The 58,439-nt window shown below is 36.4% G+C and overlaps 2 protein-coding genes and 2 long non-coding RNA genes across 7 annotated transcripts; 2 read left to right on the top strand and 2 right to left on the bottom strand.

Annotated features, from left to right (window-relative positions):
* Positions 1 to 1,028: 1,028 nt before the first annotated feature.
* dlx5a (distal-less homeobox 5a) lies at positions 1,029 to 3,046 on the top strand. Its single transcript, NM_131306.2, is given in 3 exon segments — positions 1,029 to 1,555; positions 1,938 to 2,122; positions 2,457 to 3,046. Coding segments are annotated over 3 exon segments (849 nt in total). The 5' UTR covers positions 1,029 to 1,200; the 3' UTR covers positions 2,766 to 3,046.
* A 1,777-nt stretch (positions 3,047 to 4,823) lies between these two features.
* Positions 4,824 to 27,635, top strand: LOC147832642 (uncharacterized). 3 transcript variants are annotated; one of them, XR_015945463.1, is made up of 3 exons: positions 4,824 to 4,936; positions 25,899 to 27,086; positions 27,235 to 27,614. It is a non-coding gene; the product is annotated as an uncharacterized LOC147832642 (long non-coding RNA). The 3 variants fall into 3 exon arrangements; XR_015945461.1 differs by lacking the exon at positions 4,824 to 4,936 and adding an exon at positions 5,856 to 6,054 and having other exon boundaries at positions 27,235 to 27,635; XR_015945462.1 differs by lacking the exon at positions 4,824 to 4,936 and adding an exon at positions 9,430 to 9,541.
* dlx6a (distal-less homeobox 6a) lies at positions 6,266 to 55,389 on the bottom strand. 2 transcript variants are annotated; one of them, XM_087293907.2, is made up of 4 exons: positions 55,316 to 55,389; positions 34,463 to 34,578; positions 7,119 to 7,312; positions 6,266 to 6,972 (listed from the first exon to the last, which is right to left on the bottom strand). In XM_087293907.2, the coding sequence occupies exons 2-4, from the start codon at positions 34,467 to 34,469 to the stop codon at positions 6,733 to 6,735; spliced, it is 441 nt and encodes a 146-aa protein (XP_087150033.1). In that variant the 5' UTR covers positions 34,470 to 34,578; positions 55,316 to 55,389; the 3' UTR covers positions 6,266 to 6,732.
* On the bottom strand, positions 23,812 to 34,200 carry LOC148679835 (uncharacterized). Its single transcript, XR_015945501.1, has 2 exons — positions 33,887 to 34,200; positions 23,812 to 24,282 (listed from the first exon to the last, which is right to left on the bottom strand). It is a non-coding gene; the product is annotated as an uncharacterized LOC148679835 (long non-coding RNA).
* Positions 55,390 to 58,439: the final 3,050 nt, after the last annotated feature.

Genomic DNA, 58,439 nt, shown 5'->3' with positions numbered 1-58,439 from the left:
TATTGTGTAAACTAGAGGTATAAACTTGTATCTGCTTGTAAAATACTGTCTTAAACTGTTTTTGTTCAGTTATTCTCGGTCAAACATGATTCAATATTGTACAGAATCACGCTGTTTTGTTGAGTTTTTAGTCCATGATAAATATGATCAGTTCAATCTGTATGAGGAGCTAAAATTACACCACTCCACCGCCCTTGGTAAATTATGTCTGACATTTTTCTCATCATTTATGGCCAGTCATAATGCACTGCTTAATTGCAGCCATGTGTTTGACCAACAGGATTAACTGTTTCTCGTCTCCACTTGGTGGCACCGTTTCACCATTATTGCTGACTATGAATGAACGCTAGCTGGACTCTGATATCTATTAAAATTTAGCAATAATAATAGTACAAATAAACTAAATTGCTTTTATATTACTCCGTACACATTGGCTACTGTGTCATTATTATGTATTTAATAATCAAGGTGCTATATTTAACGCTTTTTTCATGCATTGCAGCCATAAATAAACCTTAAATACATGCTGCAAATTGCAATGATAACAATCTAAACAAATAGAGATTATTTAATACAGTTTTAATGATAGATTATTCTAGTCTGAATTAAACAAAATATGTGGTTTTAAAACTACGCAGATTATTGTAAACATCAACACAAACACAAAAGAAGAGTCTAATGCGGATTAAAGCAGAAAACTATAAAATACTGAATCCTGAGGCCGTCTAAGAGGATATAACTAAACACAGAAATATAAGTAATTACATATGAATTGTGTTACAAATACATTTAAGGAATCAGACATTCCTGCTGGTGAGAAGTATATCGGGATATTTATGTAAACAGCAGTCCGCTTTTTTCGCCCGGTGAGCGATTTATAGATTATCAAATAATAATCAATTTCCCTTTCAGTTTGTTTGTAAACATACCATAAATACCTCTATTAAGTTTTTTTGTTCTTCTGAAACTGGTTGAACGAGTTGGGGAGTAACTGCCTGTCTGCTGTGCTCCTTGGCCAATGGCACTGGATCCTCCCTGCAGTGCGTAACAGCGCAATTTAGGATTTAACCAAGTCTTTGCTGCGGGGCTTAAAGCAGTCTTCAAGAGAGACGCTTGACGCTTGCACGCACAATGTTAGTGTAGACTCTTTGGACCCCTATAGAGTTAGACTGCCTTTTTTTACGTCGTCTTATCCAAACTATGACTGGAGTATTCGACAGAAGGATTCCGAGTATTAAACCTGCAGATTTTCAAAACCCTTTTCAGCTCTCCACGATGCATCATCCGTCTCAGGAATCTCCAACCCTACCGGAGTCCACAGCCACGGATTCTGGCTATTACAGCCCTGCCGGAGGAGTTCATCATGGCTATTGTTCACCGAACTCGGGCTCCTATGGGAAACCTCTTAATGCCTATCAGTACCAATACCACGGAGTCAATGGATCTTCTGGAAATTACTCTGCAAAATCCTACCCTGATTACGGCTCATACTCCACAGCGTATCACCAATACGCAGGAACATATAACAGAGTGCAATCACAACCGAGCCCGCAAGGTTAGTTGTTATATAAAATTATTTTAAGCATGTTATTATTATTATTATAGTTGTGGTGGTTGAAGATTATTATTTAACATGTTATATAACACGTGTGTTACTTCTTATAATAAAAATACTTAGGCTACTTGGATTAAACACTGCTGCATTGTGCATTACGCACTGTCGGTATTTGAAAATAAAAATACACGGAATATGGAATATCAAACGATTATACTTTAGAGCAAATTAAATGCGTAATGATTTGAGAAATTTTTGTTGTGACAAAAATCAAACCTGATTATTAAGCACTGTGATATTTAGTTTAAATCACGGTAATTATTACAAACAAAGGCGCATTTCTACTCTCAAGTATTCATCTAATTTCTGTTTTATTCGCCAGAAAAAGAAACAGCCGAGCCCGAAGTAAGGATGGTCAACGGAAAACCCAAAAAAGTCCGGAAGCCCCGAACCATTTACTCCAGTTTCCAGCTCGCAGCTTTACAGAGAAGGTTTCAGAACACGCAATACCTCGCGCTTCCAGAAAGAGCCGAGCTCGCCGCATCGCTGGGACTCACACAGACACAGGTTCGCACAATTTCCTGGAATATTTTATTGCAATCTATTTTATGTTTAAAGCTGAACATAAAATTATACCTCTAGATTTGTATTGTTGGTTAAATATTATAATGTTAAATATTCTGCAACATTAAGATTCGTTTGCATGCATGACTTTTTATAGCCATATATATATATATATATATATATATATATATATATATATATATATATATATATATATATATATATATATAACACAAGCTGTTAAAATAATGTTGACATTTCTTTGAAGAATTTTCGACAACACACTTTACTCAGAGATTTTCCCCAGAAATTCATAACCCCTTTTTCTTTATCGCAGGTGAAAATCTGGTTCCAGAACAAAAGATCAAAACTAAAGAAGATTATGAAAAACGGCGAACTGCCCCCAGAACACAGCCCCAGCTCCAGCGACCCAATGGCGTGTAACTCACCGCAGTCTCCCGCGGTCTGGGACTCACAGGGTCCTCAGAGACCTCACCATCAGCCGCAAAATATTAACACAGCGGCATCCACGTTTCTGGAAAGCGCGAGCTCTTCGTGGTATTCCTCTACCGGGGCGATGAATTCTCACCTTCAGGCACCCGGCACGTTACACTCGTTGGCACTCGGATCAGGAACGTTGTACTGAAAATTGTTTATTATTTTTGTTGTATATTGGACTGGTTGTTAACAACCTTTTTGAGGAATATGCAATGTATCGATATGGCAGTCCTAGAAGAACGTGTATAATGTGTAAATTGTGTGCATGTAATTTATTGCATTTGGAAGAATTATTAAATGTTTTAAATGGACAATGGACCCAAACACTCTGAATGGTGCCTTGAATTTTGACCTCAACGCGTACATCCGACGATGTGCCAAAACATTAAGGACAACCCCAAATAAATGTGTTTTACTTTGATTATCAAACATTTTGTCTTTTTTAAATTAAGACACCCAGAGCAATGCACGGTAGATGGCTTATTTATGCGATTTGTTTGGTTAGTAAAAGGATTTGAAGGTTGCAAAAAACAAATCTCCAAAGGAATTTGAAGAAAACCATCATTTTATTCGATCATCATTTTTTATTCGATCATCATTTTAACATTTTGAGATCATGTGTTGTGCGTTAAATTTGAAATGCAGATACAAAAAAAGCTATCCCATAATTAAATTACAAGAAAGAAAAACATTATTTGACTTGTTAAACATCCTTAATTTATTAAATATTTAACATTTGGATATTATTATTACTATTATTATGATTGGTTAAATCCAAACAAGATTTAATTGTGTGCGTTTCTTTCAGTAGGACTGCACATTTTATCTAGCTTGATTAAAACCACCCCAAAGAACGAAAAATTTGGTCTGGCAAACAGTGCGCTCTGCCTTGCTGTCTTTGTGTTCCTTACAATTAGCAGCTTTGAATTGTAGTGAGGAGGCGAAGGGACGGCGCGCAGATCTGAGGCAGTCCGCATGCCTGTGGGGGCAAACCGGCTCCAGCGACCACAGCCCAGCCCTGACAGATCCTCCTCCTGGAAAAATGCTGAACATCTCATTAAAACTAGTGCTGACATTTCTACAGCTGACTACCACAAAAAACGTGAAAAAGGCTACCTGCTGCAGGGCATATCTGTTTTTTGACTCCGTAGTTCGACTACTAATGTTATTGAATAAGCTAAATAAAATAAAAATTACGTTTATTATTATTATTATTTTTTGCCGTATTTTAAAACTTGAACATTAAACTAAATTTAATGTGCAACACTTCCAGTTTCATCGGCTTTCAATTATTAATTTTAGCTGTACAAAACTAGTTATGCGGCTTTATATCGCAAACTGGTATGCTCTATATTATCATTGTTATTATTAGTGTTATATTGTCATATAAACACACTGGCTGAATTTCGCTGAAACATTTAATAATTTGCTGCACATTATTATTATGTAAAGAAATCTCACATATTCAGGTAAAATAACTTAAAATTAAAATTGATAGTCTAAACTATGGGAAAATAAATTTCCACACAAGTTCAAAATGAACAGGCCTATACAGGTTAATCAGCAAAAATACGACTGAGAATATGGCTGAAAATATTCCCACAGAGCCCACACAGAGATAGCATTTCCCATGTTTAAAACAATTACTTTTCTGATCATATATATTTGAAAGCCTAATTAAATAGGCCTATTAAGACAACTTGACAAATACACCCAATAGAAAAGTCAAGATGAAATCCTATGTATTTATACGCATTTTGTTTATAGCCCCCAACCTACAAGCGCTCGCGTACGCACGCAGACGCAGCCTTCACACACACAAACGCCATATCAGCTCTAACTTTGCCTTGCTTTCTGATTCACACACACAAACACGCTATATCCCATGCCATTATATCGAGAGCCTTGTTAAATTCCAACTGAACATTTTCCACTCAACGAATTCACTGCAAACCGCGTATAAATAATGACAGTTAGCTTTACTGGACACCCTCAACTGTAACACTCAACAATAATTATACTTCCACCAGGATTAGCTCCATTATCATAATCTGGACATTTACAATTATCTATAATTTGCAAAGATGCGCCTGGTTCTTGATTGCAGAAGGTTTTTTCCCTGGCTCACCATCACTAAACAGTGACAGTAATAACGGCTAATTTTGCAGGCAATATATAAGAGGTGTCGGGGTGTGCAAACACTTTCACACCTGGATTTGCTTACTCTACACAAGCGGTATACACAGGACCGTCCGCTTTCACAACGCTATCTTTATTGAAACACTGAAAGCATGGATTTCGACGTTAAACTAATCCAAGGTAAGTGTTGTTCTGTTACCATGTTGTTTTGTTGTTGGCTGATCTGAGTGTCGCTGATGGGTGGGTACTGTTATGATCTGCAGTTCGAGTTGTTGGGGAAGGCAGGCAATTTTACAGAAAATCGTGTGAAACAGGAATGCTAGTAAACCGGTCATGATGTTTTATCTCTGTGTTTTACACATACGCACATACATTTATGTATTTTATTCTTAGCTTCTTGGTCTTAGTTCTCAGTAGTCAGCGTTGTGCATTTCTGTATATCCACGGATGTGTGTCTAATCATGTCTGTTTGTCTGTCTGGGAGGCTATATTTGTATAAGGGCCTTAACTCTGACAAACACATTTTATTTTCGATTATCCAGTTGTGCTTCTTCTAAATAAGATGTATCTGTTTTATTTTAGGTTATAAAAACAGTCGCTTTATTTTGGTTTTGCATATTGCTAACACCAATGACAACGTGTTTTTGATTCTTATTTCAAGATATATGTTGTGCTCCTATATGCAGAGCAAACATTTAAATGAATCATCCCAATCCGTTGATGAGGGAACCTTTTCAGAAAATCAAGCCCCATTCTCTGCGGCTGGGGCATCCACGATTTGACAGCTGCAGGGGCTTCTCGTCTCTCCATTCAACATTGTAATTTTAGATAATATCCCAAGCGTTCACTCTCCTCGGCAATTTGTACATGAATAACCGAATAATTTCATCTTTTGTTTCGTCTTTGCCACTTCAAATCCAAATAAAGATGCCTTTTAGTATTAAAAGTGGTAGAAAATTACAGGTAATTATCTTTGACGGTAAAAACGCTGTAATCAGCGGGCTACATCAAAAATTACCCTAATTATGTCTGCATTTATGAGAATGGAAAAAAACCCTCTCTTGGATAAAACCCATAAATTGTCCCAAATATCTCCTTCATATTGAACGAGACTGCAGCTGGATGCTTTGTTCAGGATCGATCCTGTGGCGAAAGGCATTCAGCGTCTTGCAGATCAAGGCAGAGAGAAAGGGGAAAAACATTTTGTCAATACCTTAATAATTGAGCTCGAGAATGACAAGATGGACAAGATGCGGCTCTATTCTGTAGGAAAACACTTTGAGAAACCACCAGCTCGGGTAAGCCATTTCGTTATTGCTTTAGATATCTTTCCAGCAGAAGAGAAATGTCATAAGGTGATTATTTGCATATTACTGTGCAAGTCGTCCATAGGTCTTAATTTGAGATATTTTAAAAAGTAATAGCCTGTGTTGCATAATCTAATACATAATTGATTAATGGGGCATGTCTTTCATTATTTCTTTTTTAAAAATGAACACGACACGTTACTTGAAGTCATGGTTTACTCCATTTATGACAAAACATAAAAAGTTTTAACAACTAAAATCGGACAACATATTTACAATCAAATTGCTTGCTTTTGCATGATCAGAAAACATCTACGAAGGAGGTTTGAGTTCGTTTTCAAATGCGACTCATGCGCGTGCGTGCGCGTGTGATGTGACAAAACGATTCGCTTCCTGTCCCAATTTCATGTCGGCAATGCGTGTTTGATTACAGTCGGACGTGAGAACAGTTTTTTAATCATCGTTTCAGATGCTTCTGTCAGATAGTTCCATTGTCGACCATTGACACGCCGTGTGTCTTCATCCTTCAAAAAACGTCCCCTTAATAGACTAGCAATGTCTCTATTAGGGATGTTAAACCGATGACATTGTGCGTCCTAGCGCACGTGAACTGGGCGAAGTCAGCATGTCAACATCAAGGCCTATGGCCTAAAACAAGGCTATAGTTGCCTATCTCTGCATGGCGTCCTGATGAGGTGACGAGTACCAGTGTGAATAGCCGGGCATGTAGCTGTTAGCAGACATGTTTACTCCTTTGGAGGAGGCTGAGACGTCCCAGATAGGAGGAATGGCTGGAGAGCGCGGGGACAGGGCGATAGAGCCAGGCAAAGTGTCCGTCTCGTGAGGGTTACCGCCTTGTTTCAACAGCTTCTTGAACTTGGACCTTTTGTTTTGAAACCATATCTTTACCTGAAAGACAAATGAAAATATTAGGTTGCTTAACTGCAATGTAAAGGAGGAGTCAAGTCAAGGCAAAAATCCGTACAAAAAAGTCTATCATTAACAAGGAATATCAGGCATTAATAATTATTTATGCAAATGAGTTCACATCTCACCTGCGTCTGTGTGAGCCCGAGTGAGGCAGCCAGCTCCGCGCGCTCCGGTAATGCCAGGTATTGAGTCTGCTGGAAACGGTGATTTAATGCCTGAAGCTGCAAACTGGAATAAATCGTCCTTGGTTTTCTTATCTTTTTGCCTTTTCCGTTGAAACGTATTTCACCGTTTTCAATCACTGTTGTTTTCTGCTGTTCTGAAAAGGGTTAATAATGTGGAATTAATCTCGCACATAAATATTTAGTATACAAAATTATTTAGTGACAAAAAAAAAACATTTGTAATGTCCTTTCAAGCACTTAGCTACATTGTGTGTCAAATTTAGAAAACTACGTGTACTGACATGTCGAGACAGACACAATTAGATGCTAATTATAATTTGCAATGGTGGGTAGAATCACTGACGGAACGCAATAAATCATTTTGAGGAGAACACCGTTCTTGCTGACATACGACGGGGGAAAAAAGCGAGAACAAAATGGAGCGGCTAAGGTGTCTTAAATAAAAACCTCGTCGCTACATTTTACCGACGAAGGATACTGCTAGTTCAACAGGAAAACAGAGCTTTGTTTTACGCATGTAAATACGCTTACCTGTGGCGTCTAACCTGGTCTGTGTTCCGCTGGCGTTACTGTGGTAGGACGGCAGGTACGGACTGTGGTGCGGATGGCTCACATAAGAGTAAGGTAGCGACCTGTTATATGAGTTCGAGCCGGAGTACGGAGAGCTGTCGTGCTGATGATGATGATGGGAGCCGGAATGGAGACAGTGGAGCGGATAATGGCTGGCGGCCATCGACGGGGAGCTCTGTTGTGAGTGCGATTGCTGTCCAAACTCCATGAAAGCAGATTTTGACGAGTCTTGAGCCTCCAGACCGTCAGCCATCGTAGTCATGGTCATCATCAAATTTTCTGCTTTGAGAGCACTTACCCCCTATCTCAGAAGTCCAAATGAGTCCTTTCGCTGTGTTCGTTTCTTTCTCTCCTTGGTTAGGAGATATTGCGTTATTACCTCCACAATTTATCCTTTTTTTGTCCTGTAATTCTCACGCGGTATGGTGGAAGGTGGGCTTGAGTAAATGCAGAGATTTTAAGGTGGATTCTGTTAAATTTGAGTCCTTGCTTCCAGACTTGATGCAGCCACTACAAGTAAAATGGTTTGTCTCCAAAGGGCAGCGCCTTCCGATTGGTCATTCAACCTAACGTCATCAGTTCTCTGCTTTAGCTAAGACTTCACAGTGAGTTAACCTACCTTAACAGCTCCCACCGTAGCCATAACCATGTGGAGAATAATAATGCCGGGATATCCCTGCGATATTCACAAAATTCCCACTCAGACATACGACTCCGGAGACAATGTCGCGCGCTGCCATTTAAATAATTAATCGCGTGGTTCGCATTAAGCAGTGGAGGTGCCAAAAATCGCTCATTCTGCAAACCACACGAACCGAATCGACTTTGGAAGAATATATGATAGCGATTTACAGCCACATGTAGAATTAAACAAATACATTTATATCGAAATTTAATCTCTTAGTGTATTTAAAAAAATCTTTAACCACAAGAGTAAAATGATATTAACAATGCACATGAAATCACACATGCATAAAAGTTTGGTTTATAGGTTACAAAAAAGTAGTCTAAAACATTAAAGCTTTAACCTTCCTCAGGGAGGATTCACGTGAACTAATAAACACGCCAGATATGGTTTGGTTTAATTAAGCCCCAGTCACTGAAAGGCCCGGGTTAGTGACAGCCTTTCCATGTAGTAATCACGAGCCAGTCACAGTTGAAAATATATGCAAATTACGAGTGCAGTTTGTGGTTTGGCAAATAGCGATCACATTATAAACCACGATGTAAATATACCCTACAACTGCAAGGCTTTCTTCATTCTCATTTCACTCAATTTTTATTTTATAGACAACGAGTTTCCTCATGATATGGCATACATTTACTTTAAACGGTAATGAAAAAGCAATTATGGTCGCAATCAGTTATATCCAAATCCTCTTTGATTATCCGTTACACTGTATTCAGACTGGCGCTATAAAATTAAGAACAATTCGTCTGTAATGATTATGGACCTTGTTTATTTTGGGAGGTGGATTAAAAGTGGATATAGCATAAATTATCCGCTAATTATACACCAGTGTCGCCTCAATTATCCTCTTATCAAAAATGGTAGCCCTAAATGCAGCATTTAGTTTCAATTTTCTCCCTTTCTGTAACAAGAACTGCGTACCTTGCTATTATTACCAGGGATGTTATTTACTTTGCCGGATTTAAGAGTGCACAAGCGCCGTAGATAACCATTTTCCATGGTGGACTGAACTTGGGAGAGACAGAAAGGCAGCTGGTCGCTCGGAAAGCTTTTGGATTCCTACAAGATATCGAACACTCGGAGATTAAAAGTATTGCAGCAGGTAAGAGTAAACGTGGAGCATTAGATCGATTGTTTGAAGGAAGAAATAATCCTAAAAGCATGCATGTTGTAATGTTATTTTCTGAATATGATAAAAAGCTGTCATATTTTGTTTAAAGGAACATTTCAAATGAGTTCACATTCGTGACCAGGAGTTTGATCGATTATATGCCGCTGCTGCTGCATGTGTGATTTTTTTTTGTCAAGCAAGAGAGATCGAAACCAGATACATATTCTGTAATAGCCTTGCCATGGTACAAACAAATCTTCCAATTATGCTTTACTGCTGGCATTTTAAGTGCTTAATTGATCGAGATTTTATGGTTTGCTACCTTTAAAATGGCTTCCTTTACCTGCGCTGACAGTTTGGCAATTAGGAAATAAATATAGAATGGCTATTTCATCCAGGGACTGATCTATAAATAATTTGATACAAGCTGACAACATGTTGCAGCGGGCAAGTGAATCTGTTTCAGCCTATCTTGACCACAGGAAGTGTGTGTCATTTAAAACCCAAAGAATTTACATATTGCTAAAGGACTTTGAATTGTGTTGCGTTTTAGGAAATGAAAATAATAATATACAACTACGAAATTATTGCATTAGATTTTAAAAACTACAAATATTTTAATAATATTTTTAATGTAATTTCGGTAATAAAATGCGTATAATTTTACCAAATACAAACTATTTGGTATAGATGCTTTTTTAAATAATTGTTCATGAGGATGATGATTATTATTATTATTATTTTAGTAATGCAGGCTAATAGCAAAGCATGCATGTAAACCCATTAGCATCAAATTACAAATCTGTCAAAAACCAAGAGGAAAAAGGGGATCTGTGTGGACATGCCGGCGCTCGAGTGCATCCATGCAGCCTTATCTGAGCCTTTACATGCAACTTGTTCGATTCACCTTCATTCTGAAGCGCACAGTTTTTGCCAGTGGCCCGAACAGACCTACTGACCGGCTCGGATTGTACACAGCGCTGCAATTTCAGCAGAGGCGGATAAATGTGCCTGCTCTCCCCGAACTCAAGCCCACCGGCTGCACACAGACACGCAGGCGTCGACGGATTTCCATGGCTGCTGAGCAGAGGAAGTGGCGAGGCAAAGCGAAGGCAGATGGATAGCACGCGCAGCTGTCGGTATTCTGCACGAGATCACTACAATAGAAATCAAGAGAGGATAACAAATACCACCAGACCCCTCCCTTATTTAATGCACGTATTAAAGCATGCATTTTATTTTACGATTAATTAATTGATTATTAATCTGAGCCAGTAAACTTATTCAGATTTGATTGGGAGCCAATCTTGGAAAAAAAATATCTTAAAAGCCAATAAAGATTGTCTGCATCCGATTAAAAATGACAACAGACAGAAAATCAACACTCTATAACAATAAACAAAGCTGCCAAGATGAACCAAAAAAGGTTTTTTGCAGTATATTAATGGCGTTTTTTTCAGTGTGAAAAACATTTTAATAATCCACAGAACCCCTTTTCACCCACTACAAAATAACCTCATATGAAATTAAAAGATTTCGTGGATGTTTGAGGTTCTTAGTGGATCCATCTATGTCAATAAATAACATTTATTTTAAGATGAATGACAGAAAATATAAATTATTATAAAATAGTCGCGTGATTATTATAAATATTGACATTTTCCACCGCTGAAAATTATCAAAACGCGAAATGCAACCAAGCATTGGCCTCATTTAGTAACTGCTGGGCTTATTAATGTGTTTTTACTTTAATATTAATCACGATTTTAGGATTGAAGCATATATATAGCATAACAAATTAGCATGAGGCCTAATGCCGCAGAGAGCATCATCTTTGTGTCCTTTGACGCATTGCATTAAATATTTTATCCCAACGCACAACAAAGAAGTTTGTTTATCTCTAGAAAATAAGAACATAAGACGGGGTAGTACACAGGCCTAAAAGGATACTTCAGTGTTCAATAGAAAATTGCGGCCAGCGCAGAAACGCACGTTGCCTCTTATGAGCATTAATTTTCAGTTCATCTAAATGAAGGTGGCTCCGCTGAAATATCTTTTATCTTTTGAGAATGTTGTACAATTGAGAACAGTGGGATTTTTCGGGGTTCTTTTTCGACTTAATAGAAGACATTATTAGCTCTGACAGCACACGGCTCAGGTCTGGGGGAGAGGATTTTCTAGAGAGATGACAGACAGGAAGGCCAGCAATCACAGGCTTTTTTATCCGAATGTACTGTTCGATGCCGTTTATCCCTGATGATAGAAAATTGCTCTGTTGCCAGGACGCGGCAGCTGAAATAGAGGGCAAGAGCAACATTTCCATTTTCCAGTTTGAAAGCCATTGAAATGAATTAGTAAAATGAAAAAAATCCCGCGGTAAACAAAGAGGGACAAACAAAGATACACTTTTTTCCTTGCGCCGAGTCCCCTTTCATTTAGTAAATTTTCGTTCTGAGGCTTTGAATCTAACACTTGCAAATGTAATGGGCTCCTGATGTGCACCGGAGATAATTACGCATTTTCAATACATTCTAAATGTAAAGCAAAGTGTAATTTGTTCTTCTTTGCATATCACACTGCGATATTTGTGCACGTATTACTGTTTACAATAGCGCTGCTAATATATTTTTGAAGGTGAATTGAAAAATTTGCACATTCATTACACTCTCACAAAAATAAAATAATCACTATGCAAAGCCTGCTAAAGTAATTCTTAATCATTGCGACAAGTGGCTTGTCATTCGCATCGCATTGATAATATTTATTAACTTGAAATCCATAAAGTTTCGAGGAGGGGTTTGTCAGAATATTGCTTGTTATGACAGTTTGAAAACACACCCAACGAATAGAGGGTTTACGTGTCATGACAGACACATGCTTTATTGTTATTTGGGCGTGCAGTGGCCGACCACAACAGGCGCATTTAGTAAACAAGCGCGCGGAAAACAGACCTTGTTGAAGATGCGCGAATAACCAATACTCCCTGTCCAGACATTTCACAGGAGAAAAAAAGACAAGTTTACGAGACTTGCAAGAAGACAACCATATAATCATAATTTTGATAAGCAACAGTACGAGTTGTCATTGCTCACCAAAACGGGAGAACGCGTAAATATTAACAGCAGGAGATCTGCATGCCAGTTATTTTCATGTGCGACAGTAGTCTGTAAATGTTAAACTGACAGATGTATGACAAACAACGGACTAAGACTTACTGCTTTATATAATGGGTAGAATAATCACATAAAAATGTTACATTAATTTACAACTATTATTTCAATCATTTAATAATAATAGTAATAGTAGTAAATTATTATTATATGCAACTGATATCGAAATAAAAAGAAAATTTGCATTATAAACAATTTAAAGTGTGCTGAAAACAACTTTAATACTAATAGATACGCAGCACCTTTTGCATGGAATAAAGCAAAGTTGCAGTTTAAAGAATTAATTTCACTAAATGCTTTAAAAAAAGTATAAATGATTCAGAAATTAAAACACAGGCTTGTAGATGTTTTGAATATTTTGCATGTCAATGTGTGACTCATATTAACTGTTAATTGCTTTTTGTTTGTTGTCTGTTAGACACATGTGACATGTATACTGCCTAATCTTGGCCAGGACGCTCTTGTAAAAGATTTTATTCTCAATGTTTCTTTCCTGGTAAAATAAAGGTTATATTATTATTAATAATACTAATAACAAAAAAATAATAATGATAACAACAACAATAATAACAATAATAATATTTCCTTGTGTTTTGTTGCGGCTGGAAGGGCATTTGCTGTGTAAAACAAATGCTGGATAAGTTGGCAGGTCATTCCGCTGTGGTGACCCCTGATTAATAAAGGGACTAAGCCGAAAAGAAAATGAACGAATGAATAATAATAATAATAATATCTTGCGTATGAAAACACTTAATCAGAACCACATTCGTTTATTTTTTCACATGCAAAGCATCTTTTGCTTTTTTGATTCCGTTTGATCTATAAAACAAGTTAAATAAATGATTATATTAAGATTTACGTGAGTCAGAAATTCCTGTTCTAAGCATTGTATTTCGCATTTAAATCTTTGCATGGGCAGGTGGTTTACCCCGACGGTCCTGCTTCATTTCGCTTATTAATGCATGTAAAACATGTAGTCTATATATCTGGACTGAATGCCTTGAATGCATTGTCTGAACATTGCCGTCCCGCCGTACATTTGCCAGAACTATTTATCCACCCATAGCCATTATTTATAATCATTGCTATTAGCTGGCTCTGATAGATTTTGATCTTTGATTGAAGCTGGTCCAGCTAATCTGATTGGAGGGACCCATGGTTACGGTTTCTTTGTGTGTTAATCATGTATGCATACAACAAAACACTGCATTTGTATTCGCGTAATTGTGTGCTTGTATTAGATTTTTTTTGGGCTAAGGCCGAGAATTAAAGCGCGCTACAACATCAACAACAATACAACAATAATAATGTAATTCCTAATAAGAGATTTTTTTATTAATATTACGCATAGCTCATGGTATTTCTGCTGGCGTTTGGTGGGCTGATGTTGCGTGTGATTTAAGGAGAAGTTTCCCTGATCTGAATTTCCTGAGGTCAGGTGAGGAAGTGGCACAAACAATGAAGCATGGACAATAATTGTTTGCCTGAAACTCAAGAACAGTGAGTTTGATGAGGCGTAAAAACACCAGAGAAAAAAAGTCACACCTGGAGAACCGCCTCGCGCCTACTACATTCATTCTCCTGCCATGGTTCACATGAAAACCAGTCTGCAGGAGCCGTGTGCGTTTCTCAAGCTCATGTTCATGGCTTAATAATCACAAATGACGAGCGAAAAATACAAAGACTACCTGAAACTACAAACTTCCAGCTTCAAGTTGATGAAATTCCCTCACAAAAGGTTCTGCGGGAGATATAAAGACTGCACAGTTACACCACTGAAGCCAAAGAATGGGCTGCTCGCCAAAAATTAATACTTAAAACACAAGCTGTTTAATTTAGTCATATTAGGCTATTTAAAGGTGGTCAATTTGCTGAAATATGTGCAGCAAATTCAACTCTAATGTATGAAACAGAAAGTCTATTATACATTAAGTTATAAGTGAGGGCTTGTGTGTTTTATTACACACTATTCAAGTGAGTGTATGGTACAAAAACATTAGTCTCAGGATTTTGGCTATATATTTGCATAGTAGTGACAAATTAATGACTCTAAGGTTAATGGTGGACAACACCTTATCCATTTATTTCACATTTCAGGCAGATGATAATTTATGTTAATGTAGATTTGAGGGAATTAAAAAAGAGGAAAAATCCATATTTCAAATAGAAAATAAGTGCCACTTAATAATAAACGTTCTCATGTGTACTTAAGTCAAACATATAAAGAAATAAGACTAAATATTTGCTACATTATATTATATTTAAATTGATTAAAAACTTGCTGACAAATAGATAAAACAACTAGAATATAAGGCAAAGTACACATGAAAATGATTTGTGCAAAATTGTTAAAAACGTGTCGAATTTAAACAAACACATTAAGTTTTGTAATTCTCAACTTAATTTGTTAATTTAAATTCAGCCCAAATAAATTGTTTACAACCCCTTAACTTAAAGAATTCTAGTAAATCCAAGAAATCACCTTCGAATATTTTTTCAATGTATTTTAAAAGCAAAATAATTAATTTATTATTTTATTAATACGTATGTAAAGGTTTTAAAGTGTTTTAATAGTCATCAGATTATGCTTGTTCTAAATATGGCTGACAAAAGTTGTTGGTGTATAAACCATTATAAAACTGACTGAGATTTAAGTGGGAGTATTTTATAAATCACAGTAAAATAGTAATTTTTTTTAAAGGACACACTAATGTATGGACAAAAATAAGCTGTAACATTTATTGTTATGAAGCATAAAAATCTCTTTTCATCTGTGCCCCACTAATTCTGTGAATTTATTCATAAGATCATCTAAACAAATGTTGTTTAAGCTCATTATAAGCCGAAAAAAATCCCCTTAGCATTTATTTTCATAAACTTTAACAGCCTTTTCAGTTGAAGGGTTTTGGGCTTTTCCAATTTTACCAAAACAAATGGCGGCAATCACAGTGATAACTCCTCTTGGAAATGCATTAAACCAAGCAGCCCATTCAATCAATGGAAGGAGAGGGTTTTCACAGGAATGCTGAAAATACAGTGAAATAATTCAACAGGACAATCCGCACAAAACATGCAATAGGCAACAGCTTTCCATGTGCTACATGAAAACTGGCATTCAAATTATAGAGGTGCAGGTATGTTTTTATGCAAGCTATATTTGTGTGTAGAGCTTAAAAATCATCTCCATATAGAACTGCAAAGATGAAGGACAGTGGGAACGTTGTTTGAGCTTGGATCTGGATCAAAATGGATCTGATCACACCAAACCGGGACATGTGGTGGTTTGAATGGCAGTTAGCAGGGGTGGCGAGCTGTCAATCCTCAGCTTGCCTCAACTGCTTTCCTTCTTTTCCAAAAGCCAACATAGAAAGAAGAAGAAGGCGAGCGTTTGTACCCAAAACCCTTCTGACTATTCAGGCAAAACCAGCATCGTTTGATGTTTCACAGCTGTGACAGTGACTTTTCTTTGAGAGATTTTCAAATTTGGTTTAAACTAAATAAAGAGATAGTTAAATTAAACCTATATTTGCAGGATGTAGGTGACTTTTTCTCATTAGAACATTTTTAGCTTAAACAATGCTCTTTAGTGTTTTTTTTAATGCACATCCACCGTCATCTGCACTTTGAGAGTCCAAAAAACAGATAAAGACCAAACCAAATTAATACCTGTGGCTCCTCATGATATATTGCATTCTTATAAAGCAAAATGACTGCAAGAAACCTAACATTTCTCTGATTAAATTTATTCCACAGTCTAGGAAAATGGTCCTTAAAGTAGCCTGAACTCACAAGAAATTATAACCGTTTAACGTGTTGGCAAAAAAAGTGTAATTCATACAATTCATTAATTTGAAAATGAGTAATTTTACAAAGAGTCATGTCCCCAAACCTCACCCAATTTGTAAAGTAAAAAAGACATAGTACACAATAGGGCTGCACGATATTGGAAAAATCTGTAAATATACTGAGATATGAATACAGGTTCATCAGATGGTTTGACTAGCTCTATTTGAACATCTAACAGCATTCAGGTACAGAAATTGAATAAGCACAACGCAAAATATTTGTTATTTACACTAGTTTTTGTCTCATTTCTAGTCCAAATGTCTAAAAATTCTTAGATCAAGTAAAATATTGTTTTGTTTTCACTTTCAGAAGAAAAAGGTGAAAATTAAGTGCTATTTTTCTGCCTAAAACAAGCTGATGTTGCCAGTGGGGTACATAAAAAATCTTGTTTTTGGTTTGAAATTCAGATATTTAGACTTAGATTTAAAGTTTTTGAAGCATTATTTCAGATCAAATGTAAAATAACAAACTAGTGTTAATCGTACAAATAGTTAAATGAAATTAATCCAGTTCAATTCACCTTTATTTCTATAGCGCTTTTACAATGTAGATTTTGTCAAAGCAGCTTCACATAAAAGATTATAGTGATTTGAAACAGTGTCAGTCCAGTTTTCAGAGTTTAAGTTTAGTTCAGTTTAGCTCAGTTCAGTGTGGTATAATATTCACAGCTGAGAGTCCAAACACTGAAGAGCAAATCCATTAATGCGCAGCTCTACAGGTCTCGAACTTTGCAAGCCTTTGGGAACAGCGGCGAGGAAAACACTTCACCTATTGGCAAAAGTGAAGGATAAAAACCTTGAGAGAAACCAGGCTCAGTTGGGCACATGACATCTTGCACAGAGCTGCAGTCTAGGCCACCTCCAAACATCGTAATTTCCTGTGCCCAAATTTTTTAGATGTTTGAAATGCTCAGTCACAGGCCTTAAAAACAAATGCAAATGATAAACTTTCACTCTATTATGGTTAAAAGTAGCAGTGACTCTACAAATCACATGTGTTCTGTAGCTCCTGGTCAACTAATTCAGACTCAATGCATTTCCTGCAATGTGACTATTGCAAATGAGCACATTGCGATTTCAATGTTGAAACAATATATTGTGTCAAAATAAATTAACCACTTATAGCAGTCCAGAGTGTGAATATCTTCTTTTATAATGATGTATGTGCAGATGCAAACTCATTAGCTGACACTGTTTGTGTACAATGAAGTGGAAAGACGCATGTTATATTGTGCATCAAAAGGGTACATATGCTTATCTTATAGTGCAATCTACATAAAACAGTAAAAATACATTCGTATGTGCAATCTTAACCTGCAATGCTGACGTTACAAATTCCCAATAGTCGATATACATCACTTCGCATCAAGAAGTGACTATCAGACTGTCATATATGTGGTTAGGATCGTTTGTCAAGATGTGCAGTAAAGTTAATAATATTGTAAATAATGCTCAGTTTTACTTTATGAGACCTTGATGTATCATCATGAGCCACAAGTATTCATTTTGATTCGACTCTTTATATTTTGATGACTCGCTAAAGGTAGGGCTGGGTGATTAATCATTAAGTAATTGAAATTGACATTCAAAACCTATAATCGATCTAATTTTTTCAAGTAAATTTTTTCAATTACTTTCCCTAAACTGAAAACCCAAAGAGTTAAGGTAACTCAAAGCATTTGAGGAAACCGATTGCAACAAACCATTTAAGTTCAAAAACTAATCCTAATGAGTGCTGTGAACTTAATCCATTTGAATAAACGAAGCATTTTGAGCACAGTAAAATCCAATAAATGAAGACAACTCAAACCAACTGAGTACTGTAAAACCCAATAAGTGAAGGCAACTCAAACAGTTTAAGGATTCCGATAGCTACAAACAATTTGAGTTAAAAAACGAGCACTGTGAACTTACTCCATTTAAGCTAAAGTAATTAGGTATTTAATTAACTCATTACCTTCAAAACAGAGTTTCAAATGAGTAGAATTAAATTTTGAGTTAACTAAAGTCATTTCATTCGATAAAGTGGACTGTTGGGTTTTACAGTGTACCATGTGTGGAGTCAGGTGACCCTGCTCTGTTAAGGCAAATGTATACTTATTATATTATGATTTACACTTATTATACTATTCTTATTTTATACTTCTGCAAAGCGCCCGCTTACGGTCCAGGGCAGCCTTCGCATACCCGCGCACCTCTCCAAAAAATTTAACTACAGTCAAAGTCCCTTTAAGTCAAGTCATTTCACTCAGCAGCCATCTTTGAAACCCCTCTCGGGCAGTATGCTCGGGCTTTCTGTCTGAATGGGGAAACATCAAATTCTCCAAAACTACTTGCCAAGCTTATAATTAAATTTTATTTTAGCAATCACCAATAAAACTACAAAACAACTGTCTCAAAAGTTTTATTTCTAAATGTTCGAATCACATAAAATCTAAAAACTAACATCAGATCTAAGCCCCTCCCCCGAAGTATTGTCAGTATATACTGATCGATGATTGGCTCTTGTACTAGAAGGCGGGCTTTATTAGCCCGGGCTTTATTTGACCGTTACACTTTTCTCCATTCAAAACAATACGAGTGACATGTCTTTTGTATTCTATAGCAAAGAGTTTAGAATCACCAAGAGGCGACACTCAATAGAACGTTCCATTGCAACAGCAGTGGCCAGCGATTCCGCCATTCTGGAGTGAAATCGATCGGCCGTTCACTGGATTTTATTGCTGTCGCGATGGCAAACAGCTGAAATGCTCATCAAAAGCTAAAATGCAACCTAAAAGTCGACAATGTAACTCTTAAAATCATAGATTGGTGATCACCAGCACTTTTAAAAGTTTATTTTACAGACTTAATGTCTAATATATTAATCTTTCCTTAAACTGTCACTTTTACGTGAAATTACTTTAATTTAATAGTTTACGCAATGGCATAATACACATTACTACTGACATGTTAAATCAAATTAACATGACTTTCAAAATGGGATGTTGATAACAGATTACTTTTTGTTGGAGTATTATATAATTGTGCATAGTATTTTTTCAGTGTTGTCTTTTAAAAAAGGCTAATAAAGTTTTAACGTAAAAAGCTACTTTCTCCAAATTTATCTATATAAAATTTTTTGTATATATTTTTATTAATGCTGTCATTAAAAATCAGGAAGGCCATACAAACTACCAGATAATGTAGTTTTTGTTGGGAATACTCCTTTTTAGACAAAATAATAATAATAATAATAATAATAATAATAATAATAATAATAATTGACTTATTTTGTTAACCTTACTTTTATGTTATATGAGAAACAGATATTTTAGATATCAGATGCATTAAACTTAGGCTTGTTAACATTTTAGAAATTGTCTGTTTTCATTGGGATATTGTTTTAAAATGTTACTTTTCAAAGGGGATGTACTCATTTAACTCAATATTTTAATTAATTCTTTCTATTGTTAGTTATCCGTGCTGTTTTCCTATTGGAATTTTCATTCCAAAATGGATGCCGCATGACACTAGCAGCATCTAGTGGCTGTTTCACAAATAGCAACAGAGTGTCGCCTCTTGGTGCTTCTATGCTCTTTGTCTATAGCAGTGGTCACCAAACTTGTTCCTGGAGGGCCGGTGTCCTGCAGATTTTAGCCCCAACCCTAATCAAACACACCTGAACAAGCTAATCAAGGTCTTACTAGGTATACTTGAAACATCCAGGCAGGTGTGTTGAAGCAAGTTGGAGCTAAACCCTGCAGGGATACCGGCCCTCCAGAACCGAGATTGGTGACCCCTGGTCTATAGTCTTTGCTACAGTACACGTCACAACAATATGTAGCGCAAGCAGTTTTAGGCAATGTGCATTTTAATTTAATAATAAATTATTTTAAACTCGAGCAATGCAACCTACATTAAAAATCTCTGACTGAAATATGTAAACATATTTACTGTACAAAACTTATCAGTAAACTATGAGGGCAAACACATAAAATAAATACATAAAATAATCATTCTTTAATCGTAATCAAGTTAAAATGTTTAATTAATTGAGATTGTGATTTTAGACCAAATCGCCCAGCCACTACCTATAGTAAAGGTGATTAGTTGACTTTAAAGAATGGAGTAAATCCATTGACTTAAAATTATTAAGTTGATGAACTATGTGCAAAGATATTTAAAAATGTAATTACTTAAATTTTATCAAGATCAATTTGTTACATTTAAGTGAATGGGTTTACTTCTTTTTCTGAAGTACACTCTAAAAAAAAATCAAGAGGTCTGTTACCACTAAACACAGTTTAAAACATTGTTGTAACTTAAAAATTCTAAATTGCTCATTAGATTACAACTTTTTAAGTTGCCAGAATAATATTATTGTTTTCAAAACAGGAAAATATTGATAATTACATCAACTTAAAAATGTGGCTAATTTAAAGGTAAATATATCTGTCAATTAGTATAAAACAATATTTAAATTGTTGCAACCCAAAGAAATTGGGTCGATTGGGTCGAACTCATTTTTTCCACACTAATGGAGTTGTTTCGTATTTTAAAGTCCACACACTCATGTGTTTTGTTATTTTTCTTACTGTTTATATTGGACAGTACATATTTTTGTTTAGTAAAATAAAGAAAATCTGTGGTTTAAAACAAATAAACAATTACTGGAAAACAAAAATGTTGTTGTTAAATGTATTTCTTGCAAGCAATTAAATGAACTGTACATTTGAAAACAATTTCAGCTACTTCATTTATTTGAGGTTCTAAACTTGAAAACTTGCATGTAATTAAGTACATAACACCGGATTTGTTTTCAGTTTTAATTAAAAACACTAGTTGAATCTACTTAACTTTTGAGTACTCAACTTAAATGGCGTTTATGCTATTTCAAATGCTGCTGATTAAAGAAGAAAAGGTCATTTGGCTAACATAATAAAGTTTGTTGTCTGAACTTCATTTTGTTAGATGTTGTCGTAACTTAAATATATTGATGCAAACTGTTGCCTTATTTTTTTTTGTTTGATCTCAACAATATTTTTTAGAGTGTAATCACTTTTTACAGTGTACATAAATGCTGATATCCATCATATAAGTCACAATGGACTGTAGTTTTAGCTAAAAATACTCTTTCATGTTTATCTCTGGGAATCAGTAAATAATGAAGTCATTTGAATATTTAGCTTGAATGATTGTGCACAAGCAGTTCTATAGTTTTGTTTCCACATCGCACATATGCATCACCTCACTGCATATAATCAGGTGGGAGTATGAATGCTCCACAACAATGAAAACCTGCATGAATGTAATTGTTTTTCTCGACACTTCTGCCGCAGAATTCTATTGACAGACTATGAAGGACTTCATCCACACATCCTGTCGTCTATCTCTCTCTCTCTCTCTCTTTCTCTCTGTTGGGTTTCTCCAGCTGCAGTGAGTGAGATATGACCAGAGAATTGGCCTCTGGGAGAGCAGCAAGCCATCCTGGTGCTATTAGGCTCGTGGCTAATAATAGGTGTTTCAGTCCGGGGGAAGATCAATCAGGGGGAATCATGGGGAATGTTCTGAGGAGCGCTTTTACACATCTGTCCAGATGGATGAAATTACACTTGTCTGTTTTTAGTTGCATTACTCCCAAATTGGCTGTCTACTTTTTTCTCTCTTTCTCTCACTCTCCCCTCATTCATGTGTCAGTGGTCGACTAAAAGGATTCGGCACTAAACTCCCTGTCATTTTGGTCTTTCCTTGCTCGCTCTGCCCTCTCAGTTCAGCCACCTTATTTACGTTGTTTGCATTTGATAAGCTGCATGTTGAAAACAATGTAGAATCTAAGCTTTTAACAAAGGAAAATTATATATGTATTTATCTTCTTTGGTTTTAGCATTGAAATTTGAGAGTTTAGGATTTTTAAAATTCTGTAAAAATTAATAAATACACAATTGTTTTTGCATAAATAAATATAAATGACATCTTATACAAAGTCTGGGTCTTTTGTCATTTTTGTATTGATTAATCGACTTTGGCCCAATCCCAATTCTATTTTTGTACCCCAACTCCTTCCCCTTCCCCTTGAAACAGAGTATGAAGAGGAAGGGCTTCAAAATTTACCCCTAAGAAAACGGACACCACTACAGCACCTGCACATGCTATCATATGTCATCGCAATCTTTTGCTTCATATGAGATCAGACGATCGCGACTGCTGTAGTTATGTCAGTTGCGTTATTTTTTGGCATTTATCTTCAGGAAATTACTGATGGCATATATTATGTTATCATAACAATATAATGAGGCAATAAGATCGTAACTGTAATGGGCATTTACACTGTGGCCATATTCATCCATGTAAACACACAAAGTAATATTAACATTATAGCAGACACTGTAAAAGCTCATTCCTGGTCACCAGCATTTTCTGACAGGGTATTCGAGTGTCAGATGTGTAGGTACTGTATGTTTTGGGACTGCTATACAGGAGCTAATATTATGGATCATAGATTGTGAAATTCAGCTTTTTTATTGTTTTTTTTTAAAGCATGACAGAAAACACAAATGCCAGTATGAATATTATGCCAGTATGAGCTACTTTAATGAATTTGTAATGATGACAAAAAAAATACTAATTTGTGCATCTCCTGACTTCCGTGTGCAGCCATGCTCCCATTGTAGATGGTGTATTCTGGGAAATTTTTGTACCCCTTGGTTTTGAGTATGGTCCTGAAAAATCTATTTCAAGGGCTATATAGCCCTTCCCCGTAGCCCTACACCTTCAAGCTAAAGAGAATTGGGACACTCCTACGCCTTCACGTGAAGGCCCAAAACAAGAGGTAGGGGCAAGAGTAAGGTAGTAGAATTGGGATTGAACCTTTGTGATCCATTGCTATTAAATTGGAAATTTAAGATGAAGAAAAAGGAAAGATGATTTACTAATCACACCATTATATAAAAGATAACATTTAAATTATGCATTAAAGTCTACGTTTTAAAAATCAATTAAATAGAATGAAAATCATATTTAAAGCGAGTTCCTTAATGACTGCTCTACCAAACAGTTTACGATGTTTTTACTGTTTTAAATGATAACTGTTAAAGTCATTTAAAGAATAACATTGCATTGTTGGTTTACAAAAAAAATATATCAAACATAATCCTTTTGCACTACTACACTTGATTTTGGTTTTATTGTAAAAAAAAAAAAATGAAAAAACATGTTAAATGAGAAACTGAAATATTTTACAGCATACTTCAAAAAATGAAGATGATTTAGTGTCAAAAATGTTTTATTTTGAATGTTTTTTTAATAAATTGGTCTTACACAACATATTTTAAAATTTTTATAGCATTAACTTTGGTACTCATACCATAAACCAACACATCTTCCATTTGGTAGAGATTGATATTTTAGAAAGTATGTGATGTGCTGAAAAAAAAATCACAGAGTGTGTTAACTAGCGACATTAAGAGTTAAGAAATGCAATCCAATCATTTTATTCTTTGTGGGTTAGTTAAAGGGTTAAATCTGACAAATTAAAGATCTTTTAATATTTTTATTCATTTATTAATGTTACTCATTCATTAATTTTCTTTTCGGCTTAGTCCTTTTATTAATCTGCATATTTTATGCAGCGGATGCCATTCCAGCTGCAACCCATCACTGGGAAACATCCATTCACACACATACACTATACGGACAATTCAGCTTACCCAATTTACCTGTACCCCATGTTTTTGGACTGTGGGGGAAACCGGAGCACCAGAGGAAACCCACGCCAACACAGGAAGAACATGCAAACTTCACACAGAAATGCCAACTGACTCAGCCGGGGCTCGGACCAATATCCTTCTTGCTGTGAGGCGATTGTGCTACCCACTGCGCCACTGTTTATGTTATTTATTATTTATGTTTAAATCATAAAACTTTGGGATTTAAAAAAAGATACATCATAAAAACAGATCTATATTTAAGACTTGCATCTCGCTACTAACAACTTTGCACAAAAGACACAATTTCCTTTATGCTGACTATATAATAAGCAATTAAAAATGTTGCATTAAAGAAGAAATTTCCCCTGTTGTTCTCAGAGTTTTGGACCCCCACTGCTTTTCTCATCAGCTCTGCTATCTCTCCAATTCAAATATATAATTATATCCATTAGCATTGTGCAGCTGCACACACAAATCTCCAAGTTTCCCATCACGGTGATATTTACATACAATACTTGCAGGAAATGTTTAGAAGAGAAACTAGCATTGCTGAAACTCTAAAAACAACATCTCCAGACCTAAACCTACGTCTTTTGAGAGACAGCAAACAAAAGGAGAATGAGCGAAACTACGCCACTGAAATCCTGACCCGTAGTAACCTCTGAATAGGTGAGTGCAGTAGCTGAGGACGTAACCACATGCTGGACGAGATGCGGCACCGGCAGTTATCCAGCACAATGTGTCAGTCAGAGACAGGCCAGAGAGACTGAGACGGGTCATTTACAGACTAGCAAACAGCTGTATGCATCTGACAGCAGCTCCAAATATCTGGTACCCCAAAGTGGCTGTCTGGCAACTTGTATTGAATTAGCCTTTTTCAGATTACGCCCTCCTGAGTTCTTAAACGGACCGATGTCACTCCTATCAAAACTGTGAGACTGATTCGCTCGAATTTGTGTAAGTATCACAATGGGCTCTCGCTCACAATACGGGCACTCTGAGAAATTACCTCTCCAGAAAGACACAGCGGGATGCTTTTTATCAGCCAAAATGAATACTGTACATCATTGTTGATTCCGAGAAGCTGATTCGAGATGTTCTCCTGTTTTTGATTGTCCAACATAGAGAGATATTTCAGGCGAGCTGTCTGAGAAGAAAAGACGCCGGCTCGATGACCGGAGGAGGAAAAATCAAGGCTCCCCAATGTGTTTCCCTTGGCAACACGGGGGAAAATTAGCATTGACATGCGAGCGGGGCCACGGAAAGGCCTCTGGGTATTTTACGGCTTGAAAAGTGACAATCAAAGTAGATGTAAAGACACGCTCTCCGTTCTATTTATATTGAAATCAGCTTCTTTTATGTTTCCAGAAGGAAGAGCGCTGAAGTTGTAATGTATGTATTTTGTTCATTTCACCGTCGATGCCCGGGCTCTCATGTTTGCCCCCTGCTGCGGTAAACAGAATGCCACTCTCATAGCGGATGCATTTCAGGCCACTCACAACACGCTAGCGAGGCTGACATGGCCTCCCTCATTTTCCGCCACAAAATTCAGCTCTGGTGATTGCCAACACACATAATGATAGCGTCTCCCAGAGTCGCTGAGGTGTCCCACTGACGCGCCAATATTCTCTCTGTCATATTGCAGGAAATTCAGCTGCCGATACCCTGGAGATCCTGCCGTCCGCAACTTGTTTTGTTAATCGAAATGAAGGGAGGATTGCGTGATCCCAAGCACAGAGCGGCTCGCTGTTTCCTCTCATTACACAAGACGGCCTTACCAGCGAGGAGGAATATGCATGAATACATTAAAAGGTAATGAGGAAGCTGTCAGGAGAGGGTCGTTCGGGCCAGCGCTCCGAGTTGGAGAGCTTTAACAAACAGCATTACGTGATGGACTTGTCTTCTCTCTGCATGAGAAGAGAAAAGGGGTGGAGTTCACTGGTGTTACTAATGGCAACTGTTGCCAGGTTTTCGATGATGCTGCTAATGTGGATGCAGAGGAATTTCACTTGCGCCTTGTTTTTTGACTGATAAGTTAAATATTTGAATTCTTGGGTTAGGGTTAGGGTTTGAATTCATTTAAGTTTATGAATCAGAATTAAATAATTTTACATACAAATAAAAGCATATTAAGTTCATTACGTTTGTGTCTAAATTCAACCTTGATGTTTTAAGTAACTTCTGTGAAAATAACAAGTTAAAAATGTTAAATACTTATTCAGACCTTTTCTTTTTGGAATATTTACAAGAATAAAAGATCATATGTAATGGCAAATTATTTTCTGTTCACAAAGTGTACATTTTAAAGGGCACCTATGATGAAAATCATCTTTTTAAAGCTGTTTGGACAGAAGCTATAGTGTGTCCACAGTCATATTAAGTAATATTAAGACAATATTACGACGTTCCTGATGTTAAAAAAAGGATCCAAATCCCTCCCATTTTTAGGCCAACCGCAACGTAATGTAGGAGTGCAGTTTCCCTGCCCACTGAATTGATTGACAGCCACGTGTTAACATGTCTTCATACTAACACGTATAATCATATCAACAAGACAGGACGTGTGCAAAGCAACTGGGATTAAAAGATCTGTTCAGCTCTCTGTGATCATCAACCATCATCAAATGTGATCAAGAATGAGTTTAACAAGTTTAAAATGTGTTTAAAACAGTGCATGTTAATGAATCACAACGATTTACTTCAGCTTTACTTATCACCATCTGTGAGCAAAAGGATCCCAAGGATTGGCTCAAAAGACAATGTTACTATGTTTTAGATGATAATTTCTCTACAGCTCCTTAACTCTTAAACAACCAGTAGATTATCCATGGCTGTAATAACCCAATGATTATAATGCATTTGTTTTGTTTTTACAAATTTAGCAAATTCTTAATCAATCTATAATATCAATATAAACCATCAGTATTAGAAATTTCCATCACACATTTAAAAATGTAATTAAAATGTATTTTTATCTAGAGGGTTTTATTTATTTGACATTTAAATGGACAATTAATGTTTGATTTTTGTCCTCACATTGAATCTGTTATTGAAATATTATTGTTTTTCTGTCTTCTGTATCACAAGGTCAAAATTAACAACAATGATCTTTTTTTTTTTTTGCTCAGAAAATAATATAAACTTAAACCAGGCACAATCTAATGTACAGAAACTTTGACACCTGAATAAAGATTTACACTTATTCTGTGAATAAACTTTTTAAATACATTTCTATTTGTTGACTACTTAAAGTAAAAATGACCTTAAATGAGATGGAGGACATGATAATTATGTCATGGATTGCTTATATACAAAGTAAAGAGTTTTAAATTCATGTCTATGTGTAAATTTAACTCTTGTGAAAATAAAAAGTCAAATAAGCAAACAATACTTTTTCTGATCTTTTCTTTTTGGACTATTTAAAATAATAAAAGGTCATGTTAAAGTGATTAAAATATATTTTATCTAGTGGTTTAATGTTTTATGTGTATCTAGAGTTTTTATTTATTTGAAATCTGTATAAAGATTTAAATGGAAAATTAATGTTTGCTTTTTTATTCTTAGATTGGGTTTTTATTGAAAGATTCTTGTTTTTCTGTCTTCTGTATCTCAAGGTCAAAACTAAGAACAATGCTAATTTTTTGCTCAGAAAAGAATATAAACCTAAACCAGGCACATTCTAATGTACAGACATTTTGACACTTGAATAAAGATTTACACTTATTCTGTGAATAAACTTGTTAATTACATTTCTATTTGTTGACTACTTAAACTAAAAATCAACAATATTAATTCACCTTAATGTTAAAAGAGTTAAAAGACGTGAAAATTATGTCATGGTTTGCTTATATACAAAGCAAAGAGTATTAAATTTAAGTTCATGTGTAACTCCAATTTTTTGTGAAAATAAAAAGTCATATGGCTATTAATACTTATTCTGACCTTTTTTTGTGTGGAATATTTTAAAGAATAAAGTGAATAAAAAAGTGATTTTTTTAGAGATTAAAATGTATTTTTATCAAGAGCTTTAATGTTTTAATTATATCAAGATGTTTTATTTATTAGAAATCTGTATAAAGATTTAAATGGACAATTAATGTTTGCTTTTTTATCCTTAGATTAAGTCTTTTAATGAATGATTCTTGTTTTTCTGTCTTCTGTATCTTATGGTCAAAATGAATGACAATGATCTTTATTATCTCAGAAAACAATATAAACCTAAGCCATTCTACAAAAACTGACACGACACAGGAATAAAAATGTACACATATTCTGTGAATAAACGTGTTAAATACGCTTCTGTTTGCTGACTGCTTGAAGTAAAAATGACTAATATTAATTCATCTTCTTAATGTTAAAGAGATAGTTGACCCAAAAGTGAAAATTCTGTCATGGTTTACTTGTTCTCCACGTTAACATTCTTTCTTCAGTTGCACACAAATGTAAGCCCATGTTGCAAACCAGTAGTTACTGATTTCAATAGTATTTCAGTAAAGATCAGGAACCAATTCAAGGTAAGTAATCGTGTGCAAATTTTAGTTTTGGGGCAAAATATTTGTTAAATCTAAAATGTATTTGTAAATTATTCAAATCCAAGGTTGCATTGGTTTTTAATCTTAGTTTATCCGGCAAAAAATGTATACTTCTATTGTGGTCATCTCCTCAGGTACCTCCTTTAAAATGTGGTTGTCTCAAGGATGTACGCTATTTCCACTCGAGAAACTCATACTTCAAAAGTCAGATGATTTTGCAGCTCTGGACACCTTTTTGCCATTACATTAATAACTTCTCCTTATTTCTATTCTATGGTGATTATTTAGCTAATAATTATTTATTAACTGATAATGTTTTTGCTCAGAAAACATAATCTTAAACCATTCTAATGTTCAAAAACCGAAACATGAATAAAAAGTACACACTTATTGAGTGAATAAACTTGTTAAATACATTTCTATCATTTCTATCACTTCTTCTGTCGAACACAAATGTAAGCCCATGTTGCAAACCAGTAGTTACTGATTTCAATAGTATTTCAGTAAAGATCTGGAACCAATTCAAGGTAAGTAATCAGTGTGTACATTTTCATTTTGGGCCAAAATATATCTTTAATTTAAAATATGTTAGTACATTATTCAAATCAAAGGACGCAATTGTTTTAATTTCGATTTATCTGGCAAAGAACTTGGTACTTTTATTGTGGTCATCTCCTCAGGTACCCTACTTTAAAACGTGATTGTCAAATGTATGTATGCTATTCCCACTCGAGAAACTCACCTATGACATATATCAAAAGTCAGATGATTTTTGGCAGCTATGGACACCGTTTTGGCATTACATTAATAAATTCTCCAGATTTTCTATTCTATAGTGCTTCTTTAGCTCCTAGCCTGACTGTATTATCCTGCACTGTAAAGAAATTTAAGTCAGTAGAACAACAACAACAAAACATAATCCTTATTTCCTTTCATTTTTTCTTCTTCACTCAACTTTGAAAACATCAGCTGCACTGACCTACAATTATTTGTCAGTAATACAAAAAACAGTTAGTTGGGTTAAAATAAGATCTTTTAAATTAGTTTTCTGGAGAGGTGAACTACTCTTGTACAAAACTTTAAAGTTGTGCCAACTGAACATTTTTTGTCTGCAGAACTGGAATGCCTGAAGTTGAGTAAACAAACAAACAAAAAAAAACAATCCTTATTTCCTTTCGTTTTTTCTCATGTACTCAATTTTTTTTCACCTTTAATTGATAGGACAGTATAGACAGGAAAGCATGGAGACAGGGGAGGGATCAGCATAGGACCTTGAGGTGGGAATCGAACTCAGGTCAGCGTGAACACAGGAGTGCCACGTGTCGATGCACTAACCACTACACCATTGGCACCGACGTGTACTCAACTTTTAAAAACATCAGTTGCACTGACCTAAAATGTCTGAGGCTGAGTGAAAAAAAAAACTCTTGGAAATTGGTGCTAAGAAATAATACATTATCAGAACAAACACAAATCTGCAGAATAAAATAACCAACGATTAAAAATAAAAAATGTTTCATCTGAAAATGTTCCTTCATGTGTTTGAGATAACATGAACTAAAGCTGAGCAGTGTATTTCTGTTATCAGGGTTTCTGCAGGTTTCATCAAGTCAAATGTAAAAGTTTTTAAGACCATTATGCATGAGATCTCAGACTATGGGGCAAAACACTAGGGATTTTTGGTAATGGCCCAGTTGAATCAAATGCAATTGGAAAAAAACAAATGTATTTATTTCTTAACCACATATTTTTGTGTGTCAAAACAAGAAAACTTTGGTTGTATATACTTTTGTCAACATAATGTTTCTTTTTTTAAATGAAAAGTTTAACATTGTTAAAAGTATATTTATTATGAAGAAAAGTACACGGATAATCCAAAATATATATTTGTTTGCTTTAGGTCCAAATGAAAGCAGCATAACTAATGCGTTACTGCTATAAAACCTTAAGTTTTATGCCTATATATTTATAAATATTATGTCCACTCACACGATCTTCTGTAAATAGTTTTTGTGTAAATGGAAGATTATGTTAAGGGATATATTGCTGTTATTATCATGAGGAATTGTGTAAGTGTTTTTAATAGAAATTTTTCTTTTCCTGATTAGATAATTTTATTAAACGAATGCCGTAAAATGTTGTGAAACAGCTGTTGTGAAATCCTCTCTTTTGCAATAAAAAACTTTAATATATATATTAGAGAGATTGTTGTTGATTGGATGGGTGTGGGCCTGATTGGTTAACTTTGTCAACTTTTAAAATTAAGACCTGATTAAAATGATTTAAGACCTACAATACATTATTTCTGTGAATTTAAGACTTATACTGAATTTAATTTTAAATATTTTAAGACTTTTTAAGACCCTGCAGACACCCTAGTTATTAACTAGCATTCACAAAGATCAGTGTTACAATATATTGCTCATATTAATGAATGTGACCTTATTGTAAAGTATTGCTGATGGATCTGAAAAGTAGCACAGACAATCATCAAACATATTTTCTGAATATTCACACCTCTGATTCGATCAAAGCAACATGGAATGGCATAATGGAATGTCATGGCAACAACACCTGGCAACAGTTTATCCAAGTCCTCATGCCCCTCCCCTAAAAACCGAAAGCGCTGGAACATTATTTCTGTGAGACAGAAAGCCCTATGAACAAATAATGGGTGAGCGCCAGTTTAAATAAAGTATGGTTTATGACTTGTGGTCAGGACCGTCTCTCTTTTTTAAAAAGTGTGCTGTATAAAAACCGCTGCCAACATTTTTTTCCCCCTCCATACGGTTATAATACAAAGTCGTTTTTTCCCCTCCTCACAGTGAGAGATTCAGTCAATAAAGGACCGGCAGTAGACCAGTAGTCTGCAGCCACAGGAGAATGGAACAAACCACACACGCCAAAACAAACTGGTGCTCCTTTGCGATTTTTCAGCTCGGGCATTTTAAATAAAACATTTACAGCCCTTCTGTGCAGGATAAACGCTTTTGCGAGCTTGCCCTGTTTCGCTTTTGATTCGAATCAACAAAAAGACTGGAGGGATTCATCTCCTCCACCAACAAAATAAAGACCTATAAGTGTCCTGTTAGATTTCTGAGCCCGAGTCCAGGTGTTTTGCTCTAATTCGCAAACAATCAGGCTGTTGGACATCAAACCAATTATCGTAATGAATTGTACAATAGCAAGAAACAGACATACCAATTTTCTACTTCCATTTATGTGATACTGCAATTATAGATCATCAGAAACTGTCATTAAGTAACACTAGGCTTGTATTAAGACCATACAGACTCTAGTCAGTCTGTCTTGCAACTACAATAAGAAGGCGTCCATTAATATAGTTTGCTTTGTTATAGTCTATGGCCTTTAAATGACGATGACAACAACAGATTTGTTTTGTGTCTCGAATAATTTTTGTGAAATTAAATTGTCAAAACATTGGTGAAATTATGTACCATATTCATTCGGTGTAACAGGTGTATTTATATACCAAACCAGGACTTATTATATATATATATATATATATATATATATATATATATATATATATATATATATATAAAATTAAGGGAACGTTGAAAATTTCACTATATTTTAAATAATACAAACCTTGCTGACAAATGGGTAAAGGATAATGGTTTTAGGGACAGTGGCAACATATAAAAACTTAACATTAGGATAAATTACTCTTTTGGGTTTTATTAGTTAGTATTTTGGGTTTGGTCCTTAAATGGAGTATTTGAAAATGTCATCAAACTAATATGCCTGACAAATTTGTTGTTATATATTACTGCAATGATGTGGGTCTTACAGTGATCTGAACCCTCTACCGCATGGGGTTACCATGTGGAAGCATGATATGTTCATTTCCCTGCCACTGTTTCTTTAAGACCAACAATTGATATTTTTTTGGAAAGAGAAGACCTTTAGCCAATGATGTGCTTTGGTTTAGTCACATGACGTGCAGTGTATTTCCATAGCGCGATGTCTGACAAACTGGTGTTTATTGTAAGTAGTTTCTCACAATAACGAAAACGACAATAAAAACAAAGGATCAACTCATATTAGATCCACCAAAAAATCTGAGACATCACCTTAGGTTAGTTTTGACGACTTGTTTTGCTCTAATTCGCAAACAATCAGGCTGTTGGACATCAAACCAATTATCGTAATGAATTGTACAATAGCAAGAAACAGACATACAAATTTTCTACTTCCATTTATGTGATACTGCAATTATAGATCATCAGAAACTGTCATTAAGTAACACTAGGCTTGTATTAAGACCATACAGACTCTAGTCAGTCTGTCTTGCAACTACAATAAGAAGGCGTCCATTAATATAGTTTGCTTTGTTATAGTCTATGGCCTTTAAATGACGATGACAACAACAGATTTGTTTTGTGTCTCGAATAATTTTTGTGAAATTAAATTGTCAAAATATTGGTGAAATTATGTACCATAGTCATTCGGTGTAAAAGGTGTATTTATATACCAAACCAGGACTTATTAAAATATATATATATAAAAAATTAAGGGAATGTTGTAAATGTAATTATATTTTACATTTTTATAAAACTTGCTGACATATGGGTAAAGGATAATGGTTTTAAGGACAGTGGCAACGTATAAAGACTTAACATTAGTATAAATTACTCTTTTGGGTTTTATTAGTTAGCATTTAGGGTTTGGACCTTACATGGAGTATTTGAAAATGTCATCAAACTAATATGCCTGACAAATTTGTTGTTATTTAAACTATTATTACAATGATCTTGAGGTCTAAAGTCACAATAAAAATATATAAGTCAATATGTTTTCGCTCCGAATCTTTTTTTTACCTAAAATGATGATGAAAAAAGGCGGCACGGTCTCTTAGTGGTTAGCATTGTCACCTCACAGCAAGAAGGTCGCTGGTTCGAGTCCAGGCTGGGCCAGTTGGCATTTCTTTGTGGAGTTTGCATGTTTTCCCCATGTTGGTGTGGGTTTTCTCCGGGTGCTTCGGTTTCCCCCACAGTCCAAAGACATGCGCTTTAGGTGAATGCCCGTGGTGTATGAGTGTGTGTGAATGTGAGAGTATATGGGTGTTTCCCAGTACTGGGTTGTGGCTGGAAGGCTATGCGCAGTGTAAAACATACGCTGAAATAGTTAGCAGTTCATTCCGCTGTGGCGACCCCTGATAAATAAAGGACTAAGCCGAAAGAAAATGAATGAATGAATGAATGATGATGAAAAATGTTTCTCGACTTTGGCCCATCAACAAAACCTGCATTGGAGCCGGTGATTAGTAAACTTGTCAAAATTACAAGCCTCCATTCTATGCAGAAAGAAGCCACTGCTGCTTTAAGAAAGTAAGAACAGTTCTAATTCATTTTAAAGTGAGACACGCTAATAAGTAGGGTTTCATAAATCATATTTTAGACCCTGTTGGGAATTGGGTTTTATGGATATCTTTTAAGGTTGGTGACCAACACAGCAAAGCACTTAAGAAGAATTCATTTTTCCAGCACTCAAATGTCTCCACTGAAATATGCAGCCATCCCTGAAGTCCTCACACTGAATTGAGGGGAGAATTAAAGCTACAAACGAGCTGAGGTACATTACACACTGCCTCATAAAGTTGAGAAAAGTCATTCATTTTAATATACACCAATCAAGCTGTTGAGTGACTTACTGTACATGAAGTTTTCACCGTGATGACATCTTTCTGCGCATACAGACAACCTGGAGCGCAGCTATGCACATTAACTCAGCAGACAGACGTTGTCGTTTACTTTAGTACCACTAAAACTGCAAAAAAGACATATGAACAGAATTACTTACATTTAAGATGAATTTAATTAAGTTTAGTTCAAAAGATTACACGTGAGCTTTAAGTTCGGCCAAAAATAATCCTTCATTTACTCACACTTTAGTTTTTTTTTTAATCTTTCGAGTTTCTTTCATCCGTTGGACACAAAAAAGATATTTTAAAAAATGATGGAAATCAATAACTTCTATAGTATGTGTTTTTCCTACTTTTGATGTCAATGGTTACAGGTTTTTCGCTTTCATTAAAACATCTTCTTATGTGTTCAACAGAAGAAAGAAACTCATAAAGGTATAAGTGTGAATGAGTGTGTGTGTGTTTCCCAGAGATGGGTTGCGGCTGGAAGGGCATCCGCTTGTAAAAACTTGATGGATAAGTTGGCGGTTCATTCCGCTGTAGCGACCCAGGATTAATAAAGGGACTAAGAAAATGAATGAATGACTATCACTTAAAGAGAAAAATGCCATTAGTCATCCTTTTGTCATTCCAAACCCAACATTCATTCACAAATCTTCAGAACACAAATTAAGATACTTCAGACTAAATCCGAGAGCTCTCTGATATTTCTGTTTATTCATTCATTTTCTTTTCAGCTTTGTCCCTTTATTAACCCGCGGTCGCCACAGCGGAATGAACCGCCAACTTATCATGCAGCGGATGCTCTTCCAGCCAATCTCTGGGAAACATCCACACACACACTCATACACTACAGACAATTTAGCCTACCCAATTCACCTGTACCTCATGTGATGCTGTACCTGCATCACCCTATTTTTGACTATATGCCACTGAAGGCATATTGTCTGTTTTGAGGAAGTTTTTTTTTTTGTTTTTATGGACTTTAAATGATGATTGAATCTAAAATATCCTCATTTGTATTCAGAAGATAATAGAAGGTCTCAGAGAATTGGAAAACCATGAGGGTGAGTTATTAATGACATTTTAAATTTCGACATTAACTAAGCCATAAAGTAAACAGCTCAACAGGATATATTATTCTGACACGTAATGCAAACTAAATAATACATTGAGTACAAGGCATCCTATATTTATGCAGACATGTCTACATAATACTTACTGTACATGAAGTTTTCACCCTTTTTGGACCCTTGTATCACAGGAAACCAAATATTTAGATTTGCATAACTTAATTATGATTATATATATATATATATATATATATATATATATATATATATATATATATATATATATATATATATAGTATGCAAGACCTCTCCCTCTCGTTCTACATGAATTGGGGTTCATTTCGATGCATTAAATTAACACTTTGTCTGGAAACTGTTCGGTGACAAATTGTTTAAAGACTTCTCAGCGGTAGTGTGTTTATCTTAGTGGGTCTTAAGTGGTCTTATGAAAATAACAGTAGTGGCCACGGGGCCTCATATGTAACAGGTATGAGTGTGGCAATGCACCGGCATCAGTGCATCTGATCACTGGTGAAACTCCTGATGAAGTGCTTAAAGAGGAGGATGGTGACAGTACATTAATATAGCGCTACTTTGACCTTGCTTTACGCTAGCTGTTAGACTGTGAAAGAGGATGAACTCCGTGAAAAAGCTCTGACTGTGAGTGTGTCAGGTAAAGGACTGTCAGGGTTAAAATCTGTCTTTAGAAAGAGAAAGAAGGCTCTAACAGAGTCAGGCCAAAGGCTGCAGGAGCCAGGAGCCCCTGCCAGGACTGTGTGGTAGAAAGCTGTTAATGAGCATTGTAAAGCTCTTAAACATAATGATCTGGACTTCTCTCCCAGTGCTAATGTCTATCACATGCCCAAACCCGGCCAGCCTTCAGTCTGACAACAACGCATGTCCTGGATGAGGCTAACAGTAAGAATGACCTCAAGGATGGACACAGTGGACACAAGAAGTGCAAACTGCAGCTTGGTATTGAATTAAGGTCACTGATGTGATGCTAGTTTATCTATATAGATCTCAAAATGCATTAAAACTTCACACACTAATCTGAATACACCAGTTCTCTCTCTCAGTTCCTCTTTATGAAAATTTGTGTTGGTATTCATTCATTCATTTTCTTTTCGGCTTATTCCTTTTATTAATCTGGGGTCGCCACAGCGTAATGAACCGCCAACTTATCCAGCATATGTTTTACGTAGCAGATGCCCTTCTAGCCGCAACCCATCACTGGAAAACACCCTACACTCTCATTCACACACATACACTACAGGCAATTTAGCCTACCCGATTCACCTATAGAGCATGCCTTTGGACTTGAACCTCAGAGAGGTTTGACTTTCATTCACTGCCATTCATTTTAAAAAGCTCACTCTAAAAAGAGAGTTCACTCTAGTGAACTGCATCCATGTTAGCATGAAATGTTTGATGTGGTAATTTCACAGGAGGAATCCACACAGATTTGAATACTCGTTCTCGCCACCTACAGTGCAATTCGGCCAGGATATCAAGGTGAAAGTCATCATAGCTTGCATAGAATAGAACCAGCTCCCAACTCAACTTTGAGAATAGATTAACGGCGATATTTTTTTTCATAGCTGATAACGGCCCACCACTACTTAAAACATTGGAAAACTACTTGCCACAGTGGCTGATGATCAAAAAAGTTAACTTCAAGCACTGTTAATATTTATTAAAACACTTCAAAACACAAAAGAAATCCTAAGAGATGCATCCCACATTTATGCAAGGCTTAACAAAAGTATATTATTAGTTTTGCATCACATAACAAGTGTTACATTTAAAGGTAAAACCTTTTAAAGTTACAAAAAAACTATATTTAAGAAATGAATACTTGTCTTAAACAAACAAGACTTGTCTTTATCATAGACATTCTGATTAGTCACTTACCCACAAATCAAAATGTAAATTTGTATACTTCAAAAAAAGTTACAGGAGAAATTCATGGGCTGATGAGCTCTTTTAGTTACTTTAATGCATAAACTAGAACATTATATCACTGCAAGATTTGGATTTATTGGCTTTCTGCTGAAAATCAAACAACCTGACACTTGCATAAGCATCTAAAATAGCCTAATAAATTATCACACATTAGCGAACTCTCCCAGCACCGCACGTTTCCTGTTCCAGACAGGCCGAACGGCAAACACCAAGGGACAAACACCACTCTGTCCTCTTGATTATATCAAATAAATACTTACAAGTCATGATTGAGGAGGAAAACTCTTTTGTGTGAATGCTTTTGGCCATGAATCAGAGCGCTGACATTTTAAGGTCCCACTGTTGGTTCTGCCGCTGACTTGCTTTCACACAGTATGTTGCACGTGTTCGTGACAAGCGGCACTATAAGAGCACTATTAAATATCTTGTGCTTTATTCCTGCTTTGAGGTAGACTAATTAACCGTGTGCAGCACGCACTCCCCGATGACATATGTCCTGAAGAGAGCCAAAAATAACACAACTGCGGGAGGGAGAGTGTGCATGTGTGTGTGTGTCAGTAAAGTAGAGGTTTGGGGTGTATTTAAGCGCACTGCATCTGCATTAAAAGCTGAGCTGATTCTCCCACAGGGGTGTTTTAGAAACCCCTGGCCTGAGGCATGATCGGCTGTGCTACAGCATGGCAGTGGAGGACACTAGACAGAGCCACCTGTAGAGGGAAACTAATCTCACATGTGCAGCCCTGACAGGACATCCGTCAACAAGACCAGAGCAGTGTTGAGCTGATCTATTAACGTTAACAACTGGCCCCTGCCGTGTACTGAGGAAACAGGCAATAAGTTAGTTTGGAGGATCTGGTTCGGAAGTGGACTCCACAGGGCAACGTAATCAAGGCCTGTGGGAGTACGCAAACGCTTCAGAGTGTGCAACAATCGCTAATCATAATGTAAGAGGCATTATAGTGTATGCTTTGTAAACAGTCTAGTATCATCTAGTATTCCCCTCTACAGAGCTTCTAAAAATGATTTTATAAGATATTTCAAAAATAGAAAATGTCCTGCATTCTCAGAGAAACAAGATAAGATACAACCTTAGTCCGATTTGGACTGTTGCAGTGATTTGTTAATCACAATGGGTGTTGGGACAAAAAAAGCTGCTTTTCCACTGTCATGTCGGATGTTTCTAAAGCCTGGTTTATACTTCTGCATCGAGCGATGGCCGTGACCCATGACCAGGGCCGGCGCTTCCTTAGAGGCGACCTAGGCGGCCTCCTAGGGCGGTAGAATAAAGAGGCCGGCGTCCCCGAAACTACCTTTGCCACCCGCGCCCTCATCCGCGTCTAGGGTGGCAGAATAGAGAGAACGGCGTCCCCGAAACTATCCTCGCCATCCGCGCCCACAATTATATCCGCGTCTAGGGTGGCAGAATAAAGAGAGCGGCGTCCCCGAAACTACCCTCGCCACCCACGCCTCAGTTATATCCGCGTCTAGCGAGGCAGAATAGAGGGGGTGGCGTCCCCTAAACTGCCCTCGCCACCCGCGCCTCAGTTATATGTTATATCCGCGTCTAGGGAGGCAGATTAGAGAGGGCGGCGTCCCCTAAACTACCCTCGCCACCCGCGCCTCAGTTATATCCGCGTCTAGCGAGGCAGAATAGAGGGGGTGGCGTCCCCTAAACTACCCTCGCCACCCGCGCCTCAGTTATAGCCGCGTCTAGGGCGGCAGAATAGAGGGGATGGCGTCCCCTAAACTGCCCTCGCCACCCGCGCCTCAGTTATATGTTATATCCGCGTCTAGGACGGCAGAATAGAGAGGGCGGCGTCCCCTAAACTACCCTCGCCACTCGCGCCTCAGTTATAGCCGCGTCTAGGGCGGGAAAATAGACCCCCCTATTTAAAAAAAAATAAATAAATAAATAAATAAATCTTATTTATACCTTAGGAAAGGTATAGCTGAAAAATTTGGCGGATTTAAAACCTTGGCTTTTCCAAACTTTAAAACTGTTATCATCACATGTCTACATTCAGCACAATAATATAAAAGCTGCTAAAGATTCTGGCGACGTGATTATAAATGCTATTAAAAACATCAATCAATGATGGATTGAGAAGTAATATGTAATCTCTCTGACATAGATCCTGTTTATGACACAAAAAAGGGAGTAAAAAAAAACTGACCAGTCAAAAACAGACACAAATATTCTACTAAACATGGTTGAATGGTCAGATTATCACATAAAACAGCTAATTCCCATTGCCTAATTCTGACATTCGTAACTTTTTATCTGCAGGTTTAATGGATAGCCCTATAAATAGACCATGTCATAAAGTCAGTAGTAGGCGTTTCTACAGCCAGTCTCCCTAGTAACTGTGCTACTGCTATTACCAGCAAAAATTCCTGGATGTTTGACTTTAGATTGAAATGAAACTAAAAATAACACAGCAAATTTAAAGATTCTAAAATGCTAATTTTGTAGAGGTATCAAAGCATTGTGTATTAAAAACAAATAATACATGCTCAGTTTCTGTCATTTGTCTGCTTATCTCTGTATGTGTGTAGAATCAAGTCATAAACACTACAGACTAGAAAGAATTTCTCCACCATCTGCAGCTCTGCACAAGAAGTATGGCCAGAGGAGAAATGGTCGTACCCAACTGAGCCTGGTTTCGAGTTTTTTTTCCCTTTACTTTCGTCAATTGGTGAACTTCTTTCTTGCTACTGGCTTGCTTGATTTGGGTCTTGTGGAGCTGTGCAATGATGGATTTGCTCTTTAGTGTTTGGACTTTCAGCAGTGAAAATTAAACCACACAGAACTAAACCAAACCGAACTTCAACTCTGAAAACTGGACTGACACAGTTTCAATCTACTAGAACTTCTATGTTTAGCTGCTTGGACACAATCTACATTGTAAAAGCGCTATATAAAGGAGCATGAATTGAACTGAATCTACACTCAACCACAACATTATGTAGACCAAATCAGATTTAATGTCTTGAAGTTGTGTTGCATAATGCTGAACTCTGCTCTCACTTGCATAAATTAAGTCATCACATCAGGCCTGCTCACCTCAAATCATCAGTTCTATTGTTCAACCAATTCAACTGTGGTGAACGAAGCTTCGGTGTTGACAGAAAACACATAAGTCTCTGAAATCAGGCATGGAGTCGAAAGTCAAACTTCTATGTTGAATAAAAACCTTTATAAAATCTTATCAACACAAAAAAGCAGTTCCTGTGGCATTTTTCTTGACAATACCCTGTAACGGTGTTACTACAAAAACACCTGTACCATACAAACGCACCCCAATCAATCTTTTTTCAGCATTTGATTTCTGCTTTTTAAAAGGGAGAAAAAAAGTAATGATTGGTGCTGACTGAATGTGAATGTGCCTGCCGTGTAGGAGCAGCGAGAGAGCCGGAGCTGAAGGCACGATGGAAGACAATGGATGAAAGGAGCTGTCAGAGCGAACAGGAGAAGAAAAGAGAGAAGTGCCATGGGAGCGAAGTAGAGGGATGGGATGACAAAGCTGGGAGGTGACGGAGGAGGAGGGGAGAGGAGGACACAAGGTGAATATGAGAGCCTCGCTCCTGACCTCTCTCTCGGTTTGAGGAGCCCAAGATCTGAAAATGACATCAGATAGGGGAAGTTTGACTCTCTTTCATGCTTTCATGTGTCTCGCTCTTTCATTATGCCGGCACCACTCTCGCTTGCATGAATGGACAATACATTTAAAACAGCAGAGTGGAATACATACATATCTGACATCTGTTGTTCTGCCTAGAAGGCAAGATTTTACCGATAATGTTATATGTCTGTCTATATATCAGTCTAGCTAACATCCATCTATCTGTTTACTTGCTTATTTCTTACAAACAGATGGACAGGTGAACAGATGAATGGATCTGTATCTTGGTCAAGACAGACAGACAGGCAGACCAATACAAGATAGAACGATAGAACTAAAGAATAATAGACAATAGAATGATAATTAGAATAATAATGAGAAATGATATACAGTTTGACAGAACAATGGATAGAATTGATCGATAGAATGAGCGATGGATATTGAACGATTGATTGGATGGCTTGAACAATGGATAGAATTGAATAAAGGATTAGATGGATGATTCAATGATGGATAGAATTGAACGATGGATTGGGTGGATAGATTGAACGATGAATAGAATTGAATAATGGATTGGATGGATGGAACGAACAATGGATGGATTGAACGGATTGATGAATTGAATGGATGGATTAAATGTATGGATAGAATTGAATGATGTATTGGATGGATGGATTGAACAACGGATAGAACTAAATGATGGATTGGATGGATGGATTGAACGACGGATAAAATTGAATGATGGATTGGATGGATAGATTCAACGATGAATAGATTTGAACTATGGATTGAATGATAGATAGAACTGAACGATGGGATGGATGGATTGAACAAGATAGATTGAACAAATGGATGGATTGAATGGATGGATTGAACAGATAGATTGAATGAATGGATTGAATGTTGGATAGAATTGAAAGATTGACTGAATGGATTGAACAGATGGATGGATTGAACAGATGGATGGATTGAACAGATGGATTAAATGGATGGATTAAACAGATGGATGGAATTAAACGTTGGAATGGATGGATGGATTGAACCACGGATAAGATGGATGGATTGAACGATGGATAGACTTTGAACTATGGATTGGGTAGATGGGTTCAACGATGGATAGAATTGAACTATGGATTAAACAATGGACAGAGTTGAACGATGGGATGGATGGATGGATTGAATGAGATAGATTGAACGGATTGATTGAATGGATAGATGGATTGAACGGATAGATTTAATGGATAAATTAAACATTGGATAGAATTGAACAATGGATTGGATGGATGGATTGAATGATTGATAGAATTGAATGATGGATTGGATGGATTGAATGATGGATGGACTGAGCGGATGGATGGATTGAACAAATGGATTGAACATTGGATAGAATTGAACGATTGATTGGATAGATTGAACGATGGATATAATTGAACGATGGATTGTATGGTTTAAATGATCGATGGATTGAACGGATGGAGAGATTGAACAGATAGATTGAATGGATGGATTGAATGGATGGATTGAATGTTGGGTAGAATTGAATGATTGATTGAATGGATGGACTGAACAATGGATATAATTGGACGATGGATTGAGGGATGGCTTTAACGTTGGACAGAAATGAATGATTGATTGGATGGATGTATTGAACAATGGATAGAATTGAACAATGGATTGGATGGATAGATTGAATGATGGGATGGATGGATTGAACAATGGATGGATTGAACAGATGAATGGATTGAATGGATGGATGGATTGTAAGGATGAATGGATGGATGATGGATGGAGGGATGGATCAGACCAAAAATAAACAAAACTTACAATAGATAGGAAGATTGATAGAACGAAATACGGATAGATAAAACAAGAGACAGACAAAACAATAAATAAATCAATGAAGCAATCCATGCATAGAGCCATAAACAGAATGATATAGAACACAAAAAAACAAACATAGATAGCATAATAGACAGGTAGGTAGGTGGATGGATGGATGGATAAATGGATAGATAGATAGATAGATAGATAGATAGATAGATAGATAGATAGATAGATAGATAGATAGATAGATAGATAGATAGATAGATAGATAGATAGATAGATAGATAGATAGATAGACAGATGAAACATTAATTGACAGAACTATACAACAAATGACTAAATGACAGACAGACGAATAGACGAACGGAAAGACGAAGGGACAGATGAACAGATAGATAGAATAATAATTATAGAACAATAAAAGTAGAACAATTAATTAATGAATTGGTACAACAAATTACTAAATGACAGACAGACAGAGATAGACAGACAGACAGACAGACAGACAGACAGACAGACAGACAGACAGACAGACAGAAAGGGACGTGCTAAAACACATAAAGTTTCAGTGAAGGAACTACAGTAAAAGCCAAACACTGAACGGCAGTAAACATCACGAAGCGTATAAAATCACTGAGCTCGAACAAGCAGTGAATATGCAAAGCAGAGAAATGTCAACAAATCCTGCAGACAGCTGTTTGGGGTTTCTCTACCATTGCTGGGATTTTGGACGGTTCTTTGCCTCCCGCACCACTATTTCTATAATCCCAAACAGATTTGCTCCAACCACCAGAACAGCCAGAGTCTGGGCGTCTCTGCAGTGTTCTCCACAGAGAACATTAATAGGCTGCATGTGCTGATAAATCATGGAATGGATTAGACGCAACGTATGTGGTCCTCTGCCGTAACTACTGGTGGCATTTAGGGACACATTTTAACAAGAAGAGAAATTGATCCATGCTGTTCTCACATCCACACTCGAGGGCTGAATTCTGTCAGTTGACCAAGAGTCATGACATAACTGGGGCATTCTTTTGTTCTCATCAAAAATGCATAATTGTACAGTTCACGAAAAAATACAAAAAAGTACTGTGAAAATGTTAGATGTCAGATTTACAGTTTATTGTCAGGAATATTTAAAACAATGATAATTTGATAATATTAAAATACCTTGAAGAATCACAGTTAAGTACACAGTGCAGGCCAAGAAACGGATTGGTTTACATTTGTAATACTTTTCCACTGTGTTTTAAACCTCTAGGTTTTCCATTAAGATTTTAAGTTAAAAGGGAAGTGGGAAAAAAAAAAAATATATATATATAATGAAATATTACAAAATACCGGCCACTTTATTAGGTACACCTTACTAGTACTGGGTTGGACCGCCTTTGCCTGCAGAACTGCCTTAATCCTTTATGGCATAGATTCAACAAAGTACTGGAAATATTCCTCAGAGATTTTGATCCATATGGACATGATAGCATCACGCAGTTGCTGCAGATTTGTTGGCTGCACATCCAGGTTACGAATCTCCCATTCCACCACATCCCAAATGTGCTCTATTGGATTGAGTTCTGATGACTGTGGAGGCCATTTGAGTACAGTGAACTCATTGTAATGTTTGAGAAACCAGAGATGATTCACGCTTTATGACATGGTGCATTATCCTGCTGGAAGTAGCCATCAGAGGATGGGTGCACTGTGGTCATAAAGGAATGGACACGGTCAGCAACAATACTCAGGTAGGCTGTGGCATTGACACAAAGCTCTTCTGGTACTCATGTGGCCAAAGTGTGTCAAGAAAATATCCCCCACACCAGCCTAAACCGTTGATACAAGGCAGGATGGATTCATGCTTTCATGTTGTTGATGCCAAACTCTGACCCTACCATCCGAATGTCATAGCAGCAATCGAGACCCATCAGACCAGGCAACATTTTTTCCAATCTTCTATTGTCCAATTTTGGTGAACCTGTGTGAATTGTAGCCTCAGTTTTCTGTTTGTAGCTGACAAGAGTGGCACCTGGTATGGTCTTCTGCTGCTGTAGCCCATCTGCCTCAAGGTTGGAAGTGTTGTGCGTTCAGAGATGCTCTTCTGCAGACCTCAGTTGTAGCGAGTGCTTATTTGAGTTACTGTTGACTTTCTATCCGCTCAAACCAGTCTGGCCATTCTCCTCTGACCTCTGGCATCAACAAGACGTTTGCACCCACAGAACTGCCGCTCACTGGATATTTGATCTTTTTCTGACCATTCTCTGTAAACCCTAGAGAAGGTTGTGCGTGAAAATCCCAGTAGATTAGCAGTTTCTGAAATACTGAGACCAGCCCGTCTGGAACCAACAACCATACCACGTTCAAAGTCACTTAAATCACTTTCTTGCCCATTCTGATGCACAGTTTGAACTGCAGCAGATTGTCTTGACCATGTCTACATGACAAAATGCTACCATGTGATTGGCTGATTAGAAATTTGCATTAACAAGCAGTTGGACATGTGTACCTAATAAAGTGGCCGGGTATTGTTTAGTTTGATAACATAGAATTTTTTATACTTTAATAACAGGTCAAACACAGTATGTTGTTTCATCTTAAATGAACTGAGTGATATTTTTGTTATTTTATATGCAGTTTATTTTACATGTTGAGGAAAAATAGCCATATTTTGATATTTTCATAAAAGATCACTTTCTATTTATAATGACTTCCATATAAAACTTTTTAGAAAATGAATTTAACAAGATGCGGAAACAAAAATTGGTTCGTCTCGACTTTCACCCAAAAACAGCTCATTAGCTTTTACAGAACTGGAGACCATCATAAATTACACCCGTTTCCTGCCATATAATAGCTCTATATGCTGTAACCTGCAGTATATCTGTCATTTCTATATATGCCTGAATTTATGGATGAATGTCTGTCTGTGGCTGCACTCGTTCATTTACGTGGGGGGTCGGGGTTCAGACGCAGACTCTCTGCATGCGCACGAGCTGCTCTTTCTTCAACTATCAGAGCTGGAAGGGCTGCCTGTAGTGAAGACTGATCACAATTATCCCAGTCTCCGGAGGGGCAGTCTTGTCTACGACAGCGGGGTGAAAATTACACACATGCACAAAATAGAGCCAGGGTCAGGGGTGTCCGGATCTCAGTGCCGCTCAGAGGAGATCATGCAGTTTGAGATTTCGGCTATCTCTCTCTTCTAAGGGAGGGGCGAACGGGAAATGAAGACGGGGGATTGGAGGGTTGTAAACAATGAGGGTGCTTAATGGATGCCAATCTAATACGCCCGAGGCAAGAGAGACATCAGCACGTCAACACTCCAGACGGAGGAGGCCGCACAGCCATTATCTATAAACAAGCACAAGGCCTTTTACAAGTGCTAATAAAGATAATTAGAAGAAAAACTTGTAAACGCATAAAGACCTATTGAGATACTTATGTCATTTGTTTTTTTTCTAATTAGTTGTTTCCTATATGATCAATTACATGATGATGCTCATTTTTTCTGCGTGTCATTTAAATCTAAAATATAACAAATGAAGCAACACATACAGTGACTTAAATAGGCTTCAACTTTCCTGATCAAAGCCTCTTGATTATATGTGTCACTGGCCTGTTCTCTAATTGACACAATAAGAGAACAATCAGTGGCCACTTTATTAGGTATGTTTAGGATTCATTTTACATTCAGAACTGCCTTAGCTCTTTGTGGTATATTTTCGAGAAGGTACTGGAATAATTTCTGTACGTAGTTGCCACCAATATTTTGATGTTTTGTGAATCTCCTTTTCCATCTCATCCCAAAAGTGATCTATTGGATTGAGATCCTGAGACTGTGAAGGCCGTTTGACATTATACTGTCATGTTCAAGAAACCTGTTTGTGATGATTTTAGATTTGTGACAGTGTGTGGTGTTACTCTGTTAGTATAAGTACGTCATGATTTTGCCAAGTACTATGCCATTCTAGATTATCATATTTTTTGTGTGAAAATGTAATCCAAACCCATTCCCTACCCCTAAACCCAACAATAAATGTAAATTCTTCCCAAAATCAGAGGGGAATAATAGTTGTATAACAATCATGTAGAACTGTAAGCCTAAACTTAACATAAAAAGCAATCATATGCCTTAAATCTGATTGGCTGATTGGAATGTTGTTCCAGGATCGACATAGATGTCCTACTTTGTGTAATCAGGTTGGCATTGGTCCTAAAGGAACCAAATGTGTGCCAAAAAATATCCTTCACACCATTAGCAGCCTAAACCATTGAGGCAAGGAAAGATAAATCCATACATCCATCATGTTTATACCAAATTCTGTCCCTAATGCTAAAGCAGATTCCTCAGATTAGGCAACCTTTTTTTCAATCTTCAATATTTTTGGTGAGTATAGCCTCAGTTTAAGGCTCTCTGCAGTGTGACCAATTTTCTCTGGTGTAGCACATCTGTCTTAAGATTTGATGTTTTGCAGATGTAATAAGTCATAATTTGAGTTTATATTGACTCCCTATATATCAGCTGGAATCATCCTGGCCAGTCTCCACTGACCTCTGGCATCAACAAAGCATTTTTCCCCCCAAACAATTGCCACTCACTGCATATTTTCTGTTCTTCAGGTAAACCCTAGAGATCTTTGTGCATGAATAAGTAACTTAGTAGTCACTTTGTTATGTAAAAAAAAACCATACCTCATTGAAAGTCACCTAAACCACCATTTGTTTTAAGCTGGGAGTTTGATTGACAAGCAATCCAGCCAATCATAATGCTGATATTCTGTGCCCCCCTTCGCTTTCTGCCAATTTGTCTGACAGGCATCATAGTAGACATCAGTGATTAAGGTGAAAATGTGCTTCTTTTGAACTTGCAACACAGACAGCAGGTATCCAGAACGGCTGGGCAATACACAATTTTATCCTTTCCCGAAAACTAGAGAAGTGTTAGAATGGATGCATCTGTGTGAATGGCCTCACCATCAACCATCAGTGGTGCCGTCACTACTACTGAATAAAAACTCGAAATGCAAGGACTCGAGACTACCTGAGGAATTGGATGATGACAAGTGAGATGAGCAGAGCCACAATTACATTTTATAGTCTCTTATCTGTTTGAGATGTCAGTGTTTGCATGTGTTTGGGAACTATGTTAGGGAATCAGTACTTCCCATGACTGTACTTGTAGGCTATATCTTAATTTTTTTATTTTAGAGTTACGGTCACATCCAGAATCCGTTGTGTGCATATAGCTGAACTTTAGTCTCTCTGTTTCTGTTTGAAATCAGTAGGTTATTTAATTTTTCTAGAAATTATTCACAATTTCGCTGAGGAGTGCACAAATTGACAAAAAAGCGCCATGGAATATAGGATTGCGAAGGGTCATTCTGATCCTCATTTTGAATTTCATCTGTTTGTCTTGAGTTTTGAAGTGTACCTAATATAGTGTATTAGCTGCACAATATATCGTTTCAGCATTGATATCACAATGTGTGCATGCATCAGCAATAATCACAAGATATGCAATGTTGAGTTGACTTTGCAATGTATGTTTTACATTTAAATATACAAAATACGGTTCATCGATGGATGATGCCATCATCCATCGCCAATGGTCGATAGATATCACGCTGGTGAACTGGCATCACAATCCTCCACCCCGCCAACGTCGCAGCAGCAACCCGCTCATGAAAAACACACACTAAGGCTCCGTTTACACTAATACATCTTAGTTTTAAAATGGCATTTTAGAACAAAAACGATTTACGTCCACACTGGCATTTCATTCAATTCTGAAAAGATCTTCGTTCACACTATACCACTGAAAACGCACATCACGTGACCACACACACTCTGGCATGTGCTCTAGCATATGCGCACATCTGAGCTCCAAGCAGTCAGCAGGTGCTTTGAGCACAAAACCACAGAGAGCAGTGCACATTGGACACTTAATCAAGGATGTACCACTGGATTGTGTCTTACTATAGTTGTTAAACATGATATTTAACGATTTATAATGACTCTTTGGTTTTTTGAATGTATCGCTTTCGCTCTCACTCTTGTATTTAGTAACTTTAGCGAAAATCTCAGATACTGTTGGTTGGTTCCTGTTGGTTGCGCACCTTTTTTACTAACCAAGTTTGTTGACGCCATTATAATAACACAGATCACTCTGCCTATTCATGCCAGAGTCCCGCGGAAAAAGTGATTGACAGGTGGTAATTTGTGAGTAACTTATCTTTACTTATTTATTTATTTGGTTATGGGTAAAACAAAGACCTAAAGAATCATCCCAATCAATCAAAATTAATACATTTGATTACACATGACCAAGTCTCACTGTTAATTGCTTTTTACCGTGCATGTTATTGAGATATTGGCTGCCTATGAGTACTTATAATGCACATACTCTTCATGATCTTATTCTACATCCCTAACCCAATACCTAAACTACCTTAATATCTAATAATAAGGAGCACATTAGGAGTCTATTGAAGAAAAAGTCATATTTAATGGTTAGCTAATATCGAGAATTGAATCTTAAAGTAAAGTGTGACTATAAAGTCTTTCCAAATAAGCTATTCAATTATTTGGTGAAATTGCATAGATACAGTATATAGTAATATATTTTGTACATATAAAATATTAAATTTCGAAATGTCAGATTTTTCCAATATCATGCAGCCCTTGTTTGTTTGTTACAGTAAACTAGTAAAAGAAATACAGTAAAAAAGGCAATGTTTCACGACTAAAAGGACACTGTTTTGTGTTGTGTCAAAACCTCTGTACTCTCGCACAAAGCAAGCAGCCAGAGGTTCTGTCTCTGTGTTGTGAATAAGCTATTAAACCTAAGCATTAAACAGCCCTTTTAGCGTTGTCAAACATAAGGACATTGGCGTAGCCCCACAGCCTATTTAAAACGAAGTATTCCTAGGTTTCATTCTAAAGTACACACTAAAACAGTTGGGTTTTATTTAATTACACAGATCTCCAGCCTCTTAACGCTGCTTACCACGTAGTGTATGGTTTGACTCCCTGGCTCTTCTGAAAAATGCCCATTATTCTCGATAGTGGGTTGGCCATAATGGACAAGCACAGGCATTTAACTGCAGGGTCAAAACAAAGTTTAATCATTTCAAACTCTTTATAGTCTCTTCAACAGTGCTGAAAGCCCATGAAATACCTGCACACTACAGTACAAGTGCTCATTTCTGTCTCCCAAACTGATCGTCCCCATCCCGGTAATGGGCCACAAATACACGAGGTGGGCATATAATTTCTCAAATTAATTGCTTTCTCTTTTACTCCCTCTCTTTCACATTTTTTTTCCCTTTCATTCACCATCACAGTATGGCCATTAGGAATTACAGTTATTCAAAGCAATTCAGAGGTGAGCGTGTGAATTCAAACCGAGAGAAAATGTTATTAAACACTATAAAAATAAAATGAAATCACGCACTAGACCGACCACTCAAAGTATGCCATACCTACAGGTAATCAGCATTCAGATTTGCCATAATGCTGCAAAATCGCAGACGATCTTAATGATCAAAGAACATTTATAAACGCAGTCTTAAAAGAGGCTCCCCAAACAATTAGTAAGCTGAGAGGCCTTTTTGTTCAGCCCAGATGCAGCGTCTCGCCTTTGAGGACAAGTGTGTGGCTTTGACCTCCGTTCGGCAGTAATGACGCAGTCTGACCCCTGAAATACTTCTCCACATTAGAATCACTATATTCACATCCTTTGCAAGCGACGTGTCTTTCGCAAGCCTCCAGCTGACATTCGGGATCCAATGCGTTGTAGTATTCTTGGAACGTTTCACCTCCCCCTTTCGTGCTATCTAGAGAACTAATCTAAAACCCTGCTATTATGATTCTTGTACTTGGCGTATCTGAGGCCAATTTAGAACATCAACACCATCAATCACAAGACAGAGGGGCCAACACTGCTGTCCTGCAGGTTTTCTTGTCATCCAGGTCACGTCCTCTTCCTACATAAGACTCGTTCGCTTTTCAGGACAGGCCTGTCTGAGCCTACTCAAACCACTGTCTGTGTTATTGCGCATTTTGTCGAACTTTCGATGACCAAGTTCATCAAAACAAGGGCACTGCAGCTTTTGAAAGAATGAACAAATTGCACAAGAAGATGTTGAAAAAGAAATAAATTCCATCTTCAAACTCTCTTCCTTTATCCTAAAAAAATGATGTGCCAAATAAAGCCTCTGAGCAAGCGAATAAACAAGAGCTCTGAGTCATCGACATTGTCAGGCATGGTTGGCAAGTAGACATAAAACGAGAACATGTCTCAGGAGGAAAACAACTTTGCCCTTTTCTATTCCTCACTATGCAGAGAGTTTATAAGACTATAAAAGTCGTAAAGGCAGCCTACAAAAAATTAATCTTGCCATAAAGAGCTTATTATACGCTTGCATTCTCAGTTGCGCTACATTTATCCGTGCCACACAGGCAAGAGTTTTTTTCAGCCGTACAAAATATTCAAATCGCTGCAGTAAAGTATACATTGATGAACAAATGCATGCTAGACAAAAGACTGGGTGAATTCATTCTCCTCTCTTAATAGAAAATGTCTGAGCGACTGGCACAGTGCCACAGTTGTGCTCATCAGTGGATGATATCACATGTAATTATCTTCACACACACCCACCTAAGCTTCTCAATATCATCAAAACACACCGAGTACAAATAATCATGAGAATGAAGGGTTTTGTAGGATGCCACATTTATGGCACAATCCAAACTACATTATAAATGTGTGTGTGTGTGTGTGTGGAAACTGCGGAAATGGGTTGTTTTTAAATGTTATTTATGGCTTAATGGGAAAGCAGAGTATTAGGGAGAGCATGAAATAGCTTAAAATGAAAATTTATATTAAAATATTTAATAATAATAAAACTTTTATGCCATTTTTAAAGGTCCCATAAAATTAAAATGAAGTTTTTTTTAGATGTATCAGTATTGTTTGTTTTAAGAGTTCTATATGCTAGTGCACTAAAACAGAGACCAGACTTGTGTTTAGAAGATGTAAAACTCTGATATAAACATGTAAAGCTTGTAGTTTGTCACCTCTGTCTAAATGGACCAACAGTTATATTCACATTACTTCATTCCTTCAGTTTCTCATCAAATAGTGACCAATCAAAAGCTCTCTAGTATCTGACATGCCCCGCCCCTGTGCTAAAACAAAATGCTATTCTGACTAAAGGGAAGGGGCTACACTATGTCCCACCCTCTCTTCATATTTTGGTTGAGCTTACCTCGAGATTAACATCGAATAAATATAAACATTTCAAAGCACTTCACAGGACCTTTAAGGAAAGTTCGATGTGGTTTATCATGTTGTGTACACATCAGACATTAATTCGATTTTCCTTACACCTGAAATATTTAAAAGCTTGGGGTCAGTAAAATATTTCAATATAAAAAACTAACCCCAAACTTTTGACCGGTAGTGTATGTCAAAAAAAAAAAAAAAGTGTGTGTGTGTGTGTATGTATATATATATATATATATATATATATATATATATATATATATATATATATATATATATACACTTTTTTTTTTGACATACACTACCGGTCAAAAGTTTGGGGTTAGTTTTTTTTTTTTTTTCTTTAAAAATAGTAATTTTATTAAATAATTTGAATGAAATTATTCTGTTCATCAAGGCAGCATTTATTAAATGTAAAAAAATGTTAAATACTTATTTATAAAAATATTTATTTATTACTTATTGTAAGTGGTTTCAAATGAAATTATCACTCAGTCATTATTGCTTTTATTACTATTACCACTAATAATAATAGCAAAAATAATAATAACAATAATAATTAATATTAGAGGGATTTTTGAAGGATCATGTGACTTTGAAGACTGGAGTAATGAAGCTGTCAATCAAGCAACCAACTTTAAATAAAAACGAAGACGTACACCAACAGCACTGTGAAGGACAGTTTTTAGCTACACTGACAATTCAAACTCTCTGCACTTCTGTCATTTTATTCAGTGGCGCTGCACCCTGGGGCAAAGACTTTTGGACAAACGGCCAAACAGAAAGCCATTCCCCTAAAAGGAAACAAGTGGTACATGGTTCTACTGTCCCAGACATGTCACGCTATCTCCAGACCCCGTCTAAGATTGGGGAATCCCCTGAAGCTTGTCCTGTGTGTGCCAAGGGTGATGATGTGTATAAATGTGACCGATTTTGCTTCAAACAGCTGACAAATTAAAATAAATTAAAAGTGTGATGACAATAATTATTGGGACATGGTGATTTGGGCGCTGATTACCATGGCAGGCAGACAGAAGAAAACTACTATGTAGGAGGAGTAACTGTCTGCACCAGAAGCCAAGCGCCACCTCTACTCCACCAAACAACAAGAAAAAACAAGCATTTTAGGTTAAAAAAAATTATTTTGGCCAAGTTATTGCAAATTAAAGTAAATGCAATTTAAGTAAATGCATGGCATGTGTGATTAAACAATAAAAGAGCTACAAAAATAGTCTATGATATATTTATATCAGGAATGCTAAAATATGAACTAGGGTTGGGCAATTAATCAAGTAATCGAAATCGACATTCAGAATTTATAATCAATTTAGTTTTTCTAATTAGATTTTTTTCAATTACTTTGCCTTCCGTGTGTGGAGTCACATGACCCCGCTCTGTTAAGGCTGGTTTATACTTCAGAATCGAGTGTACACATAGGGTCCGGCACAATCGCATACCTGCGCACCTCTTGAAAAATGTAACTACACGTCACAACGATGCATATCGCAAGCTCTGCGATTGGTCGGCTTGGTATCGGTGACAAGAGTTCAACATTGATGTTCAATAAATAATCATAGATAGAAGATAGAGTGTGCTTCATTCAATTATTTTAGTAATGCACCTTTCATTCTAAAATGTCTCACTTGTAATACAGTATGTACTCAGTGAACTAAGGGGGCATAAAATAAAAAAAGTTAAAATAATCGTTCAATAATCGTAATCGAGTTAAAATGTTAAATCAATTAGGATTTAGATTTTAGGCCAAATCGCCCAGCCCTAATATAAACACTAAAATATGATTTTTAAAAATACAAATATCAATTAATACAGTGTGCAAACGATGAACTCATTTGCCGCACTTTATTGCACTTCACTTTCATTTACTTACATATAGGCTAAGGAATCAAATCTGGCGCATTTACAGAAACTAGCTTAATTGAATAAAAAAAAGTGTCAACGTTTTAGCATTACAGCTTAGATCGGGCCCAAAAAATGACACCCGACCCATACCCGAGCGGTTAATATTACCAGTTTTAAACAACTGCCTTTATAAAACAATGTGTTATTACAAGTTTTAAATAACTGCTCTATAAAACAATGTGTTAATATTACCAGTTTTAAATAACTGCTTTATAAAACAATGTGTTAATATTTCCAGTTTTAAACAACTGCCTTTATAAAACAATGTGTTAATACCAGTTTTAAATAACTGCTCTATAAAACAATGTGTTAATATCACCAGTTTTAAATACCTGCTATATAAAACAGTGTGTTAATATTACCACAATACATCATAATAATAATACGATAAATATATATAAAAAAAACTATTTGCAAAAACAATCACAAGATGTATAGTTTTAATTCATTTGTTTTCTTTTCGGCTTAGTCCATTTATTAAGCTGGGGTCACCACAGTGGAATGAAACGCCAACTTATCCAGCATATGTTTTACGCAGCAGATGGCCTTTCAGCTGAAACCCAACACTGGGAAACATTCATACACACTCAATTTCGATTGTCCAATTGACCTATAAGGCATGTCTTTGGACTTGAGGGGGAAACTGGAGCACCAGAAGGCAAAAATGGGGTGAACATGCAAACTCAACACAAACATCTTTCTGTGAAGCGATCGTGCTATTCACTGCGCCACCGTGACGCACAGCTAAAAATAACCCATAGATATAGAAAATAAACCGGAAGTCTCCAAATATCAAATTTCAAACGGTCGTTAAAAATGCAACGAGGGAAAATCGGACTGAATCTATTTAATCTTTATGTGTGTTTTATGGCAAACAGTAGTCAATCTTAAAGCTAATAAGACACCAACATTATTAAATATAATTCACAACACATGACAGCTGCACAACACAACACATGAACGGCTTAAACCACTTTGTGAGACAGAGAACTATGACGATGGATGGGATAAGAGATTATCGTCTGAAAAATAATATGTCTAACGTAACTGATTACTCATTGTCAAGCAGCGTCTTCCAGATATTATTCAACACGTGCTATCTTGGTCAAAGTCTATTTCATTAATGTCTTCAGTTGAGATAAGCAGTTTTAAAATGTGAGAGTTTGTCGAGACATACCTCTGTTTCTGTAATAGTCCAGCGCCTCGAATAAGCTCAGCTGCAAGTGGCCAAAATCGACAGTGACGTCACGTAATCAAACGGTTAATGCGAGGATGAATATAATTGGGTATATGCCGAGCTAATGTTTTTCCCATACCGATAAACTTCCGCTGACCTGTTATTGTGAACGTTTTTTCCATTTTACACGATTCCTTTTACAGCATCGATGTTGTACGGTCATTAAAATACATTCAGTTAAATAAACTTCGGCATTCATTTAGTTGTTCAAGCGTAAAACGAGACAAAAAGCCGTCCCACGCGCCCATCAGAATCGGCAGGCTAGCGCAGAAGCTCCATTGATTATACTGGTGTAAAAATGCTCTTATTATAAAGACATGGCAGGAAGAAATGTTATTTAATGCAGTGCTTCTTGTACAATCACAGACCCACTTTAAATTTGATATCACTCAGCTAGTGGAGATCGCTGATTTTTAAAGAAAACAGAACTTAAACGCGCCGGTTTTTACATTGGCATAGCAAATTAAAAGTCCTATTATCATGCTTTGGCATATACTCCATTGTAAGTACTCTAATTTGTCCACACTTTTACAATATATAAAGACATTGTAATAATTTTTTAAAAATCTCCTTCCTATTTGTGTATTATTATATTTATATTGTCACCTTTTTATAGTTGTTGTTCTGTAACTTGATTTTATGTATTGCATTTATATGTTGGTCTATAAATAATATTGAAATTATAATAATAAGGCTTATTTTTGCTAGTTAAACTGATGGCAACTGCAAACACTTTTTAATATTCTTTTCTTGAGGTTTTAAGTTTGATTTATTTATGTTTTTAAAAGATAATTAGATTTTATAATGATTCACAAAAGACAGCTAGAATTTCATTTTAACAATAGTAACTTAATAAAATATAGTAAAATAATAAAATATATTAAAAGTCCCTATTTTAGGATCACAGTCCAGCCACAAAATACAAGTAAACTGTTAACACTTTGTTTATACTTTGCCACTGTGCTTCACTGAAAAAAAATGTAAAATTAAAATCATATAATCACTCGTATGTTTATGTTAAAAATAATTTTATGCACATGTTGGCTTAATATTTATACAAGTTATTAGAAATCAGAATCAGAAAGAGCTTCATTGCCAGGTATGTTCACCTAAGTATATCATGCAAGGTCCATGCAGTTCCATGCAAATGTCAACGTTTTTTTGTGTAGGTTTGTACTTTACAGTGCTTTAAAAATAGACAAAAACGTTTCTGTCTCAAGTGGCATTTTCACATCTGTCAAATCCATAAAGAAGCTTTTTCCTTATACATGCAAAAATGTCAAATCAAATAAAATCAATCGTGTTTGTTTTATAGAGAGCTGACTCTTACACTTTTGATTACCGTTATTTCTTTTGGGTTGTGCAGTTTAATTTACAGAATTTCTACAAAGTATGTTGAATACTGTAAACTCGCAGACTTTTTTCTTCGCATTCATAAAGCATGTTTATTTTTCTCATTTAAAATCTAAAAAATGTTTACAGATTGACCTTTTTTCTGCTCCCATAACTCTGTGGTTAGTTGTTTTGGAAAATATAAACAGATGTTACCTTATAATGTTAACACATACTTTCTCTGTGAATTCATGTTTTGAGATTTTACTGCAAATGCCACATCCATAACGCTGGAATTGCTCATATATATAGTTCGGATTGCAAACACCTCAAAGTGCCATGTGAAATTTCCATAAATAATGAATATTTTATTTTTGGCCTTTTTGCCTTTATTAGGTGGGACAGTAATTAGCACAGTAGGAGAGAAAGAGGGGGGTTGGGTTTGGAAATGTCCTTGAGCCATGATTCAAACTCAGGACACCCTGACGTGCTACTGCACCATATGCTGACGCACTGACCATTTAAATTTAACTTTTTTTTTTAGTTAAGACACTTTTAAGACGAGACTTATCCTATACCATAAAAGTGAACTTACCGAACCTACACAGAGGAGCCTGATAAAAATGCTCATTTTAGAAGATAATTTCTGATGGAATTTAAAGGTTTTTGCATCTAAACTCTTCATATATATTTGCATTTATATACTTATTGTCACATTTTATGTAGTTGTTCTTTTGTTGTTTGTAATTTGATTTTGTGTATTGCATTTATATGTTGGCCCACAAATATAAATAATAATAAAATAATAATAATATCTTTTTTTCTTGGCAACTTAACTGGAGGATATTGCATACATTTAAAAACACACTTTTGATGTCTTTTCTGTGGGCGTATTTTATATTCAGCTGAAATTCTTTTGTATGTTCACTAACATCACTATTGTACTCAGTACTGTATTTAGCATCAGCCTCATTTGTTTGTCAGCACTGCTTGTAGCATTACTGTAATAGCCTTGTTAAGAATCATTCACATTTAGCCTATTTTTAAAAAACCTTTCTCAGACATGTCAAAATTTGATGTATTACATTTCCAGCCAAGATCTTCCCATATAGCTCGCTTACAAGAAAAAAAAGCTCCAATTCTATTCCTCACAAAGAACTTGATGTGTGTTCTGTAGAAGGCGGGTATAAAAACCATAAATTGGACCCTTGGCATCACTATTCTTTGAAAAGTCCTAATGACAAATCACTACTTTCCCTTTCACCCCCTAGTATTTCATCTGCAGACTACCCATGGTGCTCTGGTCTCCTTAAAAGCTTGTCACTGGCCGAGCTGTTCAAGCCGTTGGCTGTAGTCAAGAAAATTTCTCTCCCTAACTTACAGACACACAAGAGAGGCTTGATACTCTCTTCACAAAAAAAAGCGAGAGCTCAGAAATTGAGATGATTTTGCTAATGGCTCAATATGCGATATGGTAATCATGCACTTCCTATCATGTATGATCCTTGTGCAAAGAGCATAAATGGGGTTGGGGCAAAAACTCAAGCAGGTATCATGTAAACAAATTTGATTCTCTCCCATATTTCATATTAATCAGGGGATCTTAAACTGAGGGGTGTGTCAAAATATCCCCAATTATCATGAATCTGAAAAACAAACAATTTCTAATAGTAATAATAATGACTTTTATGCTCAGCTCGGTTCATGACGCGTTCAAATCCGCCATTAGCCG

This window comes from Danio rerio, chromosome 19 (assembly GCF_052040795.2).
Source record: "Danio rerio strain M-AB ecotype USA chromosome 19, GRCz13ab, whole genome shotgun sequence".
Taxonomy (NCBI): domain Eukaryota; kingdom Metazoa; phylum Chordata; class Actinopteri; order Cypriniformes; family Danionidae; genus Danio; species Danio rerio.
This window is presented reverse-complemented; position numbering and strand designations above follow the sequence as displayed.

What these genes read in the sequence shown, in the direction of transcription:
- dlx6a (XM_087293907.2), bottom strand. An exon ending in TCGGGCTCACACAGACGCAG is followed by an intron (nt 6,973 to 7,118) that starts GTGAGATGTGAA and finishes TTTGTCTTTCAG; the next exon opens with GTAAAGATATGGTTTCAAAA.